The sequence below is a fragment of the Eschrichtius robustus genome, chromosome 19 (assembly GCF_028021215.1).
Source record: "Eschrichtius robustus isolate mEscRob2 chromosome 19, mEscRob2.pri, whole genome shotgun sequence".
Lineage (NCBI taxonomy): Eukaryota > Metazoa > Chordata > Mammalia > Artiodactyla > Eschrichtiidae > Eschrichtius > Eschrichtius robustus.
This window is the reverse complement of record NC_090842.1, coordinates 59,010,680-59,082,567: the sequence shown is the minus strand read 5'-3', so window position 1 is coordinate 59,082,567 and position 71,888 is coordinate 59,010,680. Positions and strand designations below refer to the sequence as shown.

The window sequence follows — 71,888 nt, the reverse complement described above, 5'->3', positions numbered from 1 at the left end:
ATTGGCCAAGAGCAGGTTATAAATTTTCCCACAGTTTTTGTAATCTGATTTGGAAGAACAATTTGCTTTAGTATTCCCACTTATCTGATTATAAATTAATACTAATACCTTTCCAGATGTTTATTAACCATCTGTATCTGTCCTCTTTAACATACCTGTTCATGTCCTCATTCATATTCCGCTGGATTTTTTCCTTTGTCCTATGTATAAGATTCTTTATTCTGGATTTTGTCTTTTTTTGGAATCCGTTTGGTAAATACTTTTGCCCCAGGTTGCTATTTTTTCTGGTAATACCATGTAAGGTATCTTTTTGCCACAGAGGAATTTAAATATTTTATACAACGACTGTGCTAACTGCTGTCTTTGTGTGCCTGGAGCGCTGAGCATCTCAGAGTACCTGCGGCGGTACTCAGGTAGAGGAGAGATTCAGGAAGAGAAGAGATGCAACCCAAGAAAGGGGTCGGGGAGGAGCAGCGCCACCTACTGACTGTGGAAATCATCACTCAAAAGGCCCTCCAGAAAACAACACTACAAGACACAGGTCTCAAATGAACTTTCTTTCTTCTTGTTTATCTTTCACTTAAGCAGACTGCTTAGCATTCCCGACCCTTGGTTTCCTGTGTCAACGTGAGTCGGTGTCTCATATTTCAAGTGTTTAAGAAGAAAATGAGACAAAATCTCCTCATGCAGCTGCTCTAAAGAGTAAATGCAGAAACAGAACACAAGTTACTGGCAAATCTAGTATCACTGGACATTTTAAGCTAAGGTTACATACTACTTTAGTCAAACTGGTTAATACATAAAAGAACAAAAAAGGACCAATAAATAAAATATACACAAGCCATGACTCAGGCCTGGGGAAGACAGAATTCAGCTCTTCCTGTGTGAAAACCTCCAAATATGTTTGTGCAAAGCAAGTTAGGGCTGTGCCATGCTTGTATTTGGATATTCTACCTAGAAAACAGCCAACATGACACATATCAAATGTACTCTTTCTATACTGAGCTCACAGTACAGTAAGGAGAAAAAACTGACAGACTGTTTTCAGAACTGATTTGGGGGGCGAAGGTTTAATGTAGGAAAGCTGTCACTGCAGGGTTGCTTAGAACAGTCAAATTCCTAAACCATCTAAATGTCTACAGGTGGGAAGCAGTTATAAATAAAAGGGTACAAAAAAATAAAATAAAAACATACATCAATTCAATGACAAATAAGTTGTATCCATTAAAAAAATGAACGTTATCTAATATTAAAGGAAAGAAGTTACAATTTAAAATTAAATGTACACCATAAATACAAAAGAGTTATGAATGCACATGAGAAAAAGAGTAAGAGAAAATAAAAACAGCTAGTTTGTCAGGAGGGAAGTAGTGAAGTGAGAGAGTTGTTCATTTGTAGTCATTTTTCCACTCTATAAAATAAATAATAATAACATAAAATAAACAATAAAAACAAATGCAATGAAAACTCAAAAAGGACAACCTAAGAGCTGGGAGGAGAACAGGCCCTCCCATGTCTCTTGTTCTGCTTGAGTCATCCCAAGACAAACGTGCAACAGTCTGAGTAATGAGATGGAACTTTAAAAGTGAGAAAGGCGGGCCCTACTCACCTTGAACATGGTCATGTTTCCTCCTGTGTCTGGGGATGGGCACAGTCCTGAGTTACACAGATCCTGGGAGGTCAGAACTGCACCTGGCAAAGTGTCTGGGAAGGCAGAAAAAAGAAATGAAAGAGTGACCTGGGTCGCCGCTCACCCATGCAGATGCTTCTTGTGAATGAGCATGTGAATGTTCACAGCACCATTAGTCATAATAACCTAAATCTGGAAACAACCAAAATGTTGGCCTATGCATGAAAGAACAGACAAATTGTGGCATATCCATACAATGGAATATTATGCACCAATGAAAAGGAATGAAGTCCTGATTATGCTACAATGTGGATGAACCCTTGTAAACGTGTGGGAAAGCAAAAGAAGACTGACACAAAAGTCTACATATTGTATGATTCCATTTATATGAAATGTCCAGAATAGGCAAATCTATGGAGACAGAAAGTAGGTTAGTGGTAGCCTGGGTATCTGGGGAGAGAATGGGGGTTAACTAAGGAATCCAACTGGGGAAATGAAAATGTTCCAAATTATCATGGCAATGGTTGCACCACTCAGCAAAGTTACTAAAAATCATTGATTGGTACATCTCAAGTGGGTGAATTCTATGATATGTACAGTATACCTCAAGCTGGTAAAAATAAATGTTTATTAATCTACATGTCTTTAGAATACTAATTTATGGATCCTGAGTCCATACTAATATTTATATTTAAATGAATAAATAAATAAGTGGGAGAGAAGAAGTTTCTCTTTATAGTAGAATGCCCACTAATAAATGTATCTCCCCATAAGAAAACTTTATTAATTCTGAAAAACAAGAGTAACTTTACAATGGAGAAATCTGACAGACATTACCTTAGCCTAGTAAACAAAGCTGAGTTTACCAATATAGGGACAAACTGATATCCTTTGGCTCCGGCTATGTTGCAGTGACGAGGACACTTCACCACTTCTGTGGAATCCCTGCCAACAATGCGTAATCTGAAGCTAAACATGGAATATATCAGATGAACCTCAAATGGTCCTCCAAAATAACCTGCCTCTAAACTCCCTAAAAGCATCAAGAACAAAAAAGACAAAACCTGTGGAATCATTCCATGTCAAAGAACATTATGAAAAGTATGAGAAAAATTCTGTAAAATGTTTGTAAACAAATATACACCTTAAGGCAAGGCATAAAATTGGACTTTTTTTTAATGATCAAGTGCATGAGCTTTATTATTGTTTTTTAAATTGAGGTATAATTGGCTTATAATATTAATTTCACGTGTACGACATAATCATTCTAGTTTTGTATATGTTGTAAAATGATTACCACAATAAATCTAGTCACCATACATCACCATACATAATTACAAATTTATGTTTTGTGTGTGAGGAGAAATTTTAGGATCTACTCTTCTAGAAACTTTCAAATTGAGCAATACAGTATTATTAACTAGAGTCATAATGATGTACACTATATTTCCATGATTTATTTACCCTATAATTCCAAGTTTGAACCTTTTAACCACTTTCATCCATTTCACCCACCCCCGCCACACCCTGTCTCTGGCAACCACCAATCTGTTCCCTGTATCTGTGAGCTGGGTGTAAAATTGGACTTTGAACTGAGGGGAAAACCAGTTATGAAGACTTCCAGTGAAAAACAGAACAAAATACAGGATGTGGACTATATAACAGTATGTTACTTAATATGCTATCTGGCGTTATCTACTGTTACCTATTAACTATGATTAGGAATAACTTAATAGGTATCTAATATATAAACACTATTCTCTAGTATAATATCTAGTATAGGGGCTTCCCTGGTGGTGCAGTGGTTTAAGAACCCACCTGCCAATGCAGGGGACACGGGTTTGAGCCCTGGTCCGGGAAGATCCCACATGCCGCAGAGCAGCTTAGCCCATGCGTCACAACTACTGAGCCTGCGTTCTAGAGCCTGCGAGCTACAACTACTGAGCCCACGTGCCGCAACTACTGAAGCCACGTGCCTAGAGCCCGTGCCCTGCAATGAGAAGCCACCGCAGTGAGAAGCCCACGCACCGCAACAAAGAGTAGCCCCCGCTTGACGCAACTAAAAGCCCACGTGCAGCAACAAAGACCCAACGCAGCCAAAAATAAATTAATTAATTCATTTTAAAAATATATATAGTATAATAGTCTCGTATTACCAAGTATGTGATGCTAAAATCCTATAGTCAGCCTTTCCTAAATCCCTCTTACCAAGACACCTCCTGATTACTCATGGTATGTGGGCTTCCTTCATGCAGAAAGCTAAGATGAGCTGTCAGTGAATATAGGTACATTCCTGATGGAGGAACAGAGCAGATAGGCAAAATGTAATCAATTGGTGAATTTAGGTAACAAGTATAGGAGAGTCCCTTATACTATTTTGCAACTTTGCTATAGGTTTAAAATTATATAAAAATAAAACTTTCTTAAAAATCAGGAAACAGTCACAGGAATAACAATAATAATGAAAATAGTAAGACTGATCATTAAATTACTTGGAAGTTCATTAGTTTATTCTTTCTTGTCAGTGTTTGCCAATTTCCATAGTTAAAACACATAAGGGAAAAATCACTGAGAAAGGTAGGATAAAAAAAAATCTGTAAAATGTTTATAAACAAATACACAAAAAGAATCACTAAACAGAAATACATTAGAAGCTTAACTGTTGCTATCTTTACCCTGGATTAAGAAGTAATTAAAAAATTTTTTTCTCTCAAATTTCTTTAATTTCTGAATGTTCCACAATGATACAGTTCTATGAGAATAAGAAATATTATTTGTAACAAGTGAAACAAAATAGTTGATGATATTTTTTTAAACGCATAGAAAAGTCCAAGCCCATTTTATTTGATTTTAAGGTCCCTCACAATCAAGTCCTGACTAAACTGCTTGATTCCACCTAGTTCCTAAAGCTCAAGGAGAATTACATCCAAAAGATTATTAACTCAAGCTCTGGACTCAGACTGCCTGAATTCCAACCCCAGCTCAGCCTCTTACTTGGTGGGTGACTATGGGCAAATAACTTTCAGCTCCCTAGGTCTCAAGCTCATTTTTCAGAACAGGAAAAAAGCAATATTTCTTCACGAAGCCATGGTGTGACATAATGTATTTATTTGTGTAAAGCCCTCATTACTTAACAGTTAAGGATTAATTATTATCAATACTCATGTCCAATTACACATCCTACACATTCTCTGACTGATGTGAAGATCATTGTAAAACAAAACTGTCAAGTCCCACTCACGTGGAGTTTTGCTATCAGTAGTCACTCCCTCTACCTCCGTGTGGTCCTTTTTGAGAAATCACGCTGGAGAAAGAAAGAATGCTATGAAGTGCCACGATTGAGTCCCCGTCCCCGATAAAAGTTAAAGCTTCCCCTCCCTCCGAGCAATCTAGAAGCAATCCCGAGCAATCCGGAACCTTCCCCTCCAAAAAAGTCAGAAGGGGTCCGGGATTATCCAGCGTCACGCAGAGATAGAGAGAAGGGCAAGGGTCCTTGAAGCTGGATTTCTGACCCTAACCTGGGGACCTGACCTCTCCTCGAGAAATTAACACCAAGGAGAGATCACCATTCACTACGTGCCAGGAACTAAGACTTCTATTTGTACCACCTTTTTCAATTCCCAAAACAATTCTACTAGGAAGGGCCTAATAGTTTAAAGAAAAGCAACGGGAGGCACGGGAAGATTAACTCCCCACGCGAGTAAGTGCAAGCGCACGTGGAAGGTGGAGGGAGGCGGACTGGGCGAGGTGAGAGCCGCGGAAACTCCCAATCCAGGGGATACGCGAGCGGAGCCAGTCCCCTCTTGGGGTTTCGAGAACGCCCCAAACGCACAGAGGCTCCACCGAGGGGCACGCACACGGCCGCCCTCGCCCCTCCGCACCTGCGTTCTCCGCCGAGGATTCTTTTCCCTTAAATCGATTGCCAGGTGGTTGCGCGACCCAAGCAGAGACCCAGGAAGCTCGCAAGGGCCAGCGAGACGCGGAACAGACGCATGAGCCCACAGAAAACACACCTGCAACCCGCCCACTCCGGGAACGGAAGTGCCTACGAGGCCACCGGGCTTCTGGACTACACTTCCCAGAATTCGTCAGATCCGCCTTCCTGAGCGGAAGTGCAAGCGACTACACAGAGTGCCTGGACTACATTTCCCAGAATGCCGAGGAAAACAATCCAGAGTCTCACTTTCCAGGAAGACTACGGGAAGCTCCTTGACTACGGTTCCCAAAATGCCAGAGAGAAAAGAATCCCGCAAGTCCCGACTTCCGGAGTGGTAAAGCGGATTCCTACACTGACAGTCAGCCTTACGTTTCCCCGAGTCCTCCAGCGACAATGTTCCATAGACACGACTTTCTGAAGTCGAAATGCCTCCAATTATGGCAGGAGTATTGTTGGAAAGGGAACAAGTGAGGAGATGCAATCTTCAAGAAATTAACAGGGTGGGGGACTTCCTTGGCCGTCCAGTGGCTAGGACTGGACGTTCCCACTCCAGGGCCTTGACAAGGGTTTGATCCCTGGTTGGGAATAAGATCCCGCATGCCGCAGGGCGCAGCCAAAAATTTTTTAAAAATAAAAAAGAAAGAAGTTAAGGGGGGATGACTGTTAGGGAACACTAGATGATTGAAAGTAGTTTAATTTGAATATAATCTGACAATATGAGGCTAAAACTGAGAGGTCAAAGAATAGGTGAGGTAGATTGATTTGGGAGGGGCCAGGAGGAGCAAAGAAGGTACCAGACCCTGTGGTACCACTGGTTTGGCAGGAAAAACAACTTGAGAGGGCCAAAGTGGAAGCTTGTCCTCATGGAAAAGTGCTCTTCCCTCATTTAAACTTTTCATTGAAGTTATGATCGCTACTTTGGAGGCGAAAACACCAAATTTCAGAGAAGTTAAGAAACTGTCCGCTATCTCAAAGCAAGCATAATGAAGGCTGAAGAGCTTGGCACTGGAGTCATTCTGAGTCCTAAAGCCAAAATGCCAGAGCACTGAGGAGGATTCTATTGGTGAAGGAGGATGTTTTATATTGAGATTTTTCCTTTATATAGTCTGGTTAAAATATCTTTATTATAGTTAACAATTTACAAACACATATGTTGGGACTTCCCTGGTGGTGCAGTGGTTAAGAATCCGCCTGCCAATGCAGGGGACACAGGTCCGAGCCCTGGTCCCGGAAGATCCCACATGCTATGGAGCAACTAAGCCCGTGCGCCACAACTACTGAAGCCGGTGCACCTAGAGCCCGTGCTCAGCAACAAGAGAAGCCACCGCAATGAGGAGCCCGTGCACTGAAATGAAGAGTAGCCCCCGCTCGATGCAACTAGAGAAAGCCTGTGCACAGCAACGAAGACCCAACGCAGCCAAAGATAAATAAAATAAATTTAAATAAAAATAAAAACACATACGTTATTGGAAGCTAATTAAAAATAGTATAAAGCAAAATGGGGGAGAAGGGGATGCATTAGACTCCTTCCCCTTGAAGATAACCAGATTTTTTTCTCTCCATAAACATGTCAATACATATGCCTATCAACATACATCTTCGTTTTTTAAAATGAAATCTTGTGTTCTGTTATCTATTTTTCTAAACTCAATATAAGCTAGTCATTTTCTAATGTCAGCCACTGAAAATCTAACTCCTTCCAAAAGATGGCTGTATAATGGAGCGTTGAATGTAATGAGAACTAAAAACAAAATACTCCTGACATCTGGAAGCTGGCACGGCACTCACAGGCCAATAGTATTCTCCTTTGGGACATAAATCACAGACTACCATCCTCAAATGAGGTTTCTCTGAAACCACGGTAAAGTGAGACAAAAGGCCACTTCGTAATTTTTAGACAGACAAAAACAAGGTCACTGTGCCACCCACACAATGCCAAACATCCTCCTCTTGGCTAAAAGAGTGATGCTATTTCTTTACCACTTAGAGCTTTATCTTTGTTCTAGTCTGCTCTCCCAAAATATAACATTTATTGAGATACTAAATCTTAAAATCGCTCCTGCTTTCTGGCAGCATCCAATCCGGAGTGAACCCTGCGTCCTTAGGCCCTCTCCCAAAACACTTAAATGAAGCCCAAATCCTGTAATAGATTTTTTTCTGACACCCTCTTACCCTCGTGGCACCTCATGGTTCCCCATGGTGGGCGTAATCTCTCACTGCAACGAATAAACCCGATTTATCAAACCACTGCTGTGTTCCTGGATGAATTAAATATGCATTTTGGCACAGTCCCTGATGAGTACTAGATTTGCCATTATATAGGAAGCTGCAATGAACACGGTTTTATGTTCTTCTGGGAAAGATACTCAGGTAGAGGAGAGATGCAGGAAGATGCCACAGGAAGGGAGTTATTTATCCGTATCTTTGAGATGGACAGTCTTTACCTCAATGGTTAAAGCAGATGTGCTGTGTGTGTTTGACAGGCCATGAGTCAGGCTGCTTTGGCTCACACAGAGTTCAGGCCGAACCACGTATAAGCTAAAATGACTGCCCCATACCTCGATATGTGAACATTTTCTCCATCAAGACTTTTATTCATACCATCCCGTTTAATTCTCAAATCACTGTATTAGGAAGGTAGTGTTAAAAAGGAAAGAACAGGCCCGGTACTTCCCTGGTGGTCCAGTGGTTAAGACTCCGTGCTTCCACTGCAGGGGGCAAGGGTTTGATGTCTGGTTGGGGGGAATTAAGATCCCACATGCCCAGAGGCGGCTAAAAAAAAAAAAAAGGCCCAAAATGGAGTCATTTGCTACACCCCGCCCCATGACAGCAAACCAAGACTTAACTGCAGTTTCCACCTTACATAGAAATATAATGTTAATCAACCAGGCTGGTATTTTATGGCCAGCACTAACAAGGTAATCTATTACAAAGCCCATTTCCATCCCCCAAAGAAGAGGCAATCTTCACGATAAAGCCCTTGCCATTCCCTTCCCCACAAAAAGAAATCCTGACCTAAAAATAATCCTTTCTTTTCTTTTACTAATAATTCCTTTGCCCTACTCTTCTGCCTGAAAAAAAAAAACTTTCCATTTTGTACAACCCTTCTATTTACTAAATGGGATGTTGCCCAATTCACCAACTGTTACATAAAGCCAATTAGATCTTCAAATTTACACAGTTGAATTTTGTTTGATTTTGCCTTTTTTGTTTTGTTTTTGGCCCCACCATGCGGCTTGTGGGATCTTACCTCGCCCACCAGGGAATGAACCCCGGCCCTCGACAGTGAAAGCGCGGAGTCCTAACCACTGGACCTTCGGAGTATTCCCTGAATTTTGTTTTTTAAGAGTAGTAATGTCATCCCAATTTTACAAGAAACCATCAGACACAGAAATTTAAGTAATTCACCCAATGTTCTACTGCGGGAAATGACAGAGCAGGGTATTAGGTGCACGGCCTAGGGGATGGGTCCTCAAGGGAAGAGTCCTGGAGACCCTCCAACCAGGCCAGGAACGATCCCATCCACCGCACCAAACGCAGAGGACTCCGCCCAAAGGAGCCACCGCCCACGCCCCAGCCTTCAAACCATTGCTCTCTGAAGCAGCTCTTTCCCCCAAATTGATGGCTGGGTTGGACAGGTTCCCAGGGAAATTCCCACGGGTCGCAAAACGCGGAAACAACTCACCAGCGAGAGGGAAGAGATGGAGACTACCTGACCGCCCAGAGCGGCAGGGCCTGAAACCCCGCCCCCAGGCTGCGCTGGGGATACACTTCCCACAATTCCCCTGTCCCAGCGACGCCTGTGCGGAAGCGTCCGAGTCCGAGTCTCTACGGAACTTGTAGACTACACTTCCCAGAAAGCCAGAGGAGAACACAGCCCGAGTTCCCACCCTCTTCCGCCGGAAGTACTTGAGCCACTTCGGAGCTGTTGGACTACAGTTCCCACAAGTCCCTTGGGGACAAAGTTCATATTGCCGAGTTCCTGGGCAGTAAGGTGGTTTCCTACTGGGGGCTAGTGTTACCCTCACCTGAATCCGTGAGCGAAAACTATTGTATGTTGTTTAAACTGCTGTTCGTTTTGTCTCTGTTAGAACAGCAAACCTAGATAATATATCATTGGAAAGTTTAGTTCAAACTCCAGTGGTGAACTTCAGATCCTCTGAAGAATGCACAAGATGAAGGCTCAAGAAGCTGCGCATTTGGAGATCTACATTGCAGAACTGTTGATAAAATATTTTAATTTAAAACTGTATTACAAGGAGTTCCCTGGTGGGCTAGTGGTTAGAATTCTGGCCTTTCACTGCTGTGGCTGGGGTTCAATCCCTGGTCGAGGAACAGAGATCCCGCAAGCCATGCGGTGCGGCAAAAAAAAAACAAAACAAAACAGGAAAACTGTATTACAACCTTCATGGGCCCAAGAGAGGCAGAGTAATTTGACTGATTCTTTATTGTGTCTCCTACATGAGTCTGAGTCACCCAAAATCAGTGAGCTCCATTCTGGCAGCGCACTATCAGGCCATGGCCTGCAACATTTGGTTGCAACAATTCATTTACAATAGTCTTTTAAAAATCTATCGACAAAAGTCACCAAAAAAATCATTTCAATTTGAATGGGGGCCACCCCAACAGCAGGCCCACATAAAAAAAACATCCAACAAGCGATGCCACATCTGCCTGGTGACCCCTTTATGGTGGAAGTCCTAGTAACTGTCTTGTGCCCCTTGGAGTCTTTGGACCACACATGATAGCCAACAACTCCCTATGTGCTTCAGATACAAACTACCCTCAGCGGCTGAGGTAGATTTCTCTTAAAAGACAAATCTTAGTGCTGATTGGGCCCTCCTTGAGAAAAAAAGCCATCATAGGCCCTGAGCCCATGACCCTTTAGTGCAACTGCCTATTTTACCATAGGTTATGGAAACAACACCCCACAGGAACAGGCAGTGAAGCCTCCTTATTAAATGGAAATGGTACCTACAGGATACAGCTTGAACCCTCAGGCATATCCAAACTACAGGCGAATGTGGCTTTTCCCACCCTCTGTCCTTTGCCCAAGTCCACAAATCCAGGAGAGGCTGCCCCCTCCTGGCCCCACTGGCCATCCGTGGGGCCTTTTTGGATAAACCAAGTCCCAGCGGAAAGGGAGTCCATTTATTTCAGACAGCAGCACCCCATCATTCATGATGGAGCCCAATGGAGAGTTACCACATTCCATCCCACGACTGGGACATCCTAAATAAAGGATGACAAAATTCACATAGCTAATTGTAGTCACTTTGGCACTGGAGGACACCATCAAAAAATTATGTCATTTTTTTCATATTTTTACCGACTCCTAGACTGTTTCATTCAGTTGATGGGCTCAAAATAGATTTCACATTCAGGCTTATCCCCTATGACAGGGCCTTCCACATTGGCAATATATTACTTCTCAGACCTCATGTATTACAATGAAAATTTCCCATCTCAGCTCCTACCATGACTCCCAGAGGTGGCTCATTTAAATGTCCTATCTGTCCAATTTGCTCCCATTTCTCAAATAAACTCAAGTATTACCCTCATCTTGGGCCCCAGACGCTTATATTTGGGGCCAAAATTCATGGCATCTCCATGTCACTGGCCCTAACCCAAACCCTACCCTCCCAACGTGATTATTGGTGGCACAGCCCATGAAGGTCTATACCAAAGGGTGAATGACCCTTCTCTCACCATCAAATTGATTTTATTGGGCCATTGTGCCAATGTGCTGACACAAATCATTTTGTCCTCACAATGACTGATACGTATACAGGTCTACTCTTGGCTTATCCTTTCCAGGGTGCTAACCTCACCACTATAGCCCTCATTAGAACTTGGTTTCCTCTGGGCCCCCAGATATCATGGACTCTGATCAGGATACACACTTTAGTGCTCATTCAGTTCAGGCACAGACCTTACAAGAAAGCAACACTTGCAACTTTCATTTGTCCTATCATCTACAGATAAACAATGATCTACTGAAGGATGCCCTATTGAAATTACAAAATGGATAATGGCTTCCAAATGACTCTTTTGCACACTGCCTTATTTACCCTGAACTTTCAATCTGTAGGCCTCAAGACACCCTGTCAAAATGCAATTAAGGGACCCATCCCCTCCTCTTTCTAGTCTCTCTAAAATACCCAGACAGAACTCCCTTTCCCAATTAATGACACCTCTCCGCTCACCTAATCTAAAATAAAGAGGAGAACTGAAAAGATTCTGGCAAAGTGTGTGCCAGATTGGCACTCAGTTCTAAGGCAGGTAATAGAATGAGACCCATTGAGAATTGAGGACCCATGACCCCCCAAAAGGCTATTCTATGGTCTACAAGAAAGCCCTCTGCCAAACCTTCTGTCCTTCCCCAACAGAGTTTTTTGAAAATATTTATTTGGTTGTGTCGGGTCTTAGTTGCAGCTCACAGGCTCCTTAGTGGCAGCTTGCCGGCTTCATAGTTGTGGCATGTGGGCTCCTTAGTTGCTGCTTGAGGGCTCCTTAGTTGTGGCTCGCCAGCTCCTTAGTTGTGGCATGCAAACTCTTAGAGCCCACAAGCCACAACTAGTGAGCCCGCACGCCACAACTACTGAAGCCCGCGTGACTAGAGCCTATGCTCCACAACGAGACACCACTGCAATGAGAAGCCCGCGCACCGCAACAAAGACCCAATACAGCCAAAAATAAATAAATAAAAATAAAGTTATGAAAAAAAGTAGAAAGGCGGGGCTGGTGGAACTGTTAAATGTCTTGATTGTGGTGATGTAATATGATAGTAAGCATTTGCCAAAACACAGAATGATCCACCAGTCTATTTTACTGTATATAAATTATTCCTTAATAATAAAAGAACATGAGCATATAGGATCCTCATAGATGTCTTTTATCTCACTGAAGAATTTTTATCATGGATACTGAGTTCTGTCAATTGCCTTCTGTGAACCTAGGATGATCATATATTTGATGAAAAGAATCCAGACATAGAGTACATACCGAACACATAGGAAGCTCAAGGACAGACCTAATTTAATACACAGTATAGAAATCATAATACTTGTTGCCCCTGGAGGTGGGAATGACAAGAATAGTACACAAGGAAACATTCTGGTTTAATAGAAATATGGTATATATTGATCTTGGTGATGATTACACAAGTAGATACATTTGTCAAAATTCATGAAACTGTAAACTTACTTATGCATGTGGCTGCATGCGAATCACATCTCCATAAAGAACTGTTAGCATAGAAAAGTGCTGGCCACAACCTGGTGAACTGACTTCTGGACCCACTAATGGGTTACAACCTTCAGCTTGATAAGCACTAGTTCACAGGACCTGCAGTGTTGGGGAAATGAGCCCAAATGTCTTATTTAATCCTCCAAGCCTTGAAGAATTCCTCCTACAATTTTATAGAAATTTTTAGAAAGGAACTGAAAGAAAATTTCAAAAGTGACTGTTCTCCTTTTTACTCATTTAACATTACTGGACACCTGCAGTGTGTTAGGCACTGAAGAGGCAGAGTGGACTTGGCCGTCAACAAAGTCCCAGTCCTCCAAGAGCTTCTATTCTGGTGGAAGAGACTTGGGCATTTCCGTCTTAGTACTTTTGGTTACCTTCAGCTCAGACTCATCCTTCTTAAGCCTCTCTTCTCTGTCGTATCTGCTAAATGTCAAGGTTCTGAATGAAGTTCTTATGTCTCCACTCTTATGAGCCTTCTCTGTGTGGTCGCCCAACCACACAGACATGTCGAGCTCTGGCAGAAATACTCTTTTATCAAACAGATGTTTTGTCTTCTATGACAGGACTATTTCAGCACCCGTTTGAGGTATTAAACCGTGTAATTTTATAGAGCTTCTTTGCTGTATGTATTCTCTGATGAGGGACAGTCCTTGTCACCCTCATCCCCAGCATGGACTCGCTGATGAATTATAAGACTTGAGCTCCAACTGAAGCCTTTCCCACACTCCTCACATTTGTATGGTTTTTCCCCAGTGTGGACTCTCTGATGGGCTTGAAGGTATGAGCTCCAACTGAAGACCTTACCACATTCCTCACACTTATATGGTTTCTCTCCAGTGTGGACCCTCTGGTGGGCTTGAAGGTATGATCTCTGCCTGAAGCGCTTACCACACACATCGCATCGGTATGGCTTCTCTCCTGTGTGGACTCCACGGTGAGCCAGAAAATTTGAGGCCCGACAGAAGCCCTTCCCACACTCCTCACACTGGTAGGGTTTCTCTCCAGTGTGACACCTCTGATGGGCCTGAAGCTGTGAGCCCACACTGAAGCCTTTCCCACACTCTGCACACTGGTATGGTTTCTCGCCGGTATGGACTCTTTGATGCACTTGAAGGCTTGAGAACTGACTGAAGGCCTTCCCGCACTTCTCACATTTATAGGGTTTCTCTCCCGTGTGGATTCGACAATGAACGTTAAGATCTGAACTCCGGCTGAAGCCCTTCCCACATGTACCACATTTGTATGGTTTTTCTCCAGTGTGGCCTCTTTGATGGGCCAGAAGATTTGAGGCCTGACTGAAACCTTTCCCACACTCCTCGCACTTATAAGGTTTTTCTCCTGTATGGACTCTAAAATGAATGTTAAAATCTGAGCTACGACTAAAGCCCTTTCCACATGCATCACACTGATATGGTTTCTCACCACTATGGCCTCTCTGATGGTCCAGAAGATTTGAGGCCCGACAGAAGCCCTTGCCACACTCCTCACATTTGTATGGTTTCTCTCCCGTGTGGCTTATCTGATGGGCTTGAAGGTGGGAACCCACACTGAAGCCTTTCCCACACTCCTCACACTTAAAGGGTTTCTCACCTGTGTGGATTCTACAATGGATGTTCAGGTGTGAGCTGTAACTAAAGCCCTTGCCACAGGCCTCACATTTGTAGGGTTTCTCCCCAGTGTGGATTCGCTGATGAGCCTGTAGGCGTGAACGCCAACTGAAGCCCTTCCCACACTCTTCACATTTATAAGGTTTCTTTCCTGTGTGGGCTCTCTGATGGATGTGAAGATAGGAGCACTGACTGAAGCCCAGTCCACACTCCTCACATTTATAGGGTTTCTCCAACGTGTGGGCTATGGGAGGAGCTTGACAATGTGAGCTTTTCCCGACGTTCCTCCCACACTCCTCAAATCTGTGTGGATCCTCTCCAGTGGGGACTCTCTGATGATGATGAAGATATGACTTCTGACTGAAACCCTTACACGACATATCATGTTTGTTCAATCTTGTTCTACTGTGGACTCTCTGATGGGCCTGAAGACTTGAAAGCCGACGGAAGGCGTTTTCACATTTTTCACACTTGTAGGGCTTCTCTCCTACGTGGGCTGTCTGGTTCATTTGAAGGTGAGAGTCCCGTATGAAACCTTTCTCACACTCCACCCCTCTGTAGGGTTTTTCTCCAGTGTGGTCTCTGCGGTGAACTTGAAGATGTGAAGTCTGATTGAAGTCTTTACCAAACTCCTCATCTTTATTGAGTGTGCCACCTTGTTTTTCCATCTGAGAGCCAGTTCCTTGAATATTTCCCATGGAATCTTGACACCCAGTTAATTCCTTTGTAACCTGTTGCCAGATTTGTGAGCAGAAAAGCTCTTCATGTGGCAGATACCTTAATCCAACTTCTTGAAGAGTCTCCATGCCATTTAGATTCTTGTCTCCTAAATGGATAAAGAGAATTTAGAGATGGGGCATGTGAGTGCTTTGCTCAGAGATGTCAAGGTTGTAAACTTAGGCCCACACCCTAAGGCTTTACTGAACCTTGAAAAGCTTCTGTTTTTCTTTAACATCATGTATCATGTTCTCTGATTTACATGTCTCCAGACACCAAGAGGTGGTCCACCAGGCTGTCATTCACTACACATTAGTGTAATCCATTTAGAATCATAGTAAGTTTCATAGGTGAGATATAAATTAGAAATCTGATGGCTACAGAGCAAAAAAATACCTCCTAGGGAATGTTTACAAAGACAAAGCTGTACCTTACTCAAAGCCTTATCTTCTTTGCTGTAGCAGGTGGCTAATAAACAGCTTCCACATAATTCTGCCTACTGCATGCACATCTGACCAAAATGCTCAAAATGTCTAGTAAGACCCTTAGACAGATTATCAGAGGATGTCCCCAGGCAACACTGAAAAACCTCTGCTTTATTTTAATGGAAGTTTACTCCAATGGAAGGAGACTTTGAGGCAATGAATAAGTTGGAAAGATACATGTCTGGGAGAAATACCTTATCACCTAAGGCCCTAAAGTTCAGAGTAGAAGCAGAGAGTGGTTCTTTGCCTCCTGCTGGGAAATATCCTTCAGGAAGACAAATGGGCTGTAAACTTTACTTTCCCTGGCCACAGAGCCAGGTCTTTCCCAACACTGAAAGGGTTAGCTGGAAAAAAAATCAAAGCCAAGTTTTGGAATTAGTATGTTACTGTAATAACATACATCATTCTAAAACCTCATAACAGTAAAGTTCCTACAACCACCAGGGGTAAAAAAAAAAGAGTGAAAAATTAGAAGGTTATCTTTTACAACAGAGCAAGAACTCGCGAGGAGGAAATAAATAGGGCATAATACAGAGTCTCGAAATCAACATTGGACCGGAAGAGTTACGTTCTCCTTGGAACGCTATTCCACTGATTAGCCATATAGCTTGCTACTAACTTCTTTTCAGGTGTCTTTTCAAATAACACCTTATCATTGAGGCCTCTTTTACCATACAATATCATATAGTAAATTCTCCCTACCCATTCTACATGCCTGGCAATCTCCATTTGCCTTACCCTGTTTTGTTTTTACACAGCACATATTCCTATCTGTCATACTACATACGTCCTTAATCTTTTTCATTTTATGTCATCTCCCACTTGAATGCGATACCCATGAGGACAAGCATTTTGTATTATTCACTGGTTTATCACCACTCCCAGAACCCTGTCTGATACAGTCAGTGTTCAATAAGTACACGTTGACTGGATAAACAGATCCCAGTTTGACATCTCTGTGAGAGTTAGAGCCATGTTACAAAAGTAAAAGAGCTTTTTCAAGTAAGTTACCCGTAACAGGAAAGAAAGTGGAAACAGCCACGTTGTTGGGAAGCTGAAAGGCTTCACTAGATGCAGGGTTAACATACGTGGATGTTGCTGATGAGAAAATCATGATGATCACAAAATCAGGGAATTCCCTGGTGGTCCAGTGGTTAGGACACCACACACTCACTGCCAAGGGCCCAGGCTTGATCCCTGATCGGGGAACTAAGATCTCACAAGCCACGCGGTGTGGCCAAAAAAAAAAAAATCATGGCAAAAATCACTCAGAAGGCCAAAAAAAAAAAAGCACAGGGTATAAAAATGGCCATGGGGCCTATGGATCGCCTGCTTCTGAAATTTTTATACTCTCTTTCTGTATGTGTAAAATTTTTCCTTTTTCAAGTAGGAGTCAATATTTAAACCGCTCCCCCCTACCCCATGGCCAAGGGAAAAAGTTGTTTTTGAAACCAGACTATAAAATTGATAGGCATATGGGATATCATAAGCCACTTTCAATAATGGGATTTTATTCTGAATCAGTAAGAAGCTACAAGAGGTTCTGAGCAGAGAAATGACAAGATTTGAATTTAAAAGAGTCACTCTGAGTGGAGAATTAACTGTGAATGAGCAAAGCAGAAGAGAGAGCATTACAAAGACTGAGGCAGTAATCCACAGTCTAGGTGCTGACTTGGACCAGAGTCACAGCTGTGGAGGCAACAAGAAGCAGGACAGACTCAGGGTCACACGGCTCTCACCCGAGGAGCGATGGCTCTGGGTTGCTATCTTTATCATCCAAAGCTTTTCTTCTCTCTTTAACTGGGATATTACATCTGGTGTGAACGATTGATGCCCTGCAAAAAAGGCAAGGACAAACATTTAAAATCAATATGTTAGAGGCCCAAACTAAGAAAAACTGTGGTTCCCACTGCACTGTCTTCAGGACATCAAAATCAGTGTTTTCCTAACTTTTAATTATGACCCATGGGAGGAAATACATTTTATGCAAAAACCTAGGATAGGCAGACATAAGTATAAATTACAGGAAAACATTATTTTCATCGCACCCTTTTCACCATTTCTCACACTATTCTTGGCAACGGGCCACAGTTTTTACTGCAACGTGCAGTTATTGCCAAGGGCTCTGATATCTTCTACCCTATTTTATTTCGATTCCCTAAAGAGTGTCATGACCTACTAATTGGAGACGACCACAATTTGAAAAGCCAGAAAACATACAGCAGTCATGCAGTCAATTAACAGTTCGTTTACAAACACACTTTGGCCTGGGGAGAAAGACTAGAAAACGCCATCTCTGTGTCTCATGCTGATTAGAAAACCGGAAACCAGTTCAAGAGCTCCAAAGCCCTGCCCATTCAAGGACACGTAAATAAATACCACAGGGGCTGATCCGATGTTCAGTCCCAGAGTGCCCTTCCTCACCCACTGAGACCAGGTTCCGGAAGTTCTCCAGCATCACTTCCTGGTACAGCTGCTTCTGGGCAGAGTCCAGCAGCCCCAGCTCCTCCTCCGTGAAGACCACGGCCACGTCCTTGAAGGTCACCGCCTCCTACGACATCAAACACACTCCACCTGAACCTTGCAACGCAGGTCCCCTGGAGAAAGGGCAGCACTGAGAAAAGTGGGGATGATGTGTACGAAGTGGTTCCAGATTCTGGGACCAGAGTCAATTTTACCATAACATAGTTAAACATTCCCCATAACGCATTTACGTTTTAGATTTTCTTCTTTTCACAATAAATGAGAACAACTTTTTACATAGATTTTTGCTTCCCATCCAATTATTTTCTTAGGATAAGTTCCAAAGAGTAAAAACTGCAATGTCAAAGAATAGGCAGCTTCAAAATAATTATGTACAACAGCAGATTTTCTTTTCAACTTTTCCCCTATTTTATCCTCCTCCAAGAGTATATAAGTATCCCTGATTCTCTAAACCATTCACATTGAATATAACCATATTTTTAAATCCTAGGCAATCTTATCAGTAAAAAACAACTTATTTGGATTACCTGTACTTATTTATAATTAATACGCTCATCATATTTTCACATATTTACTAGCCATCTTCATTTTTTTCTTCAGAACCTTGCCTGTTAATGTTCTTTGCTCATACTCCAATTGGGGTTTTATCTTAGGATTCTGTAAAATTCCTATTGGAGATTTTAAGTTTTTTTTTTTTAGGGTGTGTATTATAAATATTTTCACCCACATTCTGCTATTGTTCTTGAACAGCTTTGGGTACAGCATGCTTTAGCATCCTTGGCACTCCTGACATTTGAGGACAGATGACTCTTTGTTGGGGGTGGGGCAGGGGGCTGCTGAGTTCACTGTAGGATGTTTAGCAGCATCCCTGGCTTCTACACACTAGATATCAGTAGCACTCCCAAGCTGTGACACTAAAAATGTTTCCAGATGTTACCTGAGGGTAAGATCGCCCATAATTAAGAATCACTCGTATACAGCATTGTTTTAACTTTTCGTACAAAGACTGTGTTCAGTGCCAGAGCCCTGCACATCCAGTGCCCTATATGAGCAACAGAGGTCATGGAGAAGAAGGGGCCACTGAGAGTGATCTATGGTAGGGACAGTATCATCTATGGAGTCTTCCACCCACCAGGACAACTAGGCACCCCACAGAATAGGTTAAGTCCCAGGTGGAGAATTCTTTTCCCTTGTCTCTCTTTATCCAAGTAAAAATCCTAGGAGTCTTTTTTGGATCGGTTGGATCTTTGTTTTCCTATGTGAACTTGAGCAGTTTTCATAAATTCTACAATCCTGTTTCTTTGTCATTAAAATGCAGAGGAGACCAAGTTCGGCCTCATAAGGTTGGTCTGAGACTAAATGCAGTTAAGAAATGAAGTCTCTGTACAGGTCCTTTTGTACTTTTAAAATTAAGTATATTAGTACTTTGAAAAAATTCATTAATATGTTAATAAAAAATATAAATCAATAAATAAAACATGCACATGATATGATTCAGACATGGGTAAGAAACAATCTAGCTTTCTTACATGAAAATATCTAATAATATTTTCTCTGTATGAAGCGTTAGTTAGATCCTGGTACACTCTGCCATTTTGGAATATTCTACATACAAAATACCCGAGGTACTGCATAGCAAATGTACTTTGTCAATTTAGAGTACCTAGAACATTAAGACCAAAGAATGGCAAATTCTTCCAAATTCCCTTTTGAGGAAATTGGTTGTATTAGGAAAACTGTTATTACAGTGTTTTGTTTTGTTTTTTAAATTTATTTTTATTTATTTATTTTTTGCTGTGTTGGGTCTTCGTTGCTGCGTGTGGGCTTTCTCTAGTTGCGGCGAGCAGGGGCTACTCTTTGTTGCGGTGCACGGGCTTCTCACTGCCATGGCTTCTTATTGCGGAGCACAGGCTCTAGGCGCGCGGGCTCCAGTAGTTGTGGCATGCAGGCTCAGCAGTTGTGGCTCACAGGCTCTAGAGCACAGGCTCAGTAGTTGCGGCGCATGGGCTTAGTTGCTCCGCGGCATGTGGGATCTTCCCAGACCAGGGATCGAACCCGTGTCCCCTGCACTGGCAGGTGGATTCTTAACCACTGTGCCACCAGGGAAGCCCCTACAGTGTTCTTTAAAATGGTAAAAATTCTAAACTACCTAAATGTCCATGAATGGGGAAAAGTTATGAGACACACACACCCCGCCACACACACACAATGTACACAAATTCAAGGGAATATGATGTTGCCATTAAAGATGTGGGATATATAATATCAATTAGAAAAGGTATAATTTGAGAGGTTTATACTACAGGAATTAAAAATATACAGTTATGAACACATATGAGGAAAAGAACATGGGAAAATGAAGACAGTTTTGTAAGGGAAACAGTAATAACGTGAGAGATTTTTTTCGTTGCTATTGACTTTTTCTGTTCTACTCTTATTTGTGAAATTACAAAAGGTGATAAAACAACAAAAATAAATCAAACAAAAATAAAAAGTAGAGATCATTCAGCCCTCTTCTTGGGAAGAGTTTCCCAAACGCCTACTGTTCTCTTTAATCTTTCCCAAGAAAGAGAAATAGGATGTGTCTTATCACTGAGAAATGAGGTGACAAGTTAACACCTAGAAGGGCAAGCCCAACTCACCTTGAACTTGGTCATTTTGCCCTCCTCCTTCTGGGGAAGCGCTGAGTCTTGGGTAGGCACAACGGGGGAAGGAGAAAAAAGCCGTCAGAGTCTGGCCAAGGGTGTCACTGACCCACATGGCTGCTTACTGTGAAGCAGCAACAGTGCCGCTTCCTCAGGGTGGCCTGATACGCAAAGCCTGGGCTGGATTCCAGATGCTACTCACCCCTTCAGCCAAGAGCCCCTGGGCAGTGAACGAGCCACCCAACCACACACAGTGGCCCTCATACAAGTTTGTGTAGCTCTCAGGGTATGATTCTGATTCTGGGGAGGGGGGAAATTGAGAGTAAAGTACCCAGGTTAAGAGAGTAATTTCTGGGGCCAAATGTCTAGGTTCATGAAACTGTGACGTATTAGCTGTGAAATCTTAGACAAATTATTAGTATCTCTGTGCTTCAATTCTTCCATCTGTAAAAATAGAGGGATTAACAACGGCTATCTCATAGGATTGTTGTAAGAATTAAATAAGTAGGCAGAAAGTTCAAAGAACACTTTCAGGGCACCTTATTTCTCAGTAGCAGCAGAAAGCAGGTAATATTCAGTAACATAAAACCTGTCCTCACCAATAGCTTCAATGAAGCCTTAAAAGGCTGTTGCTTTGTTGTATGAAAATCACCTTTAACCTCTGCAATATCTGTTATTCTCTCTTGGTTTGTCATATTTAATTTGATGCCTTTGCAGTAATATTTAAGATTACATTGATTATTTTTTTTTCCTGTGTAAAATATACATCACATAAAATTTTCCATTTTAACCATTTTTTAGGTGTAGAGTTCGTTAGGTGCGTTCATATTGTTGTGAATCATCACCACTAACAATCTCCACAACTTTTTCACCATCCCAAACTGAAACTCGGTACCTATTAAACACTAACTCTCCATTCCCCTTCCCCTAGGTCCCGGGTAACCCCTATTCTACTTTCTCTATGAATCTGATATTGTGGATGACGGCTTTTTCAAAGATGTTAAGACCTTGATAATTTGCCTTTGTTAACAGTAGGGCCTTAAAAACACTCTTATCATGGAGATGAAGAAAAATTAATAGAATCTTGTGATTTAACAGTAAGTTAGTCAACATGCCACTTAAATTAACAAGCTAATCATAGTAATGATGAAAACAACAAAAACGGCAGTGTTTAACATTACATAAGCACTAAGTACGTGTTAGGGACCTTGAGAAGCACTTGGCACGCATTGTTCCACTAAGGTACCTCCCACACACCTGTGAAGAAGCTAGGGGTGTACTAGCCGTGTGACTCCAGTCTGATCACCTCCACCTCTGTGCCTCTCCTCAACTATAACAAGGAGAGAAAAAAAAAAGAATGTCAGTCCTAGGGTTACTGTGGTGGATGAATGAGCTAAATGCCCTTGGCATTGTACCTGGCATTTTACCAAGTTCTCAATAAATGATGACGATGACGACTGTTGTTCCCACGTAACAGATGAGGAAGCCGAGGCTTGGTGAGGTCAAGGGGCAGGGGCAGAACCTGAATCCAGCTCTCACAAAGAAGCCAGTCTTCTAGATCTTGTCTCTCTGCTGCTTCTAAAGAAAAAAATAAACAGATGGGAGTCTGAGGTCTCATGCAGAGAGAAACGAGAGCTTGAGAGCTAGGGATAAAAGACTGACATAGAAACAGGGAGAGGACTCTGAAGCCAGAGTATCTGCTTGAAGGAGATGAGAATAGGGTTGGGAAGGATGTAGGCTCTGGAATCAGACCCCCAGTATTTGAATCCTGGCACCTCCAACTTGCTACTACTTAGTCCCAAGGTCTGATCTATAAATTAGGGATGGTTATAATAATAACAATAATTATTATAATTATATAATTATAATACAATATATTATAATTATATATTATATAGATATATAGTATAATATGTTTATATAATAATATAATGATATATAATATAGTAATATAATTATAATAATACCAACCTCATAGGAAGGTTAGTCAGTCTAAGTGACTCTACATAAAACATGTGGAACAGTATCTGGCAGCTTAAACATTCACTAGGGCTGCTTTACATGAAATAGTCAAGGAAGCTCTTCCTTGGGGTGGCTGCAACCGCACACGGCTTGATGAGCAGACATGGGCAGGATTCCAGACGCCACTTACGCCTTCAACCGAGAGCCCCGGTGCAGTGAACGACCCGCCCAACCACACACAGTGGCCCTAATACAAGTTCTTGTAGCTGTCAGAGTATGATTCTAATTCTGGGGAGTGTGCAAATTAAAAGTAAAATATCCAGATTAAGAGATTAGTATTAGTTAATTATTGGTTCATTAATTACTTACTAGTTTATTATTATTAGCTAGTCCTACTCCAGATAGAAGAACCCTGTATGGAAAAGGGCAGTGTAAAACTTTCCAATCTTAGAAGAGATACCCTTGCAGGATTTGGAATTCACCATGTTCTGACTCTATATTTGTCCAGTGACTTCTGCTCAGTAAGAAGTGTTTTACAGGGAGATCTTTCCACTACCTCTGTGGAAAGGGGATCATCAGTAAATCACTGTCTGGTTTGGGATTAATACTAACTCAGCTTTACATCCCAAGCACCTAAAGCAGTGCCTGTAACACAGTGATCACTTCGCAGTCAGTGTCAATGTCAGTGTCCTGACACATGAGCAACCCCATACAGGTTCATTCCAGCAGAGGCACATAAAAAGACTAGACTAGTTGGTCAAAGTTCTCTTTGAGAGGCAAAATTCTGAGGCTGGTCCCACTTGGGAGGATTTGGAGAGCGGGGGTTTTATTTCCAAGTTTTTCTTCTAGGTCTTCCACAATATTTGCAAGATCAAGGTCATCTTTGGAAGGAAAAGGGCCTCTGGATTTTTAATACTATCTTAGGAAGGTGCTTCCCACTCTTCAAAGTCAATGTCTAAAGAGACTCCTGTTACAAAATCCACAGAGTGTGTCCATCAAAACACTGAGAATGACAACTATTTAACTGCCTGCATGATTAGCACTAGACAGGATAACTTGTTAACTCTTCATTAAAAAATGAGTGTATTAATTCAATGAACATTTATGGAAATCAGACTAAAAGATACGACTACTCAAGTTCACAGTCTAGTGATTAGGAAACCAGCAATCACCCTGCACATCACTAAGTACCAGGGTAGTGAACTGGGTACTTTAGAAGCACAAGTTATGGGCCTTGGGGTCCACACTTGCTTGGAGCCGGTTCTACATCAATGTGGCTTGATCTGAGCCCCGGAGGATGACTAAGTTCTATTAGCCAGAGAGAAGCAGAATCTCTGAAAAACCTCAAGAGAACAGATGTTACAACTGTAAGTGAACACAAACAAGAGGCAGAAAAAGCTGGGCAGGAAGGCATGATTCAAACCATAATGACGGGGGTCCCAGTTTACCGGCAAGTCAGCAGGAAAGCAGCAAAGGAAGGGAGAGTCAGAAGATTCCTTTGGTGTTGGAAACAGATCACTCTCCCAGCAGATGGGAGATCTGAGGGGGAAGGCGCTGGAGCCAGAGAGACTGTTACCAGGGCCACACCAAGAATCACGTCCTTCTTTATTTGAATGTCACCTCCTCAGACAGTTCCTCCCTACAGAGAATTTCAATCTCCTGATGACATCCCAACACTTCTGACCCCCCATCCCTGCTTAATTCTTTTCTCTTTAGCACGTATCACTCTTTAACATCCTACTAGGTATTTTGCTCATTTATATTCATCACATCCGTCCCGCAGGGAGTTTTGTTTCTTGCTGTGTCCCCAACATCTAGGATGCTGCCGCAGGCGCTTGCCAGGAACTCAACAAAGATTCACAGAATGACTGCTGGAACGAAGAACTGAAAGACGCACCGTGTAGATCAGGGCCTCGTGATTTATCTCCCGAATCATTCATCCAAAATATAATTACTGAGAGCCTGCTCTGTGCCAGCCAAGGAACCTAGATGTGAAAGATAACAGCAGTGAACAAAGCAGGCAAAGACCTTGATCTCATGGACCTGATAGTATAATGGGGTACAAGGGCAGTAACACACTGATAATATAGTAAGAGATGCTTTTAAGAAGAATAAGGCAGGGTAGAGGTATAGGAAGAGATGGAAGGAGAGGCTGGTACAGAATAAGTTTTTGTCATGGAAGGCTTCTCTCACATTTGAGCAGAGACCTGAACTAAGGCAGACAGAGCCATGCAGGTAGCAGATATCTGAAGGACGAGTAATTTAGCCAGAGGGAAACAGAAAATATTTTTTGTTAAAAAGTCCTGAGTCAGTTCTCACTACCAGTGCGTCTCAAATTTTAATGTTCCATGAATCAACCAGGGACCCTGCCAAGATAGAGGGTCCTCTGTCTCACCCCCAGAAATTCTAAATCAGGAGATCAAGGATGGGGACGAAGAATCTACATTTCTACTAAGATGCCAGGTGATGATACTGTTGGTCCCTGGATCACAATTTGAGTAGCATCACTCAAAAACTCTTGGGACTTCCCTGGTGGCGCAGTGGTTAAGAATCCACCTGCCAATGCAGGGGACACGGGTTCGAGCCCTGGTCCAGGAAGATCCCACATGTCGAGAAGCAACTAAGCCCGTGTGCCACAACTACTGAGCCTGCGCTCTAGAGCCCACAAGCCACAACTACTAAGCCTGCGTGCCACAACTACTGAGCCCACGTGCCTAGAGCCCATGCTGCACAACACGAGAAGCCACTGCAATGAGAAGCCCGTGCACCGCAACGAAGAGTAGCCCCCGCTCGCCGCAACTAGAGAAAGCCTGCGTGCAGCAACGAAGACCCAACACAGCCAAAAATAAATAAATAAATAAATAAATTCATTAAAAAAAAAAAAAAGCTCAGACCTTATCCAAAACTAATTAAATCAGAATCTGTGGAGGTGGGTTGCTGATAGCTGCATTTTTGCCCCCCTCCCACCATCCCAGGCTATGATTTCATTGTCCAGTCAGGACACTGCACCAGGCAATGAACCCCAGGCAAAATGACACCGAGGCCTATGCCCTTGACCAATATGCAGTGGTTCTCAAACTCTGGTGTGCATCTCTATTTTAAGGCCTAAATTCCAAGCGCTACCAAGACATCTCTGAGCCTCACAGGGCCCAGAAGGCCCAGCCATGAGTTCCTCTGCTCTCTCCAGATACGGCCCTTTCCCCTGGGAAGAGGTGCCCCATCCAGCTAGTTCCCCTATGGATTAACCATGTTTTTAGATTCTGTATTAGCTGTTTGACATCTGTGATTACTAACCTCTTCCTAAGTCTGTTGAATCACAAGGCCAGACTGTCGACCACAGTTATTTACACATTCCCTGCAAGCCAGTTTTCGAGGGCATAAGAGGGTCATAATATAATCCGCCCAATCACTGCCCTCTGACCTGCCTGTTCTCACTTAGTGCCCAACAGGGGATGTCTCCACCTAGTTCCTTCCCGCCACTGTATTCACAAAGGCACGGTCCTCTCTCCCTGCTCCCCGACCCCTGCATGTGACAGGATTCGTGTGGCCCTCGGTGGCATGCTGTGTCTCTTGTTCCTGGGGGACTTGTAAGTACTAAAACCTTTCTTTCTCAATCACCTCTCCACGTTGTATTCGGTCACCTTTATAAATGAAGACCTGACACAATTCACTCCATCAGCTGGACCAGCCTCACCCACTGAGTCCTCAGCCTAACAGGTTTCATCTCTGTGCCAGCTGCGAAATTGTTCAAAGAAGCCTATCACGTCCTCCTGCCGGAAGCAAGGTCACCCTACCCTCTGTTCACTACCGAGCCTGCCTCCCAGAGCCCCCGCTGCTTCATTCTAGTCCCGAGTGCAGCCCTGGGTGGCCCGGCACAGCAGGCAGCGTCCTCCTCCCGCAGGCTGTATGTGACAAATAAACTGCTGCCAATCGCAGCTGGCTGGTGTGGCCATCTCATACTGTTTAGGACAAGGATTTCTCCTTCCTAAACCAGGTGAAAAGGAAGTGACTGAACAGCATCAGAATCATCCACAGAGCTAAGAAAGAACACAGAAGCCTAGACTCATTGAAATAGTAAAAGGACTGGGTCTTTAGAGTTTTTACCAGGTTCCCCAGGTGATTCTAATATGACCAAAGTCTGGGAACCACTGCACTATTCTATGCTGCCTCTCAAGGAGTTATCCGAGCTGCCCAAGAATAGCCGGGAAGCCCAGGGTAGGGCTAGGCCTGGTACTCAGGCCTCCTGATGACCAGCTCCCTGCTCCTCTCCATTGTAAGATGCCCTTGGAGGTCTAAGAGGCAAGAGTAACTTGTAAATGCCCCCTGGACGCAAATCCTCAGAGGGAAAAGGGAGGCTTCCATTTAAAGCAGTACTGTCCAACAGAAATATAATGCAAGCTACGTGGGTAATTTAAATGTTTCTAGCAGCTACATTAAAAAATGTAAAAAGAAGTGAGCTTAATTTTAACAATATATTTTATTTAACCCAACATATCCAAAATATTACTACTTCAACCTGCAATCAATATAAAAATTATTGAGATCTTTTACATTCCTTTTCAGTGCTTGAAATCCCTTGTGTGTCTGACACTTACAGTACATCTCAGCACCAGCCACATCTCAAGAGCTCAATGGTCTCATGTGGCCAATGGCTACGATACTGGCTGGTGCAGACTTAGACCTTTTTAAAGCAATAGAGACCATATAATCATCCCCCAGGGACTCACTAGGTTCAAAAGACAGCCAATTATGTTAGTTGTAAGTTTCAACAATGGTTATTACTGAAACTATTCATTTTTGTTCAACTGTATGGTAGAATTGAAGTATTAAAAGAATAAGGTAGGGGAAAACAGAATACCCTAAAATATGCTTTGCCCTTTTAATAACTCACTGCATTTTTCATATTGCATACTCCCCTGTAATAAATAAAGGACAACTCTAGTCTGTAATACATAGAGGAGGTACTATGTGCCAGGCACTATTTCAAGCACTTTCCATATCATATCCCCTTTAATCTTCACAAAAACTTTAGGAGGTAGGCATTAATTTTGTAGTAGGTATTAATATTGTGACGTAAGAAAACTTAGGCACAGTCAAGTTAAGTAAGTTGCCCAAGGTCATCCAGTCACAAAGTGCTGGAGCCATGTTTCAAACCCAGCGGCTGAGGTTTGATCCTGGCTCTGCCCCTTGCTGACTGTGCAACCAGGTCATTTATTCAATTGTCTACAACTGTTTCTTCCCTTTATTTATTTATTTGGCCATGCCGCGCAGCTTGCTGGATCTTAGTTCCCCGACCAGGGATCGAACCCACGCCCTCAGCAGTGGAAGTGTGGAGTCCTAACCACTAGACTGCCAGGGAATTCCCTGCTTCTTCCTTTTAAAAATGAGAATAATGATAGCATTGTGATGAAAGAAAAATGAGTCAGTGCACATACAGCATTGGAAATTCACTGAGTCACAAAAGGTGCCCAACAAATGTCAGCTATTCTCATCATCTCCATCATGTTCCCTACATATTAAACAAAAAATTGAACATTAACATCGATTGGAAAACAAACTTATGGTTACCAAAGGGGAAGGGGGGGAAAAATTAGGAGCTTGGGATAAATATATTCATGCTGCTATGTATAAAATATATCACCAAGAAGGACCTACTGTACAGCTCAGGGAACTATACTCAGTTTCTAGTAATAACCTATAATGGAGAAGAATATGAAAAAGAATATATACATATATGTATAACTGAATAACCTTGTTGTACACCAGAAACTAACACAACATTGTATATCAACTATACTACAATTTAAAAAAGAAAAAAAAAAGGATGGATTCTTTTTAAATGTATATATACACACATGTATAACTGAATCACTGTGCTGTACACCTGAAACTAACACGACACTGTAAATCGACTATACTTCAATTTTTTATAAGAATTCATTTGTTTCCAAGGAAATTTGTTTTAGAGCATGACGATACTAGGCATGATCATACATTAACTTTTGAACGCTCCAAAAAAGTTGGTGGATTCTACATCTCCCCAAAAGTAAGTGAGGTATCAGACAAGGCATATGGTTATAGACTGTCGTTCTATTTTTGTTCTCTAATCACAGGCTGTGTAGCCCTTTTGGGCAGCTGCATGAATCACACTTACTGAACAACTCCTCTCTGCCGACCCCGTGCTGGGCACTCCGAGAAGAATATGACCAGATCCATGAATCAGAGGACCCTGTAGCCTAACAGGAGAGAGAGATGAAACTGAGAGTTACATGCCCTATGGCAAGTGAAACTCCAAAGGAGCAAAGGAAATTCATCATTTTCCTTCCATAACTGCAACTCTTTCTAACTTTTTCATATAAATAACATTCTCCTAGTTGCCATGTGTGAAAATCTTAGAGTTGCTGTTAATACCTGTTATGGGCTGAATTGTGACCCCCCCCTCCAGCCCCAAACTCATACATTAAACTCCTAATCTCCAGGACCTCAGAATGTGATTGTATTTGGAGATGGGCATTTAAAGAGGTGACTAAGTTAAAATGAGGTCATTAGGGTGGGCCCTAAATCAATCTGACTGGTGTCCTTCTAAGAGGAAATTCGGACACAAACAGGGACAGCAGGGGCATGCACACACACACAAAGGAAAGACCGGGAGGACACAGCAAGAAGGCGGCCATCTACAAGCCAAGGAGAGAGGCCTCAGAAGAAACGAAACCTGCTGATACCTTGATCTTGGACTCCCAGCTCCAGAACTGTAAGAAAATTAATTTCTGTTGTTTAAGCCACCCAGGCTGTAATAGCTTGTTCCAGCAGCCTTAGCAAACTAATACAATCTCCCCTCCCTTGGTCTTTGTACATAAATAACTTATAATAATTAATTTTTAAGTTCTACTAACTCAACATCTGGGTTTGCTTTAAAATACTCAATGGGAAAAATGTGTGCATGGGGAGAGGGCGATGCAACAAGATTAGTAAGGACTGAAGCAGGGTGACTGTTACACAGGAATTCATTACATTGATATTATACTTTGGGTTGTCTGGAAATTTCCAGAATTAAGAGTTAAGGATATGGGGCTTCCCTGGTGGCACAGTGGTTAAGAATCTGCCTGCCAATGCAGGGGACACGGGTTCAAGCCCTGGTCTGTGAGGATCACACATGCCGCGGAGAAACTAAGCCTGTGAGCCACAACTACTGAGTCTGTGCTCTAGAGCCCACGAGCCACAACTACTGAGCCCGTGCGCCACAACTACTGAAGTCCATGTGCCTAGAGCCCGTGCTCTGCAGCAAGAGAAGCCACCACAATGTAAAGCCCGCGAACCGCAACTAGAGAAAGCCTGTGCGCAGCAATGAAGACCCAACACAGCCAAAAATAAATAAATAAAATAAACTTACAAAAATAAAGAGTTAAGGATATGAATAATCTGATAACAATTTTGTATAACATAAATACACACTGAAAACTGATAAACAGAAATGCACTGAAATATTAATAATCATCTATATCCTATATGTCTATGTCCTATATATGCCGTACATATACTATACGTTATAACATATACATCTATATTGGTAATTCTTAATGTTTTTCATTACATCATATCTCTACATTTTCTGAATTCTCTACAATGAATGTGCATTTCTTGTATAATCGGAATATAAACTATAAATATTATTTAAAATAAGATTAAATGAGAATGCTTTCAATTTTTTTTTAATGTATTTACTTTTATTATTTATTTTATTTTTGGCTGCGTTGGGTCTTCGTTGCTGTGCGTGGGCTTTCTCTAGTTGAGGCGAGCGGGGGCTACTCTTCATTGTGGTGTGCGGGCTTCTCATTGCGGTGGCTTCTCCTGTTGCACAGCACGGGCTCTAGGCACGCGGGCTCAGTAGTTGTGGCTCGCGGGCTCTAGAGCGCAGGCTCAGTAGTCGTGGCGCATGGGCTTAGTTGCTCCACGGCATGTGGGATCCTCCCGGACCAGGGCTCAAACCCGTGTCCTCTGCTTTGGTAGGCGGATTCGTAACCACTGCGCCACCAGGGAAGCCCTCACATTTTTATAAAGACACCCAAACTCACTAACCCTGCTTTCAAATCCTCTACAATAAAATTCCAACCTACCTCCACAACTTGATGCCAAATGCCTCCTCTGCAGCCAGTTTCCTATGGTTGAATATTTCGATAGACTGTTTTTCTATTTTGTTTCCTAATTCCAATTTGGGGATTTTAAACTAGGGGACCAAGGATATCCAAAGATATAAGGAACGCAAGTCCTAGACTCAAATCCCACTGCTCTTAAGTAACTTATGCTCTCTCTATCTCCATTTCCTCATCTGAAATAGAGGTAATAAAAGTATTCACTTCATAGGGCCTGGTGAAGGTTAAATGTACTAATTTTTATAAAGCCCTTAGGATGAGACTTAGGACTCAATGTTTAACTATTTTAATTACCACTCATGCCCTGTACACGATCTACATATTTTCACAATTATTTAACAGTAACTGAACGCTTTTGTAGCAGAAATATTTACTAATGAATACCTTCTACCACTGCAACAGAAAAGGAAGATGCTAAGTCCTGCCACGGTGGGGCTCTGCTACCAGAAGCCCTGGGCTCACTCCTCTCTTTTCTACAGCCCCCCTTTTCAGATACCAGGGCAGGAGAAGGAAAGGAGGCTGGGAGACACAACGACTTTGTGGTCCTGGGAAACTACAGCAGGTATCTGTGGGTGACCCACATTTTCTTTAAAAACGGGTCAGAAGTCGTCCAGGCACAGCCTCCTTTCCGGCAGGGATCAGAAAGAAGAGCCAGTGGCATTTCGAGGAGCTTCCACCGAAAGCGATGCTTTTCTGATTATCATATCATTAACATTAACAGCTGACACCTTGCCACACGCCTGATCTGTCCCAAACATTTCTCTTGTATAAGGCAGGTACTCGTAATATCCCTTTTTACAGAAAAGGAAACCAAGGCACAGAAAGATTAAATTCTCATCCAACCTTATGTCGCTAGGAAGTAACAGAGCGTGTGGAAAGAAGGTGCTGGGGGGAGGCGGGTTGGACGGCAAAGAGCCCGGGAGACAAACTGCCGATTTCGGTCCGCCTACAATCCGAGGACTTAAGAACCGCCGCAAACGCAGAGAATCGAGCCAGGGGAAGGAAAGCGGATGCCCCCGCCCCTCCACCCCGCCTTCTGCCGCAGGTCGAGGCTTTTCTGCCCTGTGACCGAGGACCGAGGCCGGCTGATCCCAGGACCAGATCAGAAAAGTTAAAAGAAACCGCAGGCTCCCAAAGATCACTCACCTCCCTGAGAACCGAAGGCCGCAATCGCAATCTCCTGAAGCGGAAATACCTCCGACTACGCGGAACTCCTGGACTACATTTCCCAGCATCCCCGAGAGGAACAAGAGCCGCTGCCCCGCCCCCCGGGGCGAAAGTGCCGACTCCAACATCGACGGCCTGAATCGAATTTCCCAGAATCCACGAAAGGAGCGGCTTCGTATTCTCGCCCTCCGGTATCCGAAATGCCTCCAAACACGCACAGCACTGGATTGTACTCTATTTCCCCAGCGGCGCGATGAACACATCCGCGCTTTCCTGGAGCGGAAGTGCCCCAATCACAGGAAGCGTCGAGACTACACGTCCCAGAATCCTCTGTAGGGCTGAGCTTCCCGCCTGTCTGCAATTTTATTTTTGAATCAGCAGGTGGAGTCTTGGGGCGCTTGTAGAACTTGGCTTGCGTTTTCTTTTTCTCATTGTTCCCTGACAGAAATTGAAAATATAAATGGAAAAGTAAATGGAAAATAATTATAAAGGCGTGCTATGCGTGAGGTAAAAATAGAGATCGTAAAAGGGACGGGCTGAGCTATAATGAACAATCTTCTTTACTACCTGGACCTGAAGTCACCTTTGACCAAGAACCCATAAAAAGGAGGTGCAACCAATGGGAGATGAAAGAGAAGCAGCAAAATTCTCCGCTTTTTCCTTTACTTTGGTTTTCTTGCATTGTTAGGGAATTGGAGAAAATATTACAGTATTTAATACCACCCTACATAATATTTCGGAAAAGTTATTCTTTGAGTTCCAATTAAGAAATCACACCATGTAATTCGTATTCCTTTTTAACGGAAATATAATTGATATATAACATTGTGTAAGTTTAAGGTATACAACATGTTGATTTGATACATTTATTTATTGCAATATGATTACCATCTTAGTGTTAGCTAACACGTCTATCACCTCACCTAATTTTCATGTCTTTTTTGTGGTCAGAATTAGGGTCTAGTCCCTTAGCAACTTTGAAGTTTATAATACAGTAGTATTGACTATAATCACTATGCTGTCCAATAGCTCTCCAGGACTTATCTCCTAGTTCCAAATCTGTACCCTTAAACAACGTATCCCATTTCCCCAACCCCCAACGTGTAATATCCATCATTCTACTCTCTGTATTTATGAGTTCGCCTTAAGATTCAACATATAAGTGATATCATACAGTATCCCTTTGTCTGAATTAATCTCACTTAGCATAATCCCCTCAAGGTCCACCTACGTTGTTGCAAATATCAGCGTTTCCTTCTTTCTCATGGCTGAATAAATTCCATTGTATATATGCCACAACTCCCTTATCCAGTCATCTGTTCACAAACACTCAGGTTGTTTCCATACTGTGAATAATGCTGAAATAAACATGGGAGTGCATATCCCTCTTCAAATTCCTATTTTCATTTACTTTGAATATATACCCAGAAGTAGAATTGCTGTATCATATGGTAATTCTATTTTTAATTTTTCGAGGAAACTCTATACTGTTTTCCATAATGGATACACCAATTTACATTCCCACCAACGGTGTACAAGGGTTCCCTTATCTCCACAACTTCACCAACACTTGTTATCTCTTGTCTTCCTGATGATAGTCATTCTAACAGGTGTGAGGTGATATCTTATTGAGATTTTGATTTGTATTTCCATGCTGATTAGTGATGTTGAGCATCTTTTATGTACCTGTTAGCCATTTGTATTTCTTCTCTGGAAAAATGTCTATTTAATTCTTATGCCCTTTTTAAAAACAATGGACTGTTTGGGTTTTTTGGCTATTGAGTTGTATGAGTTCTTTACATATTTTGGATGTTAACCCCTTATCTGATATATGCTTTGAAAATATTTTCTCCCATTCCATAAGTTGCCTTTTCATTTTTAAAAGTATTTCTTTTCCTGTACAGAAGCTTTTCAGTTTGATGTAGTCCCACTTGTTGATTTTTACTTTTGTTGCTTGTGCTTTTTGTGTCATATCCAAAAAATAATTGCCTGGTCCAATGTCAAAGAATTTTTTCCCTGTGTTCTCTTTTAGAAGTTTTATGGCATCAGGTCTTACATTTAAGTCTTTAATCCATTTCAAGATAACTTTTGTGAGTGGTTTAAGATAGAGGTCAAATTTCATTTTTCTGCATGTGGTTATCCGTTTTTTGAAAAGGCTATAATTTTCCTATTGAGTGTTCTTGACTCCCTTGTCAAGTATTAGTTGACTATATATGCAGGGGCTTATTTCTGGGCTCTTGATTCCGTTCCATTGGTCTATGTGTCTAACTTTATGTCAGGACTACACTGTTTTAATTACTATATCTTTGTAGTATAGTTTGAAATTAGGAAGTGTGATGCTTCTGGCTTTGCTCTTCTTTCTTCTGATAGCTTTGGTTATTAGGGGTCTTTTGTGGTTCCACACAAAGTTTTAGAATTTTTTTTTCTATTTCTGTGAAATATGCCATTGGAATTTTGATGGGGATTACACTGAATCTATAGATGGCTTTGGGTAGTAGGAACATTCTAATGATATTAATTCTTCTGGTCCAAGTACACAGGATATTTTTCTGTTTATTTGTGTCTTCAATTTCTTCCATCAAAGTCTTATCATGTTCAGTATACAAGTCTTTCATCTCCTTATTTAAATTTATTCCTAAGTATTTTATTGTTTTGATGATATTGTGAATGGAATTATTTTATTTCTTTTTTAGACACTTTGTTGTTACTGTATAAAAAAGCAACTGATTTTTGCACGTTAATTTTGTATTGTTCAACTTTACAGAATTCGTTGATCAGTTCTAACAGTTTTGGGGTGTAGTCTTTAGGATTTTCTATATATATAAACGCATATCATCTGCAAACAAAGGCAATTTTATTTCTTCCTCTCTGATTTGGATGCCTTTTAATTTCTTTATATTTTCTGATTGTTCTGCTGGGACTTCCAGTACTATGTTGAGTAGCAGTGGTGAGAGAGGGAACCCTTGTTTTGTTCCTGTTCTTAGAGGAAAAGCTTTCAACGTTTAACCATAGAGTATTATGTTAGCTCTGGGTATGATGTATATGGCTTCTATTATGTTGAGATATGTTCCATCTATACCAATTTGTTGAGTTTTTATCATGAAAGGATGTTGTATTGTCAAATGCTTTTTCTGCATCTCTTCAGATGGTCCTGTGATTTTTATCTTTCATACTGTTAATGTGATGTAATGTGGTACACACTGCATATTTTTACAAAATATTTATTTAGTTTGGCTGTGCCGGGTCTTAGTTGTGGCACACGGGATCTTCGTTGTGGTATGCAGACTTCTTACTTGCGGCATGCATGCGGGATCTAGTTCCCTGACCAGAGATTGAACTCGGGCCCCCTGCATTGGGAGCACAGAGTCCTACCAACTGGACCACCAGGGAAGTCCCCACATTGTGTATGTTCAACCATCCTTGTATCCCAGGGGAAAATCCCACTTGGTCATAGCGTATGATCCTTTTAATATGCCGTTGAATTCAGTTTGCTGATATTTTGTTGAGAATTTTTGCATCTATGTTCATCAAGGATATTGGTCTGTAGTTTTCTTTTCTTGTAGTGTCCTTATCTGGCTTTGGTATCAGGGTATTTCTAGGCTTGTAAAATGAGTTTGGGAGTGATCCTTCCTTTTTAATTTTTGGAAGAGTTTGAGAAATATTGGTGTTCATTCTTCATTAAATGTTTGGTAGAATTCACTAGTGAAACCATCTGGTCCTGAGCTTTTCTGTGTTGGGTGGTTTTTGATTACTGATTCCAACTCCTTACTTGTTAGCAGTCTAATTAGATTTTCTATTCCCTTCTGACTTGGTCTTTGTCGGTTGTGTTTCTAGAAATCTATCCTTTTCTTCTGGGTTATCCAATTTGTTTGCATGTAATTATTCATACTAGTCATTTATGATTCTATGTATTTCTGTGGTATCAGTTGTAAGGTCTCTGCTGTCATTTCTGATTTTATTTATTTGAGTACTTTTTTTTTCTTCATCTAGCAAAAGTTTATCAATTTTATTTATCTTTTAAAAGCAGCTCTTAGCTTCATTGATCTTTTCTATTGTTTTTTCTAGTCTCTATTCCATTTATTTCTGCTCTTTGTTTTTTCCTTCCTTTTGCTAACTTTGGGCTTAGTTTGTTCTTCTTTTTCTAGTTTCTCCTGGTGTAAAGTTCAGTTATTTACTTGAGATCTTTTTATTTTCTTAATATAGGTGTTTATTACTAATAACTTCCCTCATAGAATTGCGTTTGCAGCATCCCTTTAGGTTTTGGCATATTGTGTTTCCATTTTCATTCATTTCAAGATATTTTTTGATTTCCTTTTTAATTTCTTCTTTGATCCAGCAGTTGTTCGAAAGTGTGCTGTTTAATTTCCACATATTTGTAGATTTTCCATCTTTCCTCCTGTTATTGATGTCTAGTTTCATACCATTGTGGTTGGAAGAGATACTTGATATAATTTCACTCATATGATTCAAGTTCAACATTTCCTTGTTGAACTATTCATTCAAACAGAAAATCAACAAGGAAATGTTGAACTTGAATCATACATTAGACCAAATGAACCCAACATACATATATAGAACATTCCACCCAACAGTAACAGAATACACATTATTCTCAAGAGCACACAGAACAGTCTCCAAGATAGATCATATAATAGGCCACAAAGTAAATCTTAGAAAATCTAAGAAGAGTGAAATCATTCATTAACAAATTAGTTTTTTTTTTAATTGGGTCTTTATTTTTCCCCTCAGTCTATATGTCTGAGGAGGAGACCACACACGCAGGGGTCTTTCTTTCAGTATATACATATATATTTTTAAAAACTTTTATTTAAAAAAATATTTATTTATTTATTTATTTATTGGCTGTGCCGGGTCTTTGCTGCTGCGCGCAGGCTTTCTCTAGTTGCGGTGAGCGGGGGCTACATTTCATTGCAGTGTGCGGGCTTCTCTTCTCATTGCGGTGGCTTCTCTTGTTGCGGAGCACAGGCTCTAGGCACACAGGCTTCAGTAGTTGTGAGTCACAGGCCCTAGAACGCAGGCTCAGTATTTGTGGCACACGGGCTTAGTTGCTCCACGGCATGTGAGATCTTCCCAGACCAGGGCTCGAACCTGTGTGCCCTGCATTGGCAGGCGGATTCTTAACCACTTTGCCACCAGGGAAGTCCCTATAGTTATTTTTAATACTCCTGTCCTTTAACCTTTATACTATAGTTAAGTGGTTAACACACTACCATACTACAGTACTAGAGATTCTGAATTTGTACATTTATCTTTGCCAGTGTGTTGTATACTTTCATATTTTCATGTTACTAATTAGCACTGTTTCATTTCAGCTTGAAGAACTCCTTTCAGCATTTTGTGAAGCAGGTCTAGCGGTGATGAATTACCTCCATTTTTGTTTGGGAAAGTATTTCTCCTTCATTTCTGAAAGATAACATTGTCAGAGTATCCTTGGTTTGCAGCTTTTTTCTCTCAGCCTTTCACAGAGGTAAAGTGCCTCTTTATCACATCATATCAAGGATGTACAATCAACAGGATGTATCACTGTTGATGTTGACCTTGACCATCTAGATGAGGTAGGGTTTGTCAGGTTTCTCTATTATAAAATTTCTCTTTTTCCCCCTTTCCATATTGTGCTTTTTGGAAAAAAGTTACTACGCATAGCCCACACTGAGAAAATGAGGAGTTATGGTCCGCCTCCTTGAGGGCAGAGTAGCTACATAAATTATTTAGGAATATTTCATAATTTTAATGCTAGTATAAACAGTGTTTTTTACTTTCAATTTCTGATTGTGTGTTTATTTCTCCTTTCAATTTTTGCTTCATGTGTCTTCGAGCTCTGTTGCTAGGTGCATACATAGGACTGATATGTCTTCTTAGTGAATAGGTCCTCTATAATTGTGTAATATCCCACTTTATCCCTAGTGATTTTCCTTGTTCTAAAGTCTAAGATTGTCTGATATTAATGTAACCACAGCAGTTATATTTTTCCTTTATTTTTTTATTTTTTATTTTTATTTTTTAAAATTTATTTATTTATTTATTTATGGCTGTGTTGGGTCTTCGTTTCTGTGCTAGGGCTTTCTCTAGTTGTGGCAAGTGGGGGCCACTCTTCATCGCGGTGCGCGGGCCTCTCACTATCACGGCCTCTCTTGTTGTGGAGCACAGGCTCCAGACGCGCAGGCTCAGTAATTGTGGCTCACGGGCCCAGTTGCTCTGCGGCATGTGGGATCTTCCCAGACCAGGGCTCGAACCCGTGTCCCCTGCATTGGCAGGCAGATTCTCAACCACTGCACCACCAGGGAAGCCCTATTTTTCCTTTCTAATTGTGATAAAATTTACATAACATAAAATTTACTATTTTACCCATTTTTAAGTGTACCACTCAGTAGTGTTAAGTATATTCACACTGTTGTGTAACCACAACGACTACCCATCTCCAACTTTTTCATCATCCCATACTGAAACTGTACCCATTAAACAATAACTTTCCATTTTCCCTCCCCTAACCTCTGGTAACTGCTGTTCTACTTCTGTATCAATGTATTTGACTATTCTGAGTACGTCGTGTACTTCCACATTCATATTATTAACCAGAATTCAATATTTACTTATAATAAGTTTCTTCTGAGGTAAAACTTACATACAATGAAATGCACAAATCTAAAGTAAACATTTACTAAGTTCTGACTAATGCATTCATTGGTATAAGCCAAATCTCTATCAGGATATAGAACATTACTACCAGCCCACAAAGTTCTCTCATGCCCTTCTAATCAATCCTCACTCCAACTCCACAGGAAGCAACTACTGCTCTCGTTTTCCACCACAGATTACTTTTGCCTGTTTTAGAACATCATAGAAATTGAATCAAAGTGCATACACTCTTTTGATTAATGTATCTTTCACTCAATATATTTTAGATTCATCCATGTTGTTGTATATATATTCTAAGTTCATTCCTTTTTACTGATGAATAGCAGCCCATTGAATGAATAAACCAGTTTGTTTATCCATTCTCTTAAGGATGGACAGCTGTGCTGTTTCCAGGTTTGGGCTATTAGAAATAAAGCAGTGATTGAGCGATCTTGTACAGATCTTTGGGAGAACATATGTTTACTTTCCACTTAAACAAATATTTGACTTGAATTGCTTGGTAAGGGTATGTCTGCATGGTAAATGTTAACAGGGTTAGTTTCATAAGAACATGCCAGACCCTTTTCCAAAATAATTGCAACATTTGACACTCCACCAAAAACATGTGAGATTTATAAATGCTCCAGACAACATTGGTGTTGTCAGTCTTTATAACTTTAGCCATTCTGGTGGGTGTGTAAGGGTATCTCATTGCAATTTTAATTTGGATTTTTCTGGTGGTTAATGAACACCTTTTATGTGTCTATTAGCAATTTGCATATTATTTGGTGCACTCTCTATTGTAATAAATCCATTTTAAAAATATATTTATTTATTTTATTTATTTATTTTTGGCTGCATCAGGTCTTTGTTGCTGCGTGCAGGCTTTCTCTAGTTGTGGCAAGCAGGGGCTACTCTTTATCGCGGTGCATGGGCTTCTCATTGCAGTGGCTTCTCTTATTGTGGAGCACAGGCTCTAGGCGTGCGGGCTTCAGTAGTTGTGGTGCACCGGCTCAGTAGTTGTGACTCGCGGGCTCCAGAGCACAGGCTCAGTAGTTGTGGCGCACAGGCTTAGTTGCTCCTCGGCATGTGGGATCTTCCCAGACCAGGGCTCGAACCTGTGTCCCCTGCACTGGCAGGCAGAGTCTTAACCACTGCACCACCAGGGAAGTCCCTATCATTCTTGATACTGGTAATTTGTGTCTTCTCCTATTTTTCCTTTTTAGTCTGATAAGTTTGTCAATTGTATTGATCTTATCAAAGAACCAGGTTTTGGTTTCATTGATTCTCTCTGTTTTTCTTTTTCTATTTAATAAATTTCATTTTAAAACAGCTTGATTGTAATATTATTAACATACCATACAATTCACCCACTTAAAGTGTACAATAGTTTTTAATATATTTACAGAACTGTGCATCCATCACCACAATCTAACTTTAGAACGTTTTCATCCCCCTCAAAGTCCCAAACTCATTAGCTATCTTCCCACGCCCCCCCCCAACCACAATTCCTGGCCCAAGCAACCAGTAATCTATGTACTATCTCTATAGATTTACACATTCTAGAGGTTTCATATAAATGGAATCACATAATATGTGATTTTTCTGTGATTGGCTTCTTTCACTTAGCATAATGTTTTCAAGGTTTGTCCATGTTATAGCATGTATCAATACTTCATTTCTCTTTTAGTATTGAATAATATTCCATTGTGTGAATACACCACATCAGCTGATGCATATTTGGGTTGTCTCCACTTTGGCTACTATGAATATTGCTGAACATTTGTATCCAGAAGCCTGAATATCATACCTAATGGCAGGCAGTATAGGCACTTTATAATAGAGTATTCCCAATTCCTCCTTCTCATCCCTTATAACAATGCTGTCATTCATTTCACTTATTGGTATGCCATAATTACATTATTGTTATTATTACTTTGAATAAATATAATTTTTATATATAAATTAGATCCATAATAAGAAAAAATAAAAGATTTTATTTTGTCTTCATTTATTCCTTTACTAGTAATCTTCTTTTCTTCATGTATATCTGAATTTCTGACCTATATCATTCTATTTCTCTATGAACAACTTCTTTTAACATTTCTTGAAGGCAGATTTACTGGCAACAAAGTCCCTCAGTTTTTGCTTGTCTGAGGAAGTCTTTATTTCTCTTTAACTTTTGAAGGATAATTTCACTGGATATAGGATTCTAGGTTGGTAGTTTTTTTCCTTCAACACCTTATTTAATTTATTTATTTATTTTGGCCACACCATGTAGCATGTGGGATCTTAGTTCCCTCACCAGAGATTGAACCCAGGCCCCCTGCATTGGGAGCGCAGTCTTAACCACTGGACCACCAGGGAAGTCCCTCCTTCAACACTTTAAATACTTCATTTTCTTCTTGCATGTTTTCTGAAGTCTGATTTAATTTTTATCCTTGTATCTCCATAGGTCAGTTGCTATCTCCACCCTCTAGCTTCTTTTCCAAGAGTTTCTCCTTGTCTTTGGTATTCTGAATCTTGAACATGGTATGTTTAGGTGTCGTTTTTGGTATTTATCCTAAGCTTTCTGGATCTGTGGTTTTGTGTCTATCATTAATTGTGGAAAATTCCTAGCCACTATTAATTCAACATTTTTTCTCCTTTCTCTATCTCTTCTCCCTGTATTCTCATTTACATATGTTACACCTTTTATATTTATCCTCAAGTTTTTTTTTTAATATTCTGTTCCACTTATCTTTTTTTCATTCTTTTTCTTTACATTCCAGTTTAGAAAGTTACTACTGACCTATCTTCAAGCTCATTGATTCTTTCCTTGGCCATGTCCAGTCTACTGGTGATCCCATCAAAAGCATTCTTCATTTCTGTCACAGTGTTTTTCATTTCAGGCATTTCTGGTTTTATTATTATTTTTCTAAGTTGTGGTAAAATACACATTACACTAAATTTACCATTTTTATTTTCTATTTATTTTTTAAAATAAATTTATTTATTTATTTTTGGCTGTGTTGGGTCTTCATTGCTGCACGCTGGCTTTTCTCTAGTTGCAGTGAGCAGGGGCTACTCTTTGTTGCAGTACATGGGCTTCTCACTGCGGTGGCTTCTCTTGTTGTGGAGCATGGGCTCTAGGCATGCGGGCTTCAGTAGTTGTGGCTCGCGGGCTCTAGAGCGCAGGCTCAGTAGTTGTGGCACGTGGGCTTAGTTGCTCCGCGGCATGGGGGATCTTCCCGGACCAGGGCTTGAACCCATGTCCCCTGCATTGGCAGGCAGATTCTCAACCACTGTGCCACCAGGAAAGCCCTCATTTTACCATTTTTAAGTGTACAGTCCAGTAGTGTTATGTACATTCACACTGTTATGCAACCATCACCACCATCCATCTCCAGAACCCTTTTTATGTTGCAAAACTGAGAATACGTCCATTAAATAATAACTTCTCATTCCTCCTTCCCACAGACCTGGAAACCACCACTCTACTTTGTGTCTCTATATATGTGACTACTCTAGGTACCTCATATAAGTGGAATCATACAGTATTCATCTTTTGTGATGGGCTTGTTTCACTTAGTATAATGTCCTCTAGATTCATCCATGTTATAGCATGTGTCAGAATTTCTGTTTTTAAGGCTAAATAATATAATCCATCATATGTATATGTCCCATTTTGTTTTCCTGTTCATCCATCAATGAACACTTGGGTTGCTTCCAGTTTTTGGCTACTGTGAATTATGCGGCTATGAACATGGGTGTCTAGCATTTCCTCTGGAATGTCTCCTAGAGTCTCCATTTCTCTGCTTATATTACTCAACTGTTCTTGCAAAGTTCTCTTGTGGAAGGATTCTTAAAAATGTATGTAACCTCTGTCCTGGAATTCCACTAGGAATTTATTTAGAAGTACATATACCCTTATTTTTAGGAGATGCATACTGAAGTATTTAGTATTTTATTAAAAGTGGAAGGAAATATAATTTTTAAAAATCAATGAGGGGCTTCCCTGGTGGCACAGTGGTTAAGAATCAGCCTGCCAATGCAAGAGACACGGGTTCAAGCCCTGATCTGGGAAGATCCCACATGCCACGGAGCAACTAAGCCCGTGCACCACAACTACTGAGCCTGCACTCTAGAGCCTACGAGCCACAACTACTGAGCCTGTGTGCCACAACTACTGAAGCCTGCGCACCTAGACCCTGTGCTCCACAACAAGAGAAGCCACCACAATGAAAAGCCTGCACACCGCAATGAAGAGTAGCCTCCACTCGCCACAACCAGAGAAAAGCCTGTGCGTAGCAACGAAGACCCAACACAGCCAAAAATAAAATAAAATAAAATAAATAAATTTATTTTTTAAATAAATAAATTTATTTTTTAAATAAATAAATAATCAATGTGAAGAATGGGAACACCAAAGATATAACTATTATCACTGACAATGACCACTCTCCCATTCATAGTTGCCATATTTTAACAGCAATAAGGTCTTACATAGGAAATAGTACTATAATTTTGCATTTCATTGGAATATATATATTTATAAAACAATGTATTAATTACCTATAATTTGAAGTTTGGCAAGTAGCTCTCTGGTGGACAAATTGAATGGTCTTAAGTGTGTCTTCTCTGAGTCAGTTTTCTCTTCAGAGAACGAAGTAACAATGTTGCTTGATGTAGAATTCAGTTCATGACTCCCTGGTCCTTCTTCTCTGACTCTCCAAGTGTAAATAATTAGGTTTTTAGTCCAGGGCTTTCCAAACTTATCCACTAAAAATTCCTTCACAGCACAGAAGAATGAAAGCTTACCTCTGGGAGTCTAACATGGACAAAAAAGTGGCAACCCTTTGCATATACAGCGTATGACTCTGAATTCTTTCTTATTTGAAAAGATATGTTGATTTGGATTCTTCTTGAAAAAAAATCTGTCTGACTGAACATAAAATATCCAAATGATTTGCCAAATAAATAGCAAATCCTTTTACCCAAATCTTAAAGCTATTGCTGCAAAAAGGTGCAACATTTCTCTTTCATTGTTGAGAAGAGTAAGGCGGCCTAGTCACTCACAAACATATACAGTCATAATATCAAAGGGTTGTATATTCATATAATCAAAATCCCACATACCCATCTTGGAGTCATGTAGTTTCTCACTCAATAAGCCTGTTCACAGTGATCCACATTCACAATATCCACAGAATGCACACATAAGAAAAGCAAAAAAGTTAAATAAATTTTCAGTCATACTCACAAGATAAAAACATACAATCTCATAACTAAAGTCATAATCTCACAGGCCTCAAATAGTGCATCATATTATATAATTCCACACACTGTCACAAAAGCACTCAAACTTTTTAATGTTTATTCAAGAAGTCTGAGAAATAAAGTTTTATTAGGAGACTAAAATACGTTCAAACTTCCTTTCAAGCTGCCCAGAGAGCTGGGAAAGGAAATGTTCCACTCTCCACTGGGGCCATGGAGCGCTCACATGAGGGAAGGTCAGAGTTCACCGCAGTTTCACCTAAGGGCAGCGGGTACAGTGCTGTTTTCACAAGTCCCACTGGGGAGTTGGGAGAGGAATAAGGCTGGATTGAAATCTGATTTGATTTGGCTAAGGTGCAGGGCAGCATTATGACCTTTGTGGGCCCCTTCTTCCAAAAAACAGAAAATAAAAATAATAGTATTTTACGATTGTTTAGGTATGGTAATAATAATAAATTGAGTTTCTTTGCATTAAACACTTTCTTTGAACAAAAATTAATGTTTATTTCTGATTTTAAAAGACATTTTTGTAGGCCCCTAAAAGTATTGTGGGCCCTAGGCATTTTGCCTTCTGTGTCTAATGGATGAGTCGGCCCTGCTAGTATGTGTCTTCGGCAAAAGGCAGCCAGACTCGGCCTTTTATGGAAAGAAAGGCAAGTTACTGGGCAGGAGGAATTTCGGGATGGGGATGGAGGAGTGGGGAGGAAGTGTGCTTAACAAGCTTTATAATATCTCAAAATCTGAAACACAAACCATTTTCACATCCACACTCTACGAAACAAACCAAACAGAAACAATCCCATACATGGTTACAGACACACAATGGGTCCCACAACATCATACAGCATGAAAACGCGAACACACCTACACACGCCCAGGCGTTCTTTCTTTAAAACAAATGCATACTTAATGCCAGCTGTGCTCCTGGCGCTACTCCAGGTGACGATGCTACCTGGGCGGACGGTGAAAGACTAAGGTCCTGTCCTCACAGCTCACACCTAGGTAACCACCGTACCCAAGAGCCCACCACCTACTCCTCCTCCTCCTGCAGCACGCAGGCTTGAGGCTCTGAAGTCCCCAGGCGCCTACTCGGCCTGCTACAGCCTGGACTCATATTCCACTCGCCTTTTCCACGTACGCAGGTCTACCTGAAGCCACAGCCCTCCCGAGGTCGGGTCTACCTCCGCCGCGCGCCGACAGACTCCTGCGCCTGCGCACTCCCGGCGCCAGGACAGTTCCGGATGGACTGCATTTCCCAGAAGCCACCGGGCTCGCATCAGCCTCGGTCCCTGGGTCCTCTTCCGGTGGCCGAGCAGCTGTGGTTCCCTACGTGGTGAGTAGATCGTATCCAAAGATAAAACTCGGCGGAAGCTTCCATAGTCTCTCACTGCAGCTGGACTGGAACCCGCGGTGGGGGTGACAGGCGCTCAAGGCAAGGACGCTCCGGGCGCGGACGCGGCTTGTCGGGCCTCGAGTCTCAGGCTCGTGTCTGCGTGAGCAGCAGAGGAGATTTGTATGCCTATTGAGATATTTGTGTGTGTGTGTGTGTGTGTGTGTAGGTGTAGACGTGTCTCCGTGACAATGTGTGCGTTTGTATGTCATTATTTAACTGGGCGATTGTGCTTATATAACTGCGTGGCTTATGGATGAGCGAGAGTTGTGTGGCCATGTGGGTTGTCACTGAAACTCTTGGCTCTAGACTTCGCTGATTCCTCAGCCCTCTCCCCTCACAGCCACTTGGGGTCTGGCGCAGATAAAGGAGGGAAGCCAGATTCTGAGCTTTAGAATGGAAGAATGGAGGATCCCAGCAAGAAGACACAGACTCGATCATGAGATGAGATTTTCTGCAGCTGGATGCGGCCCCAAGACAGGCTTCTGGGAAGACCTGATAAGGTCCCAGGAGTAGGATTCCCTCCTGGGAGGTTCCCCTTAGAAAGTTCCGAGGGGCCATCTATATGTTTCACAACCACAGCATTTCCAAAACTCTGGCCCCAGGAACCTGCTGTGAATTAGACAGATTCCACCCTAGACATCAGTGACGGGGCCTCTCTCATACTGGGAAAGGTCAACGCTGTCTCAGTCTCCTTCCTACTCCCATGTGGTTGTTTGTGGTGGACTGGGTAAAGGGGCATGATCATGGAGGGAGGGTATTTTGTAAGTGAATGTGCTCTCCAGGAAAATCCTGATGTCTCACGATTGCCTTCTCTTTTCCCAGTGCTGCCTGTCTCGGAAAAAAAAAAGGATCCTGAGAGAGGAAAGAATTTTTGTTACACAACTAAAAGTTTAAGTTCAGGTGAGTTGGTGTTTCCTCATTATTCATAAAACACACTTTAATTTTAAAGGCATGTAGTCCTTCTTTTCCTTCAGCTGAAATGTCCTGCCTGGTACTGATATATCTGTAAATAGGGCCATGCAGAGGAATCACCCCATCAGGGTTCCCAAGCCCTTCTCTCCATAATTTATTTAACCTGTGGCCTACTGTTAGCTATTATATTTCTATTTTTGACTAAAAATTAAACTAGTCTATAATGAACATCATTATGATAGATCTTTATGTCCTATTATAGTCATAACCTAAGAATAAATTTCTGGTTTTGAAATTTGAGTCAAATACCAGATATTTATGCTTGTACTCATTGGAACACAATGACAAGAAGATATAGTTGCTGTCCTCAAATGACTTGTTATCCAGCAAAGAAATGAAATCAGTGGACCTAGAGACTGTCATACAGAGTGAAGTAAGTCAGAAAGAGAAAAATAAGTATCATATATGAATGCATATATGTGGAATCAAGAAAAATGGTACAGATGAACTGGTTTGCAAGGCAGAAATAGAGACAGATGTAGAGAACAAATGTATGGACACCAAGGGGGGAAAAGGGGGTGGGATGAATTGGGAGATTGGGATTGACATATATACACTAATATGTATAAAACAGATAATTAATAAGAACCTGCTATATAAAAAATAAATAAAATTCAAAAAAAGAAATGAAATCAGGATAGGAATAAGTAAGATAGAAGATCTGAAATGCCACTAGAGAAATTCAGGTGACCTGCCTCAGGAGTTGATAGGAAGAGACATCATTCTGTTTATAGCAGCACTGCCAGAATATGATCAAATTATGAGAACTCTGTGAAGAAAAATGGATTTTACACCTTAGAGTTTTTATTCTAGTGATGTTAAATGCATAGTGCCAGTAAATGCGACAAGATGTCTCAACAGCTGTTTGCAGGACATCTTAGCTAGGAGGACAGGTTCAGAAGCAAAATAAATCTGTCAATCGGGCATATATAATAGGAAGCAGCATTGAGACTACCATTAATGTATACAAGACATCATAGCTTCCAGTTTACACAGACATACATTTCTATAGACAAATTAGGGTTGGTTCAGGTACTGGGAACTGATGGAAATGAAGTAAAACCTTTCAGTAAAAACACAGGAACTGTTTTTAGAACAGCATTTGTTCTCAAATGTAAGCTGCATCAGAATCACCTGCAGGGCTTGTTGAAATACAGTTTGCTGGGCCCCAGCCTCACAATTTCTAATTCAGTGGGTCTGGGATGGAGCTGAGAATCTGCATTTCTGATAAGTTCCCAGAGATAAAATTTTGAGAACCTTTGTTATAGAGTGTACTAGGCTTTATCCTCAGGTTCAGGGATATTAAAGGGGGGGAGGAAAAGGTGAGATTTTTTTCCACTTGTTTGGAGAAGAGGTTGCTCCTTTCAAAAATAAAAAACATATCTCTGTGTGTGTGTGTGTATGTGTGTGAAATTAAGGAATGGCTATTTAAAATTTTTCTGAAATATACATTTAGGAAAAGGAAGAAAACCAGGGCTATGACACACAAATGAGCAATGTTAATAAATAGGTACATACATTTATATATTTTTTCTATTTATTGATGTCTGTCACTTTTTCTATATATATTGATAAGTACATATATTTTTATAAATATAATCATATTTTGTATTTGTATGATTTTGTGCATTCGTAACCTAATTTTTTAACACCGTTATTGAGATGCAATTCACATACCACACCATTCAGCTACTTGAAGTGTACAATTTTATACATTTAATATATTCACAGGCTTGTGAAACCATCACCACAGTCAACTTTAGAACATTTTCATCACCCTAAAGAGAAACCCTATTCCCATCAGCAGTCACTCCCCATTTCTTGCAACCTCCCCAGCCATGGTCAACCACTTACCTACCTTCTGTCTCTATTAATTTGCCCCTCTGGACATTTTGTAGAACTAGAATTACACAATATGTGGTCTTCTGTGATCAGCTTCTTTGAATTACCATAGTGTTTTCACTGTGATTCATATAGATTCATCCATGTTGTAGCATGTGTCGGAACTTTCTTCTTTTTAAAGGCTGAATAATATTCCATTGTATGGATATACCATGTTTTATTTATCCATTCATCAGTTGATGGACATTTGAGTTGTTTCTACTTCTTAGCTATTATGAATAATGCTGACAGGAGCATTTGTGTACAGGTTTTTGTGTAGACATATATTTTTGTTTCTCTTAGGTATACACTTAGGAGTGGAATTGCTGGGTCACATGGTAACTCTTCTGAGGAACTGTTAGATTGTTTTCCAAAATGTCTGTACCATTTTACATTCCCACCAGCCACGTGTGAGGGTTCCAATTTCTCCACATTTTCACCGACGCCTGTTATTATCTGTCCTTTTTATTATAGCCATCCTAGTGGGTATGAAGTGGGTCTTGTGGTTTTGATTTACATTCCCCTGTTGGCTTATGATATTGAGGGTCTTTTCACATACTTACTGGCCATTTGTATGTCTTCTTTGGAGAAACGTCAGTTCAGATTCTTTGCCCACTTTTTAATTGCGCTTTTGGTCTTTGTAACCTAATTTTTTTACTGACATGGTATTTTGAATATTTTCATTCCCTTAACAGTTTCTCAAACTTAGCATTTAATGACTGTTTAATATTTCATTACATGGACACATCAGCTGTTGCTGAGTTTAGAATGCTGAACACGACTGCTCTCCATGCTGTACCACTTCTATATCTTGATCAACTTCACTTCTTCCAGTTTCTCAGGCCGTATGGGAACTTAGGTTTTTGTAATTTCAGGGGTAGTGACGTTTGGGAATGTGGCAACAGCCTCTACTGATAACTGTACTGTCTCAGAAGAACTTGTATAAGGATGTGATACTGAAAAATCATAGAAGCAGAGTCTTTATGATCAAATCTTTAAATTCAAAATGTGATCTCTGGGGCTTTTTTCTTCCCTTAATGTGACCCTCCAGGGAGGTTGAAGTGTTTGAATTTCCGAGGGATTTGAGATTTAAATGACTGTTCTACTCTATTTTCCTTGAGGCATCGTCATCCTGGTTCCTTGAATGGCTTTCCTTTGGCCTTTCTTATGCTGGACTTCCCTGCCCCTTCACCACAGGACTGTATCTGGATTTGTTGAGAGCTGCAGCATGCCTAAGTTCCATTTCTTTTATGTACAGGTTTTTCTGTTTCCAAGCCAGGTGTAATTCCTGAATTGGAACAAGGAGTCCAGGCCCAGTAGGTGGAGAGTGTAGTGACAAGAGGATTTGTCCAGGTGAGTCAGGGGAATCCAGAAAAGGGAAAACTATGGAATATCAAAGTTCATGACTGATGACACAGAACCTTGATATTCCAGTATGAGACAATCAACTCAAAGACTTTAAGCCCGTGGAGAAAAAAAGGCCTCATCGTCATACCCCAGATATCACCATATTCATCTTTTATTTCACCCTTCAATCTCAAAGAGAGTGATTAGCTCTATTATAATTTTTATTATAGAAGTAATACATTCTCATACAATAATTCAGAAAGTACAGAAAAGCTCAAAATGAAGAGACTACTGTAAACATTTTACTCCAAATTTTTTTATCCATTCCTCAATGCACATGCATATATTCATACATGTTATTTTACTTGTCATAACCGGGTAACATTTTGAAATATAATGGTTTTACCCATTGTCATCAAATAAAGGTCTCTATCATTTTTTCATGGAAATATATATAATAAAGTACACATATCTTAGCTGTGCATATAGCTTAATGAATCTTTACATTTGAAAACACCACCTGAATCAAGAATTAGAGCATTTCTATCCCCTCTTGGAAGATGTGCTTGTGTCCTGTCCCAGTTAGAACGAACCCTCCCCCACAAGTAAACATTATACTGACTTCTATCACTCAAGATGAGATTTGCCTGTTCTTGAACTTCATATAAATGGAATCTCTTGTCTCTGCTGCTTTTTGTCCAAAACTGAACTTTTGAGATTCATACGTGTTGTTTTGTGAATCAGTAGGTTACCCCCAACCCAAGTGTTGTGTAGTATTCCACTGTATGACCTTATCACAATTTGTTTATTCATTCTTATGATGATGAGTTGTTTCCAGTATTTGACTATTTTGAATAAACCTTCTATGAAAATTCTTGTACAAGTCTTTTTGTGGACACATGTTCTTGTTTTACCGGGGAATATACCTGGGGGTGGAAGTGGTTAACTTAATTTACACTCCGACTGCAATGTATGCAAGGTCTAGTTACTTCTCAAACTGGCCAACACTTGATATCGTCAATCATTTTAAATTTAACCATTCTGATGCATGTGTAGGAGTATCTCATTGTGATTTTAATTTGTATTTTTCTGATAAGTAATGTTGTGAGCATCTTTTCATATGATACTGCCCATTTTGACATACTCTGATGAACTGTCTATTCAAATCTTTTGTCCATTTTTTAGCCTGGCTTTTGTTCCTTTTCCTATTGATTTGTAGGAATTTTAGATATATTTTGAATACAAGTCCTTTGTGTGTGTATATAAACCTGTGTGTGTGTGTGTGTGTGTGTGTGTGTGTGTGTGTGTGTAGAAAGAGAGGGACAGAGACAGACAGACAGAGAAAGGGAATATCTCCTATTAGCCTGTAACTTCTTATTCACTTTCTTAATGATGTCTTATAATGAACAGATATTCTTAATTTTAACTGAGCTCATTTAACAATCTTTTTCTTTTATGGCTATTGCATTTTTGTTCTGTTTAAAACATCTTTTCCTGGGGAAGAAGGGACAGATCTTCCTTATGGTAGAATTCCAGTTGTTAAATGTAGAAGGTAAGAGGGACATGGAAAATGGCCATTAGGCAAACACCACAGTAATAGTTGTTTCAGACGAGATCCACTGGTAGATGCTAAAACTAGGGGGTGAAAGTTTGAAGAGATAAATGGTTTGCATAGTGTCAAAGGATTCCCCATCACCCATGATATTTATTAACAACAGAGGGAAAGGTAGTACCTTTCTAGTGGGGAAACCCATCAGAAAGCAGTTTCACCAAGTGATCATGGTTAACATCATCAGTGATAAAGTATTGATATCATGAGCCCTTTCATATCATGCAATGAGAAGGACAGAGCATCACTGTGGTACTGCCAAAAATGCAGAGCCTCATTCCAATTGTGAAACATCAGACAAACCAAGTGGGGGGACGTTTGATAATTTAAATGACTGGTACTCCTCCGAAGTGAAGAGGTCATGAATTAGGTGTGATAGACACACTTTAGGGTGACCGCCATGATTCCTGCCTGCTGGTGTCTATGCCATTGTATAATCCCCCTCCATTGGAGTGCAAGCAGGACCTGTGACTTGTTTCTAACCAACAGAAAATTGGTGAGGGGATGTCAGTCCTGTGATTAGGTTACTTTATATGGCAAAAGTAATGGGATGTTGCTACTATGGTTACATTATGTCACGTAAGACTCCATCATAGGGACTTTCCTGGTGGTCCAGTGGTTAAGACTCTGCACTTACACTGCAGGGGACGTGGGTTTGATCCCTGGTCAGGGAACTAAGATCCCACGTGCTGCGAGGCGCGGCCAAAAAAAACCAAAAACAAAACAAAAAAAGACTCTGTCATAGCAGACTGGAGCTAGAGACTCTACTTGTGGGCTTGATGAAGTAAGGCAGTGTTGGACAAGCCCTTGCAAGAAACTGCAGGCAGCCTCTAGGACCTGAGGTCATTCTCCAGCTGACAGTCAGCAAAAAGTTGAGGCCCTCAGTCATCCAGCCGCAAGGATATGAATTCTGCCAACAATCTGAATGAAATTGAAAGTGGATTCTTCCCCACTTGAGCCTCTGAATGAGAACACAGCCCAGCTGATACCCTGTTTGCAGCTTATAAGACCAGCATGAGGAGACCATCCATCGAAACTGTGTCCAGACTCCAAGTTCACAGAAACTGTGAGATAATAAATGTGTGTTGTTTTAAGCTAAATTTGTGGTAATTTGTTATGGCAGCGATTGAAAACTATTACCATAAGAAAGACTGTGGAGATTGGAAGAGACTGAGGAGAAATAACAGCTCAGTGCAGTGTGGGATCATGTGTAGGATCCTGGAAAAGAAAAATGACATTAGTGGGAAAAAGTGATATTTGAATAAGATATGCCATTTGTAGTACTGTACCAATGTTAATGTCCTGGTTTTGACCATTGTCCTATGTAAGATGTTCACATCAGTTTGAGCGGTATATAGGAAACTGTACTACTCTTGCAACTTTTCTCTAAGTCTAAAATAAGTGGAAATAAAAATTAAACCAAAAAAAGAGAGAAAATTTTGCCTACCCCAAGATTATGAAGATATTTTCCTGTTTCTTCTTACAGAAAAGTTATTGCTTTAGCTTTCACATTTAGGCCTATGATCCATCTGGAATTTACATCTGTATATGTGGTGGGATCAGGGTCAAAACCATTTTTTCCACACAGATTACCAATTGCTCAGGCACCATTTGTTGAAAAGACTATCCTTTCTGCTCTAAGTCAGACTTTTATTGTTAAAAAAATGTGACTATATACGTACAGGTCTCTTTCTGGACTGTCTATTCTGTTGGTCTGTTTGTCAATCCTGTGTCAGTCCCGCTGTTTTAATTACAGTAGCTTTATATTATGTCTTGATATCTGGTAATGTACATTTGACAACTTTGTTCTTCAAAATTGCCCTGACTGTTCTGGATTCTTAGCATTTCCATATAATTTTAGAATGATTTTCTTAATGTTCTAAAGAAAAGCTGCTGATATTGTTTAGAGATACATTGAATCAGTAGATCAATTTAGAGAGAGTTGGTCATCTTAAAATAGATTCTTCCAATTCATGAACATGAAATATGTTTCCATTTATTTAATTCTTCTTTAACTTCTTTCCTTAATGTTTTGTTGTTTTCAGTCTAAAAGTCTTGCACCTCTTTTGTTAGATTCATTCCAAAGTGTTTTATATTTTTCATGTTTTTTATGAACTGTTGGGATTTTTAAAATCTCATTTTTCAATAGCTTTGCTTTAATATAATTGTTTGTTTTATACTGTGACCTTTTATTCAACCAACTTTCTAATAAATTCATGTATTCTAATAGTCTGTAGGATTGAAATTTTTTTTTCTATGTACAAAATCATGTTATCTGCAAATAAATATGGATTTACCTCTTTCCTTCCAATCTTCATACCTTTCATTTCACTTTTTTCTCTTATGATATTGGATAGGTCTTCAAATACAAAGTTAAATGGAAGTGGTAAAAGTGGACACCCTTGCCTTATTTCTGAACTCAAGACAGTAGTCCATATTTTACCTCTCAGTTTTATTCTGTAGATCCCCTTTATCAAACTAAAGAAGCTCTGTTCCTAGTTTGCTGAGAATTTTTATCATGAACTGATGTTGAATATTATCAAATGGTTGTTCTGCATGTAATGAAATGATTGAATGGTTTTTCTCCTTTATTATTTAAAGTTTGAAGATTACATTGATTGCTTTTTAAAAATAAAGTGACTTTGCATTTCGAGAATAAATCTCTTGGTCATATATATCACTGGCCTCTCCTTGCTAATATTTTATTTAATATACTTGCATCTGTGTTCATGAGAGATATATATTGTAGTTTTCCTTTCTTGTAATGTCATTGTCAGGTTTTGATATCACAATTATGAGGGCCTCATGACATGGTCCATTTTTATTTGTTTTCTAGAAGATATTGAGTTTGATTGGCATTTTTAATTCCTTAAATGTTTGGAGAATTTGCCACTGTAGCCTCTGGGCCTGACATTTTATGGGAAGGTCCTTAATTAATATAGATTTAATTTCTTTAATAAATATAACAATATTCAGATTTTCCATTTCTTATATCAGTTTCATTGAATTGTGTTTTCAAGAAATTTTAAAATTTCATCTACATTTTCAAGTTTATTGTCATAGTTGTTCGTAAAATTCTGTTATCAATTTAATAATGTCTATAATATATGTAGTGATATCTCCTTTTATAGTCCTAATATTGGCAATTTTTTTCTTGAGCAGTATAGCTAGAGGTTTATTAATCTTATCTCTTCAATGAAATAGCTTTTGGCTTTATTGAATTTTCTCTGTTATAGATCTGGGTTTTTTATGCCATTGGTTTTAGTATGTTTTACTTTCTGTAGGCTTAATTTGCTTTTCCTTTTCTAGCTTCCAAAGGTAGATCATTGATTTTTAACCATGCTACTTTTATAAAACATAAATTTATGTTTGGGTGAAGGGGATCAAAGAGTAATAAGAAAGGAAAATAATAAGTGGGCAATCATTATAAATGCTCATGCTATCTACTGGGAGAAAATAAATTATGGGTTTATTTGGCATTGTAGTAATTTGACAAAGGATTTTCATAATAATTTCACTACTAATTGATTTACTATGTCAGTATGTCTTTAGTACACCTAGTAATTACCAGTGGTGATTAGATAATGAATGGTATTTATCTGCAGCATTTGTAAAAACAAAACAAAAACAAAATATATATATTTAAAGCTAAAAATGTCATTGTAAGCATTGGTTTGACTGCATCTCACAAGCTTTGTTATGCCATACTTTTATTATCATTTAGCTCCAAATATTTTCTAGTTTCCATTATGATTTATTCTTTGACCTGTACTTATTTAAAGTGAACTTTTATATTTGGAAACATTTGAGAAATACCTGTTTTTGAGTTCCAAAATATACATTCTTTGATATTAATCCTTTGAAGTTTATAGATACTTGTTTTATGGCCCAGAATATTCTGAAAAATATGCAAAGAATGTGTAGTCTGTAGTTTGGGAGTATAATGTTCAGTTGGGTCATTTTGGTTATTCCTGTTCAACCTTCTATGGCCTTGTTGATTTTTTTTTCTCTTCCTGTTATCAGTTACCAATGGAGGGTATAAAAAAATCTCTAAATTTAATTATAAACTTGTCCTTTCTGTTGACTTTTGCTTTTGAAGCTATGTTATTAGGAGTATAAGGAATATAGGATAACTTATATTCTTGTTGAATTGTAGGAAATATCTCTCTTTATTACTTATAATACTTCTTGCATTTAAGTCTATTCATCTGTTGTTAATATACCAGTGTGCTTCTAATGACTGTCTAATATACTTTTCCATTTTTACTTTTAACATATCTGTGTCTTTAAAGTATGTTTCTTATAAGCAGTGTAATTGATCCTGTTTTTAATTTAATCTGAAAATCTTAGTTTTTAATTGCAATGTTTAGTCCATTCACATTTTATTACAATTACTGATATAGTTTGGTTTAAATCTGCCCTCTTGCTATATGTTTTCTGTTTATCCCATTTATTCTTCATTTCTTTATTCCTCCTTTCCTGCCTTCTTTTGAATTAATCAGGTATTTTTCATTATTCCATTTAGTCTCCTCTATTAGTTTTTTTAGTTGTGCATCTTTGTATAATTCTTTTAGTAGTTACCTGAGCTATTATAGGATGCATCTTTTTTTTAACATCTTTATTGGAATGTAATTGCTTTACAATGTTGTGTTAGTTTCTGCTGTATAACAAAGTGAATTAGCTATATGTATACATATTTCCCCATATAGGATGCATCTTTAATACAGTCTTCTTTAAAATAGGGTTTTTAGGGGACTTCCCTGGCGGTCCAGTGGTTAAGACTCTGCACTCGAAATGCAGGGGGCACGGGTTTGATCCCTGACTGGGGAACTAAGATCCTGCATGCCGCATGGCACGGCCAAGAAAAAAAAAAAATGTAGGGTTTTTAACCACATACCAAATAACATAAGAACATTTCAATAGTTTAACTCCATTTATGCTGTTATTGTCATTCCTTCTTCCAGTAATACAATCCTCACAAAGCATTCTAGTTTTGGTTCCTTTAAACAGTCCATTTGTTTAGTCATATTAGTCATATATTTACTTGTCCACAGCTGTTCATTGCTTTTTGGCACATTCATGCTTCCATCTAGGATTATTTTCCTTTAGCCTGACTGCTGACCTTTAGTATTTCTTGTATTGTGGGTCTGTTGATCAGAAATTCTCTCAGCTTCTGTTCAAAAAAATCTTTATTTTACCTTCATTTCTGAAAGATATATCCTCCGGGCATAAGATTCAGAGTGGTCAGGGTTTTTTTTTTCAGCACTTTGAAGATACGATTCTATTTTTCAGGCCGCTAAAGTTTCTGTTGAGATAAGAACCATTTTTGTTGTTGTTGTCTATTTATAACTGATGTCTATTTTAAACTACATACTTTCAAGATACGTTTTTCAACTTTGTTTTTCAACAATTTGGCCATGATGTGCCTGGGTAAGAATTTCTTTATTTTATCTGGTTAGGTTTGCTGAGCTTTTTGATTTATGTATCAAGGTATTTCATGAGATTTGGAATGTTTTTGTCCATTATTTCTTTTTTTTTTTTTTTTTTATAAGAACATCCACAGCAGCATTCTTTTTTTTTTTTTTAAATAATTATTTATTTATTTATTTATTTTTGGCTGTGTTGGGTCTTCGTTTCTGTGCGAGGGCTTCCTCCAGTTGCGGCGAGCGGGGGCCACTCTTCATCGCGGTGCGCGGGCCTCTCACTATTGCGGCCTCTCCTGTTGCGGAGCACAGGCTCCAGACACGCAGGCTCAGCTGTTGTGGCTCACGGGCCTAGTTGCTCCGCGGCATGCGGGATCTTCCCAGACCAGGGATCGAACCCGTGTCCCCTGCATTAGCAGGCAGATTCTCAACCACTGCGCCACCAGGGAAGCCCTGTCCATTATTTCTTCAAATCAATTTCCGTTCTATTTTCTTTTAGGTGTTCAATTCCACATTTTGTCTGTTTCTTGTATTTCTCTTACATTCAGCTCTGTTCTTTCTTTTTTCTCTCTGCATAAGATTGTTGTTAATTTGACTTTATGTTAATTAATACCGTTTTTGCTGTTAAATGCATCCAATACATTAAAATTTTTTGATATTTTACTTTTATAACTATAAAATGTTCATGTGGGTCTCTTTTTTATGATTCTACTAAATCTCTATTGATATACTTCATTTTGCATTCCATTTTGTCCATCTTTTCCTCTATTTTCTTTAGCATGTTAATCATAATATCTTCAAGTCCTTGTCTACTAGCTCCATTGTCTGGATCATCTTTGGGTTTATTTCTATTGAGATTTTTCTCTTGATTATCAGTAACTTTTTCCTGTTTCTTTGCATTTTCGTAAGTTTTATCATATATTGGCATTGTTGATAATATAGAGACTCTGGATTACGTTATCTTCCTTTAATAAGTCTATGTCAGGGTTTCTCAACCTTAGCACTGTTGATATTTTTGACTAGATAATTCTTAGCTGTGGTGGGGGGCTTTCCTATGCCTTGTAGGATGGTCAGCGCCATCCCTGATCTCCACCCACTAGTTACAGTAGCACCCCTCCACACATTTTGACAACCAAATATGTCTCCAGACATTGCCTAATGTGCCCTGGGGGGCAGGATCACCCCCTATTGAGAACCAGTGATCTGCACCATCATTTTCAGTATCTATTTCATTTTCCATTATATGAATGAATACACTTTATTGAATTAACTACCCATCTGAGTACATTTAGATTTTTCTCCAGCTTTTTTTTTTTTCATTTTAACTAGTATCTATCATCATATTCCTTTATACATCTCTAGGCACATTTTACAGTTATTTCCTTTAGGTGAAGTCTCAGAAATGGCCTCTCATCATTAAATTCTTCTTATGCATAATTTTTCGTACATGTCTCAATTGCACTAGGTTTTCACAGGTCTATAGGACAGCATGAGAATGCTCTTTTCCCTACAGCCTTACTAATATGTGGTGTATCATCAACTTTTAAAATCTGACAGTTGAATACCTGTAAAATTGTACTATCTTTGTTGCTTTAAAACATCTCTTTAGTAAATCTTTTGACAGGTGCTGTCTTAATTATTTATGTTCAGGTTTCATATAATGAAACAAAAAAATCTGGGTGTCAGAGACAACAGTTCAAAAAAAAAGTTGACTTTATAATTATAGAAATGTGATTCAAAACATCACTTCTACTTACAGTTTGTGATATGGGAAAATACCTTTACTTCTTTGAGCTTTTATTTCCTCATCTGTTGAATTGAGTTAATAAGTACATTTCAGGATTAAATGTTAACGTGTATAGCACAGCTATCACATAGAAGGTTACAAATATCTATGTATTACTGTATGGCTTTAGTGAGCATGAATTCACACCTCCTTTGTGGGTACTGGGTGGCAGTGATTCATGCCAGCAAGCAAAGTGGATCCTGATAGGGAAATCCAGGTTGGTCAGCCCAGAGGACCTTGGAGTCAAGTTCAGGCTTCACATGGGCAGACAGTTTTATGGTGGTCAAGTTTTCCAGGTTGGTCCCTACTCTTTTCTGCTTTTTTTTTTTTTTTTGGCTGCGTTGGGTCTTCGTTGCTGCGCGCAGGCTTTCTCTAGTTGCAGCGTGCGGGGGCTACTCTTCGTTGCAATGCGCAGGCTTCTCCTTGTGGTGGCTTCTCTTTGTTGCAGAGCACAGGCTCTAGGCACATGGGCTTCAGTAGTTGTGGCACATGGGCTCAGCAGTTGTGGCTCGAGGGCTCTAGAGCTCAGGCTCAGTAGTTGTGGCTCACGGGCTTAGTTACTCCACGGCATGTGGGATCTTCCCAAACCAGGGCTCGAATCCGTGTCCCCTGCACTGACAGGTGGATTCTTAACCACTGCACCACCAGGGAAGTCCCTGTTTTATGCCTTTTGTCTGGCAGAGTCCAGGTCCCCTTGAGGCCATGAAGGTTGTTGAAGTTTGTGTTGTATGGCCTGGTCTCAGCCCTGGAAGGTAGGGCTGAATTGGGGAGGATCTACTTAGTGTGACTGGACAACCCAAGCTGGGTACATTTGGCATGATCAGAATGAGAAATAGGCCAGTGGGGTGTGTCTGGATCTGGCTTGGGTTCAAGAGAGCCTCTGCTCTGTATCCACGCTTGTGAGGCTTGTTTCCCAGACACAGGAAAGGGTTTGAGTTTGTCTGCACTCTGTCTCATATCCCCTGACATGTGTTTATGTGTTTGGGAGGGCAGAGAGTGGGCAAGGATGGCGAGAAACAGGAATAAAGAAGAAAAAAGAAAGGCTCTCTTACCTTAATGTTGGGAGTTCTGAGCTACATTGGGTCTCAAGGCTTCTTTTTCCTCCCTCAGCTCTGTCTTCTCTGGACTCAGCTTCTGAGGATGATTGGCAGTTCTAAAACCATGGGCCGGGTAAGTGGATGTCTCTCCTTCCTGAAATATTACAATTTTTAATTCAGATAATATTTTCATTCTTTATCCCAAAACCTCCTTCCTAGGAAAGCTGTATCTCAACCTGTTTCACAGTTGCTGCCTTTACAGAGAAGGATGGTGTCCTCCCTATTTGCTCCCTTTTTTCAAACTGATTTTTCAGTTTTTTCATCAAATGATTTATTCCTCTTCTATATGTTCAGTCTTCTCTCGAGAGCAGTGTTAGAGCAGTAAAGGGGTGAAGTATCTTGAAGGAAGTATTTTAGCTTCCCTTGTTAGGTTCGTAGTTTCATTGTATAGAAATGGTGGTCCTATTTGACCAGACGAGGGAGAACTTTCTCCATAGTTTTCCAGGTAGATAAGGGAGAATTTGGTTTTGAATGGTCTCAGTCTCAGTGTGAGATAAGACCTCAGCTTTGAAAAGCTTTTAGGTTTGGGTTGAAATGGGATTGGTGCCTGCCTAGAGAGAGGAGGGACTCTGGCTAAGGAATCACTGAGAAGTGAATAGGGTTCTGAGGTCCATTTTGTAGGGAAAGAGAGATTGCTTGGCTTGAGTCATTCAGTGTTGTTCTGGATCATCCTACATTAGTGTGTTCTAACTCAAGAACCAGAAGTTCAGTAAGGGATTGTAGAAAGGGAAGATGAGAACCACATCTGGCGGATAATACTGAACTGTGGGGAAGAGGTTAAAGAAAATTTTGAAAATTAAAATTAAAGAAATTTTTTGTGCTCCAACAGGATTCTTCAAGATTGGGTAGGGAATCTACTTCAGATATGCTAATTTATTTATTATTTATCCTCATCTACCCATGTCATGATCTTTAACTTCAGCCTACTTGTTTTTATATATCACCCCCTACTGCAACTCAATATTCCATCTTGAAATTTTTTTTCTACTTTTACAAATAATACATGAATTTGTCATTTCAGGTGCCACTGACATTCAGTGATGTTGCCGTAGACTTCTCTCAGGAGGAGTGGGAATGCCTAAACTCAGATCAGAGGAATTTGTACAGAGATGTGATGTTGGAGAATTATACTAACTTGGTATCACTGGGTAAGGATATCTGCCTGAAGTAATGTAGGATCTGCTATCTGGAATATCCACTTTTTCTACTGTATATTTTATGGTCTGTGCCAAGAAACTAGCGAAATTTCTGCTCCATATTCTCAAAGGACTATTTTGGGCTTTGTTAGATTGAAATAAGCACCTTCATTCAGCAACTAAATCTTTTTTTTTTAATTAATTTATTTATTTATTCATTTATGGCTGTGTTGGGTCTTCGTTGCTGCACGCGGGCTTTCTCTAGTTGTGGCGAGCGGGGGCTACTCTTCGTTGCAGTGCGCAGACTTCTCATTGTGGTGGCTTCTCTTGTTAGGGAGCACGGGCTCTAGGTGCACGGGCTTCAGTAGTTGTCGCACGCGGGCTCAGTAGTTTTGGCTTGTGGGCTCTAGAGCACAGGCTCAGTAGTTGTGGTGCATGGGCTTAGTTGCTCCGCAGCATGACAGCACCTAAATCTTCTCTGTCCTTCATTTACCTTCCTACCTCCTTCTGATCCATCCTGCAGTTGCTTTTTCTAAATGACCAAAGGATTGAATTCTGGGAATTTTCTGCATAACTACTGGCAAAGAAAACAAATGTCAAATTATGTATATTTTCATAATGTCAATAAATATTCTATTTTATTTGCCAGTCCACCTACATGGAGAACAGGTAACATAGAGTCCTGGTTTTCTCTTTATTACAGATGAGACTTTGTAATTTTTACAGTGGTAGAATGAGTCACGATCATTATCTTTTTGAGTATTTTCTGTTATAGCAGTGAAAATGTTGGCTTTCAGTGATTTGATAGATTCTACTCAGAAGTGTCTTTGTTCAGTTTTTGGACAATACTTAACCGTTCTCTCCTCTCTTCTGGGATTCCAGTTATACCTACGTTAGATCTTTTGAGAACTGATCTCTCTAGAAATTCACTTTGATTGTCTTTTATAACTTCCAGTTACCTGTTGCAATTCTTCCTTTATTTACTGTCTTTTTATTACTATTTTTTATCTGTTTTAATTAATTTATTTATTCTTATTTATTTATTTTGTTTTTGCCTGTGTCGGGTCTTAGTTTCGGCATGTGGGATCTTTCATTGCAGCACGCGGGCTCTTCGTTGAGGCGCGCAGGCTTCACTCTAGTTGTGGTGTGTGGGCTCCAGAGTGAGCATGCTCAGTAGTTGCAGCACGCGGGCTTAGTTGCCCCTCGGCATGTGGGATCTTAGATCCCCGACCAGGGATCAAACCCGCATCCCCTGCATTGGAAGGCAGATTCTTAACCACTGGACCACCAGAGAAGTCCCTGTTTTTTTTTTTAATTTAATTTAATTTAATTTAATTTTTCTTTTTCATTTTTTGACTGCGTCGGGTCTTAGTTGCGTGCAGGCTCTTCGTTGTGATGTGTGGGCTTCTCTCTAGTTGTGGTGTGCAGGTTTTCTCTTCTCTAGTTGTGTTGCGTGGGCTCCAGGGCACATGGGCTCCAGGGCGCATGGGCTCTGTAGTGTGCGGCACGTGGGCTCTCTCATTGAGGCGCGCAAGCTCAGTAGTTGTGGTGTGCAGGCTTAGTTGCCCCGTGGCATGTGGGATCTTAGTTCCCCAACCAGGTATCGAACCCACATCCTCTGCATTGGAAGGTGGATTCTTTACCATTGGACCACGAGGGAAGTCCCTCATCTGTTTTTTAAACACTTCCATCATAGTTATTTTGGAATTCTTGTATGCCTTCATTGTTTGGTATCATCTGTGGGTCTACTTCCATTGTTTCTGTTTTTTCCTCTTGTTATTTGTCATATGGTAATGCCTCTCCAAGTTACTAGTAATAGTGACTGTGTGCTGGACATCGTGTACAAAAGAACTGAAGAGGTTCTAGATAATGGTATCTTCCACCAGAGAGTACTTAACATTTTCCTCTCTGGGTCTGATAGAATAGCAGATATTAAGCTGGGTCAGTGCTGATTTTCAGTTTGGTAATACTCAACTACCTCTTTTTTATCACTGTGCTCAGAATCAGTGAGTTTCTCTAGGGGAAAAGTGGTGGTAGATCTTCAGGGCCAATTCACCACTCCTTTAATGGCTCTTATCTGTTTGGATTTTAAATTTACTCTCCCAATGGATCTTTTATTTCCAGAAGAAATGCTGACAATTAATAAGCTAACCATCCATTTGGTAAGTTAGGAAGAGCACAATAGACTTAAAGAAAGTGGAAGAAAGGAAATAATAAAGGGAAGAACAGAAATTAATGGAATAAAAACTGAACATATAAAAGAGCAAGTCAAAACTATAAATTTGGTTATTTCAAAGAATTAATAAAATTGGTGCAACTCTCTCAACATCAATATATGTAAGGAAAAAAGGGGGCCTCATTACAAATCATGAAACCTTGAAAATATGATGCTAATTTTGATAAACATTATGCCAAAAACTGAAAAATCAAATGAAATAAATTATTAGAAAATTTTAATCTACAAAACCAACACTCAAGAAAAAAAGAGAAAATATGAAAACTCTCACAAGCACTAAAGAAACTGCATCAGTCATCAAGAACCTTCCCACAAATTGGAAGATTCAGGCCTGGATGGTTTGTCATTAAAGTGCAAAAGTTTGAACATATAAGAATTTGGGAGAAATTTTTCCCGTGACCTCTTATATGTGGATTCTGACAAAGGATAAACTACAGAAAAGTAAGAGATGACTAGAAAATAACTACTTGAAAATACAGAGTATATTTATAATAGCTCTCTAAATATCCTTGTCTACTAATTCTATTATCTGTGTCACTCCTTGCTCTGTTTCTTTTTATTGATTTTTCTCCTAGGAAGGGTTATATTTTTCTACTATTTTGCACACCTGATAATTTTTGTATTAGGTGCCAGACATTGTGACATTTACTGTGTTGGAATGCTGGACTGGGGGACTTTGTTCTGGGATTCAGTAAATGGGACCTGTTGATCCTTTCATGGTTTGCTTTTAAGCTCTGTTAAGCTGGGTCCAGAACAGCTTTAAGTCTAGGGCTAATTTGGCCCCACTACTGAGACAATAAGGTTTGAGAGATTAGAGTCAGAGAGAGATAGTTGGTAACTGTTGCATAATTTTCAGAAACTAGATCGTTATTTTACTCAGCTGCCTTCTCCACTGACCTTGATTTTTATCCTTACTTACCTTGATTTTCATCCAAGTTTCCTTTTTTAATTCACTATTTAATTCTACAGTTAATTATTTAATACTTACCTTGTGGTAGAACTTGTTTTTCAGTGGTAGTTGAAAGAAATTTTGAATCCATACTTGAGTTTTAGAGTAAGAAAATAAATAGTAAAACAAGTGAGACAATAAATATGTACGAGAGAAAAGCATCATGAAGACAAAGAATTAGGTGTTGGAATACAGAATAAAGGATATGAATTTACTTACAGTTAGCAGAGCCAGCCTTTCTGAGAAAGTGATTTGTAACCTGCAACACCTGGAGATAGTCATTTAGAGAAGCCACCTAAGAGGATTCCTGCAAGGTAAAGCATCTGTGTGAAGCCACAGGCAATGGGGAAAATTGCAGTATGTTCTAGTAGCTGAAAAGATGCAGTGTGGTCAGATATAGGGAAAAAGATGTCAAGGGCTTGAAATGAATTTGTAGAAGTAAGACAGAGTCTTCTTATTCATGGTTATGTGCTTGGGTTTCATTCTAAGATAAAGACAGACCATTGAAAAAATTACATAGAGAGCCATCTGGTAGAGAATATTAAAAATGTAGATGACCAGGACCTACTCACAGATTCTGATTCACTCAGTCTCAGTGGATATCTAAAGGGTAGTATATACATGAGCTGATCACGCCCTCTTTGAACCATTATTATAAAACTCCTCACTACCCTCCTCCAGGTTGGCACACACAGTTTTGAGGACATTAGCCTGCTGTGGCCCCCTTTGCCTGGCAAAGCAATGAAGCTATTCTTTTCTGCTTCACCTCCCTCAAAAAAAAAAGGTTGTATATGTAAGAAATTCCTGTGGTAATACTGATCCACAACTAAATATGAGTACTGATTTTTCTCTTTGCCTATTCACAAACTTTACATTCTCATGTTAGCTTTAATAATTTTCTGAGCCCTTCTTGCCTTTAAAAAATTTCATCACAGTATTTTAGAATTGTATGACCCTTTTACTTCTAATGGATATACTTGTCAATTTATTATTATCCTTACTATATTTCCCCTTGTACAAGAAAAATAGCATTTGTTTGTTTTCTCATTTTCTTTCAGACATTGATTTCACAAGTGAGAGCAACAAATTATCTTCAGAAAAAAGCAGTTATGAAGTAAATTCATACAATCGGGAGACAATGAATAGAAGTAAAACCTTCAACTTTATGGCGTTTATTTTCAGAAATGACTCACAGAACAGAACTAAATTTGAAAGACAACAGGCACCTAAAGTGGGATATTTTAATCAAATGATATTCAGAAAACATATATCCCTTCCTCTACATCAAAGACTTCACACTAAAGAGAAGTCATATGAATGTAAGGAATGTAGAAAGGGCTTTAGGAAATATTCACACCTTACTGAACATCTGAGAGACCATAGTGGTGTAAGACCCTATGAATGTAAGGAATGTGGAAAGGTCTTTATAGTTCTCCAGCATTTTATTAGACATAAAAAAAGTCACACTGACTTGAAACCCTTTGAATGTAATGGATGTGAGAAGGCCTTTAGGTTTTATTCACAGCTTATTCAACATCAGATAATTCATACTGGTGTGAAACCCTATGAATGTAAGCAATGTGGGAAGGCCTTTAGACGTCATTCTCACCTTACTGAACATCAGAAAATTCATATTGGTTTGAAACCCTACAAATGTAAGGAATGTGGGGAAACTTTTAGGTTGTACCGACATATTTGTCTCCATCAGAAAATTCATCATGGTGTGAAACCCTATATTTGTAAGGAATGTGGAAGGGCCTTTGGTCATCGTTCAAGCCTCTATCAGCATAAGAAAATTCATTCTGGTGAGAAACCATATAAATGTAAACAATGTGGAAAGGCCTTTGTTCGCAGCTATCTACTTATTGAACATCAGAGAAGTCATACTGGTGAGAAGCCTCATGAATGTAAGGAATGTGGAAAAGCCTTTAGTAGGGGCTCAAGCCTTCTTAAACATAAGAGAATTCATAGTAGCGAGAAACTCTACGATTGTAAGGAATGTGGGAAGGCCTTCTGTAGAGGCTCTCAACTTACACAACATCAGAGAATTCATACTGGTGAGAAGCCCCATGAATGCAAAGAATGTGGGAAGACTTTTAAGCTCCATTCTTACCTTATTCAACATCAGATCATTCACAGTGATTTGAAACCATATGAATGTAAACAATGTGGGAAAGCCTTCAGTCGTGTCGGGGACCTTAAAACACATCAGTCAATTCATGCCGGGGAGAAACCTTATGAATGTAAGGAATGTGGAAAAACCTTTAGACTTAATTCTCAACTAATTTATCATCAGACAATCCATACTGGTTTGAAACCATATATATGTAAAGAATGTAAGAAGGCCTTCCGTTCTATCTCAGGTCTTTCTCAACATAAGAGAATTCATACTGGTGAAAAACCTTATGAATGTAAAGAATGTGGTAAGGCCTTTAATCGTAGTGATCGACTTGCTCAGCATCAGAGAATTCATACTGGTGTGAAGCCACATAAATGTAAGGAATGTGGGAAAGCCTTTACTCGTTGCTATCAACTTACTCAACATCAAAGATTTCACATTGGCGAGAAAGTCTTAATGTAATGAGAGTCAGAAAGCCGTTAGCCGTGACACATCCTTTAACATTATCACTCTTCTACCACCTAATGATATGGTAAAGATTAAATTATTTAACATAAAATATGATTGTTTGGAAGGGCATCTGGCACAGAGTATTTGCTTACTAAATACTGTATCATTTTTTAATGGTAATTACTAGTATTACTATAAATAAATTCACGTGGAAGGAAGATCCTGTGAGCATATTTTAAAAATCTATCATCACTCATCCATATTTCATTTCGGATAATTAATTCTGGACAAAATCCCATAGAATGTTTTAAACAAGAAACTTTTTTATTCAAAGCTCATCCCCCTGAAGATTAATATTGGTAAAAACCCTATGCTTTTGCTGAATATTGAGAGTATAGCTGTTGAAAAATTGGAAAGTGGTTTGAAGAAATTTTTTTATAATAATTTCTATAATACAGATAACATACAATCCACATTCCCTACAATTCATGGAAGTTAGAGATTAACAATGGGTAGCCAAAAGACAGATATTGACTTGGAGAAGGTTTCTTCAAGTATTTGAAAAATGTCAAATTTACATAAAAGGTACAACAATGGTACAATGAAGGTTTATTGACCCTCCACCTATATTTAGTATCTCTCTCTCTCTCATGAAAATGTATATATACAGATTCACATATATCATACATTTCATATATATATATATATATGGTATATATAATTTTGCTGTGCTTTCTGAGTGAATGTTTTAGGTATCACTTCACCTCTAAAAAAAATCAACATACAACTCAAAAATACAACTGCTAGATTTAAAGATTATCTTCTACATGACCACTAAGCCATTGTCACCTAAAAAACATTAACAGTAGACCTATTAATGTTCTGTAATATTCATCCCATTTACAGACTTCTCCAATTTTTTAAAGAATGTCTTTTGAAAGTGCTGGCTTTTTTTAAAAAAGCCTAAAACCAAACTAAGTTCACATATTTTTTTTTTTTTTTTTTTAGAAATTCACGTTCTTTTATTTATTTATTTATGACTGCGTTGAGTCTTCGTTTCTGTGCGAGGGCTTTCTCTAGTTGCGGCAAGTGGGGACCACTCTTCATCGCGGTGCGCGGGCCTCTCACCATCGCGGCCTCTCTTGTTGCGGAGCACAGGCTCCAGACGCGCAGGCTCAGTAATTGTGGCTCACTGGCCCAGTTGCTCCGTGGCATGTGGGATCTTCCCAGACCAGGGCTCGAACCCGTGTCCCCTGCATTGGCAGGCAGATTCTCAACCACTGCGCCACCAGGGAAGCCCAGTTCACATATTTTATATGATTATGGCTATTGAGTCTCTTTTGGTCAAACATTTATCCTCTTCCTGTTTTGTGACAAACTTTTTGAAGACTCAGGAGAAGTAACCCATATAATGTTGTACATTCCGTATTTGTACTAATTTTTCTCTGAGTGGGCTTAAGTTGTTTCTCTATCCCTCGCAGTTATTCTGAACTGGATGTTATGTCTAGAGGCTTGATTAAGTTTCAGATTAAACATTTTTGACATGATAACTTCATAGATAATATTGTGTACTCAATATTGTAAAATAACAGGTGGCACATAGTGAAGCTATGTTTGATCTCTTGATTCATGTATTGACCACCAGCTCTCTCCATTGTATCAGTACTGGTTTTTTGGGGTTTTTTTTTTGTTTTTTGAAATTAAGAAGTAGTCCACAGAAAGTCACATCACCATTCCACTTGGAAATTTAAACAGTCTTGTGTATTTTTAAAGAAATTAAGACCAAAAAAACACCATCATCTTTCATATTTACCCATATATTTACATTTTCACATGATCTTCATTCCTTCCCAATGATCTAAATTTCTATCTGGTATCATTTCCCTTCAGCTTGAAGAACTTAATTTAGCACTTCGTGGAGTATATGTCTGCTGGTGGTGAACTTTCATTGTTTCTTTTACTGAAATGCTTTGTTCCTGAAGGATTTTTTTTTTCTTGCTATAGAATCCTGGGTTTTGTTTTATATATTTTTTAAAAAGATATTATATCACTGACTGCTGGCCTCTATAGGTTATGAGAAGTCATTTGAATTATTTTTCCTCTGTGTAATGTGTCATTTCCCTCTTTGTGCTTTCAAGATTTTCTTATTACCTTTAGTTTTCAGTTGTTTGAGTATGATGTGCCTTGGTATCGTTTTCTTTGTGTTAATCCTTTTGGGGGTTTTCTGAGCCTCTGAAATCTGTACACTCATGCCTTTCACTAAATTTCAGAAAACTTTGGCCATTGTATCTTCAGATATTTTTCCTGCCCTTACTTCTCCTTCTGGGGTTCCAAGTAGTCATATGTTAAATCTTTTGATATTGTCCTACAGGTCACTGGCTCTATTATTTATCTTCAACCTTCTTTTTTCAGTTTTTCAGATTGGATAATTTCTGTTGCTCACTGTTTCTTTTTTCTGTCCTCTCAGTTCTGCTGTTAAGCTTATCTATCAAATGTTTATTTTGAGATATTGCATTTTTCAATTCTAGAATTTTTCTTTAGTACTATTTTATAGTTTCTGTTTCTTTATTAAGATTTCCTGCTTCTTCATTGCAAGCATATTTTTACAGTGCTTTTGATTACAGTGAATTTTTTCTATGTTGATTCATCTAGAAAATATGTAAAATTATTTTTATTAACTTATTAAAAGTTTCAGTTTCAACAAATGTTCCTACCCTTTTAGCTAGGTCACAAGAAAAGCTTTTCCTTTCCTTGGAGTTTCAGGTTTTGTTTGTTCATATGCAGCGTGATATGGTAAGAAAACATAAATCACATTGTCATTTGGGGGGGTTTTGATTATGAAATACTTGGCAAGTATTTTTTTTAAGTCTCAAAGTTCAAAGTATGGTAAATCTTTGTAAAACTGTCATCATTCAACCAATGAGCATTGGCAAAAAACATAAGATAAATAAATTCATTGTTTCCTCTTTCAACATTTCCATAAAGTAATAATGATTCATAATATTTATGTGTATATTCTAAACCATGATACTTTTCATACTGTGAAGCAAAGCAATTAGGAAGACATTAGTCTCTTGCCTTAAAATTCCAAGGAATCCACATTTTTAGTGTAACATTGTCAGAGCACTATCCATTGTGATAGAAATTATTTTTTTTCATACCTAGTGGAAAATTTTTGACATAAATATTCAAAAATATCTGTGCTATGAATCTGATTTTGTAGGCTGCAAACTGACAAAATTTCCTTTTGATTTGGAAGCCTTTTGTGATACAATATACCCAGAGTATTAAATGGGCAGTATCTCATATTGTACAACTCATCTGAAACTAAAGAAGAGTATGTGTAGCTTTACAAATTTTAAGTTAATTGATTTTTGATATTGTTATAAAGACCTTGTATTCTAAGGGCAGATGTTGGGTGGCTTAACTGAAGATTCTTTTCACTTTTTATAAAATATTTTGCTCATAAAATCGTAATAAAATTTCCACAATTAAACTAATCATTTATCTTGCTATCTCTCCATCTAAAATTTGATTCCTTTTTTGTGCAAGACCCAAAGCCATTTTATAGCTAGACATAGTTATAAGTTCAGATTATGTTTAAAGTTTATTTAAAGTTTTCATTGCACATTTAATTCAGATTTTAGGCAACTAATTTCATCTATTCCTATTTGCTTATCAAGAGGAAATTTCTCATCAAATTTACTAGTATTTGCTGAAAATGTCACAATATTTTCCACTTCGTTAACTTAAATGTTCTTTTTTTCCATAATCAAACAGCTTTTTTGATTTGCTCTGTCACAGCAAATTGCAATTGTCATTCATCATGAAATTCACAGTATATCTTCTTCCAGTCTCTTATTTTTAACTATTATAGCCATAGTACTTATCTCCACTTGATTCTGCATCAGTAGTATGCTTTCATTTTAAATTTTTAAAATGTACATACTAATTTTTTAAACCTAGAATGCTAATTTAATGATAAAGTAACTTAGTTACCAATTATTTCCTTCATATCAGTGTAACTCATGTTGTCTTCATAAAATATTCAAATAAACACATCAATTTCTTGACACCAACTAGATCAGTGATGTGTTTATGTGCGATGTTAGACACAATATATACATACAACATGCACAGTATAATACAAATATCTATGCAGTGCGGTGACTAAAGTGAAATGCAGTCTTACCAAAACAAAGTAGTCAGTGATGGGAAAATATTTGACACTGCTTCAGTTTTTAAATTTAGATTTAAATTAATTAAAATTAGATAAAATTTAAAAGTCAGTTCTTCAGTCACACTAACCTTGTGTCTTACAAAGTTCAATCTGATGGTAATACAGAATATATTAGACATAGTGTGGGAATGAGAGAAAAAAACTGAATGCAAGGTATCTGCAGTATTATTAGTTATTGCAATAATCCAGATTGGACATAAGGAAGATCCACTACAGCTGTGATGGTAGAAAAATGTCAAATATTTTTCATATGTTAAGTAGAATCAGCAGGAAAAAGTGATCAATAGGATGGGAGAGACCAAAAATTCCAGAAAGATCTTAAACACTGTAAGGTATACCTGTAAGCCCACATTTCAATTATCTAATTCCAGCCTGCTAGATCTTTTGTACCAGTATTGGTGTCCAGGAAGCTGGGTTCCATCATTGGTATTTTAATAGGGGCCAAGTCTGCTAATTATTCCCAATATTCATCTCCCTTTCTTCCAATAATAAAAGAACCATCTCTTTTTTATTTGCTCATGTGGAGCCACTTAGGATCATGATTGTCTTTCTCCACTTTATTGGTCCATGGATTTTCAGTTATGGCCAATTGGAGATAACTGGAATTGTGTGGCAGTTTGGGGAACCTTCCTTAAATGTGTCTGGTTCATCCCCTTTGCTTTCTTCCTCCATGCCTCCATTCTGCTGCCTGGATTTGAACAAGATGCACTGGAGGGCTTTGGAGCAGAGCCATAAAGCCAGGGTTAAACTTCCAACCTCCAAAATTTTATGTGACATAGAACATTTTTCCTGGTTGAACCACTGTCCTTCTGGGTCTATCTGTCTTACTCACAGCCAAACATAATCTTTGCTTATGCACCCAGGTTGCTATACACTAAAATAGTCATCAAATCCCCCTATCTCATCTCAATCAAAAGCAGAGCAAAGATTTCCCGTGAGTGTTCCCTAAGTACTCATCCCCACCTCACCAAAAATTCAGAGTACCTGCAAGAGGAAGATACTTACATTTTCCTTCTAGGACATGTTTTTCTGGTAGGATGAGAAAAATGCTAAATGACATTTTGAAAGGTAGCATGAACTTTAGAAAAAAAGGTATTAGGGGATGCTATCTGAGATTATCCCTGGGGGGAGAAGAGCAGCCAAGTTAATTTATAGAACATTGTAAGATAGGAGCCTTAGTAAGATAAATGCTCCTAAGATTGAGAAACATAAACAATGAGCATTAGCAGAAGTCGAATTATCAAACCACACTATCCTTGGCTTTTAAAACTGAAGTAACTGGGGCTTCCCTGGTGGTACAGTGGTTGAGAATCTGCCTGCCAA

General features: G+C 39.5%; 3 protein-coding genes across 20 annotated transcripts in view; 1 reads left to right on the top strand and 2 right to left on the bottom strand.

Annotated features, from left to right (window-relative positions):
• Window positions 1-9,306, bottom strand: part of ZNF234 (zinc finger protein 234) — an 18,768-nt gene extending 9,462 nt beyond the window's left edge. The window contains exons 1-3 of one of the 4 annotated variants that reach the window (XM_068528109.1): window positions 5,512-5,661; window positions 4,872-4,934; window positions 1,610-1,704 (exon numbers count right to left, since the gene is read on the bottom strand). In XM_068528109.1, coding sequence (XP_068384210.1) covers window positions 1,610-1,624 — 15 coding nt within the window. In that variant the 5' untranslated portion in view covers window positions 1,625-1,704; window positions 4,872-4,934; window positions 5,512-5,661. Of the gene's footprint in view, window positions 1-1,609; window positions 1,705-4,871; window positions 4,935-5,511; window positions 5,685-9,252 lie in introns of those variants that run through there. The other 3 variants (XM_068528112.1, XM_068528113.1, XM_068528111.1) reach the window with 3 other exon arrangements.
• Window positions 9,307-12,588: 3,282 nt separating this feature from the next.
• Window positions 12,589-45,211, bottom strand: ZNF45 (zinc finger protein 45). 14 transcript variants are annotated; one of them, XM_068528097.1, is made up of 11 exons: window positions 45,076-45,211; window positions 43,790-43,825; window positions 32,015-32,473; window positions 28,873-28,954; window positions 24,616-24,703; window positions 22,172-22,334; window positions 22,014-22,086; window positions 20,754-20,800; window positions 18,007-18,178; window positions 17,367-17,462; window positions 12,589-15,251 (listed from the first exon to the last, which is right to left on the bottom strand). In XM_068528097.1, the coding sequence occupies exons 8-11, from the start codon at window positions 20,766-20,768 to the stop codon at window positions 13,423-13,425; spliced, it is 2,112 nt and encodes a 703-aa protein (XP_068384198.1). In that variant the 5' UTR covers window positions 20,769-20,800; window positions 22,014-22,086; window positions 22,172-22,334; window positions 24,616-24,703; window positions 28,873-28,954; window positions 32,015-32,473; window positions 43,790-43,825; window positions 45,076-45,211; the 3' UTR covers window positions 12,589-13,422. The 14 variants fall into 14 exon arrangements, with proteins under 14 accessions (XP_068384198.1, XP_068384197.1, XP_068384208.1 ...); XM_068528096.1 differs by lacking the exon at window positions 45,076-45,211 and adding an exon at window positions 43,226-43,380 and having other exon boundaries at window positions 43,790-43,874; XM_068528107.1 differs by lacking the exons at window positions 43,790-43,825; window positions 45,076-45,211 and adding an exon at window positions 43,226-43,506 and having other exon boundaries at window positions 18,007-18,224.
• An 89-nt stretch (window positions 45,212-45,300) lies between these two features.
• Window positions 45,301-66,442, top strand: ZNF404 (zinc finger protein 404). 2 transcript variants are annotated; one of them, XM_068528116.1, is made up of 6 exons: window positions 45,301-45,440; window positions 46,143-46,220; window positions 49,432-49,526; window positions 59,449-59,508; window positions 60,457-60,583; window positions 64,815-66,442. In XM_068528116.1, the coding sequence occupies exons 4-6, from the start codon at window positions 59,479-59,481 to the stop codon at window positions 66,335-66,337; spliced, it is 1,680 nt and encodes a 559-aa protein (XP_068384217.1). In that variant the 5' UTR covers window positions 45,301-45,440; window positions 46,143-46,220; window positions 49,432-49,526; window positions 59,449-59,478; the 3' UTR covers window positions 66,338-66,442. The 2 variants fall into 2 exon arrangements, with proteins under 2 accessions (XP_068384217.1, XP_068384216.1); XM_068528115.1 differs by lacking the exon at window positions 49,432-49,526.
• Window positions 66,443-71,888: the final 5,446 nt, after the last annotated feature.

Coding starts and splice junctions, on each gene's coding strand:
- ZNF404 (XM_068528115.1), top strand. CDS start 59,479: ATGATTGGCAGTTCTAAAACCATGGGCCGG. Junction 59,509..60,456: donor GTTCTAAAACCATGGGCCGG/GTAAGTGGATGT, acceptor TTGTCATTTCAG/GTGCCACTGACATTCAGTGA. Junction 60,584..64,814: donor TACTAACTTGGTATCACTGG/GTAAGGATATCT, acceptor ATTTTCTTTCAG/ACATTGATTTCACAAGTGAG.
- ZNF45 (XM_068528097.1), bottom strand. Junction 17,463..18,006: donor ACATCGGATCAGCCCCTGTG/GTATTTATTTAC, acceptor CCTTTTTTGCAG/GGCATCAATCGTTCACACCA. Junction 15,252..17,366: donor CCAGAGCCATCGCTCCTCGG/GTGAGAGCCGTG, acceptor TTATCCATTTAG/GAGACAAGAATCTAAATGGC.